The sequence below is a fragment of the Spinacia oleracea genome, chromosome 5 (genome assembly GCF_020520425.1).
Source record: "Spinacia oleracea cultivar Varoflay chromosome 5, BTI_SOV_V1, whole genome shotgun sequence".
Lineage (NCBI taxonomy): Eukaryota > Viridiplantae > Streptophyta > Magnoliopsida > Caryophyllales > Amaranthaceae > Spinacia > Spinacia oleracea.
In genome coordinates this window covers 1,788,251-1,858,239 of record NC_079491.1, presented here as the reverse complement: position 1 = coordinate 1,858,239, position 69,989 = coordinate 1,788,251, and the positions used below count along the sequence as shown (strand labels likewise).

General features: G+C 34.3%; 8 protein-coding genes and 1 non-coding gene across 11 annotated transcripts in view; 3 read left to right on the top strand and 6 right to left on the bottom strand.

Moving 5' to 3' along the window:
- LOC110794345 (11S globulin seed storage protein 2) overlaps nucleotides 1–4,228 on the bottom strand; it is a 4,575-nt gene extending 347 nt beyond the window's left edge. Inside the window, exons 1-4 of the mRNA XM_021999308.2 lie at nucleotides 3,826–4,228; nucleotides 2,397–2,755; nucleotides 1,101–1,550; nucleotides 1–314 (exon numbers count right to left, since the gene is read on the bottom strand). The exon at nucleotides 1–314 is cut by the window's left edge and continues 347 nt beyond it. Of these exons, the coding sequence (XP_021855000.2) occupies nucleotides 1–314; nucleotides 1,101–1,550; nucleotides 2,397–2,755; nucleotides 3,826–4,123 (1,421 nt within the window). The 5' untranslated portion in view covers nucleotides 4,124–4,228. The remainder of the gene's footprint in view (nucleotides 315–1,100; nucleotides 1,551–2,396; nucleotides 2,756–3,825) is intronic.
- A 3,930-nt stretch (nucleotides 4,229–8,158) lies between these two features.
- TRNAT-AGU (transfer RNA threonine (anticodon AGU)) lies at nucleotides 8,159–8,232 on the top strand. Its single transcript has one exon. It is a non-coding gene; the product is annotated as a tRNA-Thr (tRNA).
- A 503-nt stretch (nucleotides 8,233–8,735) lies between these two features.
- LOC110794326 (pre-mRNA-splicing factor SLU7-A) lies at nucleotides 8,736–14,272 on the bottom strand. Its single transcript, XM_021999288.2, has 9 exons — nucleotides 14,096–14,272; nucleotides 13,423–13,586; nucleotides 13,205–13,317; nucleotides 12,127–12,546; nucleotides 11,167–11,302; nucleotides 10,756–11,055; nucleotides 10,432–10,648; nucleotides 9,836–9,939; nucleotides 8,736–9,221 (listed from the first exon to the last, which is right to left on the bottom strand). Exons 1-9 carry the CDS (start codon nucleotides 14,109–14,111, stop codon nucleotides 9,078–9,080), a joined length of 1,614 nt encoding a protein of 537 aa, XP_021854980.1. The 5' UTR covers nucleotides 14,112–14,272; the 3' UTR covers nucleotides 8,736–9,077.
- Nucleotides 14,273–20,606: 6,334 nt separating this feature from the next.
- On the bottom strand, nucleotides 20,607–25,113 carry LOC110794325 (transcription factor MYB13). Its single transcript, XM_021999287.2, has 3 exons — nucleotides 24,843–25,113; nucleotides 24,477–24,606; nucleotides 20,607–21,482 (listed from the first exon to the last, which is right to left on the bottom strand). The coding sequence occupies exons 1-3, from the start codon at nucleotides 24,973–24,975 to the stop codon at nucleotides 20,786–20,788; spliced, it is 960 nt and encodes a 319-aa protein (XP_021854979.1). The 5' UTR covers nucleotides 24,976–25,113; the 3' UTR covers nucleotides 20,607–20,785.
- A 7,644-nt stretch (nucleotides 25,114–32,757) lies between these two features.
- On the top strand, nucleotides 32,758–39,556 carry LOC110794324 (DNA (cytosine-5)-methyltransferase CMT3-like). 2 transcript variants are annotated; one of them, XM_021999284.2, is made up of 21 exons: nucleotides 32,758–32,921; nucleotides 33,025–33,250; nucleotides 33,353–33,384; nucleotides 33,473–33,572; nucleotides 34,207–34,314; nucleotides 34,416–34,535; nucleotides 34,623–34,707; nucleotides 34,793–34,986; nucleotides 35,097–35,162; nucleotides 35,345–35,575; nucleotides 35,720–35,778; nucleotides 35,874–35,940; nucleotides 36,028–36,357; nucleotides 36,444–36,512; nucleotides 36,592–36,678; nucleotides 36,778–36,865; nucleotides 37,144–37,271; nucleotides 37,361–37,509; nucleotides 38,122–38,191; nucleotides 38,274–38,377; nucleotides 39,263–39,556. In XM_021999284.2, the coding sequence occupies exons 2-21, from the start codon at nucleotides 33,068–33,070 to the stop codon at nucleotides 39,411–39,413; spliced, it is 2,421 nt and encodes an 806-aa protein (XP_021854976.2). In that variant the 5' UTR covers nucleotides 32,758–32,921; nucleotides 33,025–33,067; the 3' UTR covers nucleotides 39,414–39,556. The 2 variants fall into 2 exon arrangements, with proteins under 2 accessions (XP_021854976.2, XP_021854978.2); XM_021999286.2 differs by having other exon boundaries at nucleotides 33,022–33,250.
- Nucleotides 39,557–40,323: 767 nt separating this feature from the next.
- On the bottom strand, nucleotides 40,324–47,024 carry LOC110794323 (protein root UVB sensitive 2, chloroplastic). 2 transcript variants are annotated; one of them, XM_021999283.2, is made up of 10 exons: nucleotides 46,870–47,024; nucleotides 46,633–46,767; nucleotides 46,175–46,263; nucleotides 46,000–46,084; nucleotides 44,576–44,635; nucleotides 44,400–44,493; nucleotides 44,156–44,253; nucleotides 43,325–43,504; nucleotides 41,294–41,416; nucleotides 40,324–40,878 (listed from the first exon to the last, which is right to left on the bottom strand). In XM_021999283.2, exons 1-10 carry the CDS (start codon nucleotides 46,879–46,881, stop codon nucleotides 40,447–40,449), a joined length of 1,308 nt encoding a protein of 435 aa, XP_021854975.1. In that variant the 5' UTR covers nucleotides 46,882–47,024; the 3' UTR covers nucleotides 40,324–40,446. The 2 variants fall into 2 exon arrangements, with proteins under 2 accessions (XP_021854975.1, XP_056684988.1); XM_056829010.1 differs by having other exon boundaries at nucleotides 46,633–46,746; nucleotides 46,870–46,949.
- Nucleotides 47,025–47,961: 937 nt separating this feature from the next.
- On the bottom strand, nucleotides 47,962–52,712 carry LOC110794344 (uncharacterized). The gene is made up of 7 exons (XM_021999306.2): nucleotides 52,553–52,712; nucleotides 52,369–52,463; nucleotides 51,317–51,417; nucleotides 50,850–50,919; nucleotides 49,506–49,533; nucleotides 49,358–49,418; nucleotides 47,962–48,444 (listed from the first exon to the last, which is right to left on the bottom strand). Exons 1-7 carry the CDS (start codon nucleotides 52,563–52,565, stop codon nucleotides 48,351–48,353), a joined length of 462 nt encoding a protein of 153 aa, XP_021854998.1. The 5' UTR covers nucleotides 52,566–52,712; the 3' UTR covers nucleotides 47,962–48,350.
- An 8,404-nt stretch (nucleotides 52,713–61,116) lies between these two features.
- On the top strand, nucleotides 61,117–64,114 carry LOC110794322 (actin-depolymerizing factor). The gene is made up of 3 exons (XM_021999282.2): nucleotides 61,117–61,333; nucleotides 62,736–63,001; nucleotides 63,715–64,114. Exons 1-3 carry the CDS (start codon nucleotides 61,319–61,321, stop codon nucleotides 63,863–63,865), a joined length of 432 nt encoding a protein of 143 aa, XP_021854974.1. The 5' UTR covers nucleotides 61,117–61,318; the 3' UTR covers nucleotides 63,866–64,114.
- A 1,332-nt stretch (nucleotides 64,115–65,446) lies between these two features.
- Nucleotides 65,447–69,563, bottom strand: LOC110794343 (inorganic phosphate transporter 1-4). Its single transcript, XM_056828897.1, has 3 exons — nucleotides 69,378–69,563; nucleotides 67,322–67,968; nucleotides 65,447–66,684 (listed from the first exon to the last, which is right to left on the bottom strand). Exons 2-3 carry the CDS (start codon nucleotides 67,897–67,899, stop codon nucleotides 65,673–65,675), a joined length of 1,590 nt encoding a protein of 529 aa, XP_056684875.1. The 5' UTR covers nucleotides 67,900–67,968; nucleotides 69,378–69,563; the 3' UTR covers nucleotides 65,447–65,672.
- Nucleotides 69,564–69,989: the final 426 nt, after the last annotated feature.

The window sequence follows — 69,989 nt, the reverse complement described above, 5'->3', positions numbered from 1 at the left end:
GCTTCCGAAGGTGAGATTTGGTAAGCATTGGTTAAAACTTGGAGTGGCATTGCCCTAAAAACAGAGGTATACCCTACCATCGGGCTTTTCATCGGGCTAGAGGTTGTTTTGAAGGATACATACTCGAACCCATTGTTTCCTGCCTTTGCGGTTACTGCAAAGTATTGTGGGATCACGAACATCTCGCCTTCGTTAACTCGGTCGTCCATCACGCTCTGCCCGTCGTGGCCGACGACCTGGATGTGGGCCTCGCCGCGGGTCACGTAGATGATGCTGTGGCTGTTCACTGCCCAGTGTGGGGAGTAGATTGTGTTCTGCATCCATATGATAAAAACCATGTAAGTTTTATGTATAACTCGAATTTGAATATTCTACTCATCAAAATTCGGGCCAGGCTAGGCTATAGCACAAAAAATTATGCCTAGACCCGAAATGTTCTCCTAGGGCCGGATCGGGCTTTAGTCTAAAAATGTGTATGTTTGTTGTGCAAACCAACATTTTTCCGGGTCGGGCGGGACTTTAACACACAAAAAATCATGCACAAACCAATAAATTTAAAGCGGGTCGAAATGGGCTTTTCGTGGCGAGATCGGGCTTTAGTCTAAAAACGTGTATTTTAGGTTGTCCAAACCCGCACTTTTTCGAACAGGACTGGACTGTTGATCAGGTCTATATTCTGCGTATATTTTGTACTCCCTCTGGGTTATTTTTTTTACTTGCACCCATCAACTTTGTCACTACTCATATACTAATTTTGACTTGAATTTTTTTTTACCAACATAAGTAATCAAATGTTATTAGGTAAATTATTGTTGGATTAGTCACAATACACATTTTCTTAATATCATGGAAAAATTGATCAATTACTTCGTACTACCTAACTCTTGGGTAAGTTTGTGATTTACTATCTACATCTTAAAAAGTTATCAGTTACTACCTACGTCTTTGACGTTTGTTGCCAATTACTTCCTAATTGTCATTTTATCTATTTCCTAACCAATTAGTCAACTAATAACACAATAATGCACCTAATTATATACTTATTTATTTTAGTTACTAATTAAAAATTAAAAAAACAGAGGGAGTATCGATCAATTTACCGGGAACATGTTTCCTTTCTCGGCACTCATATCCAAGTACTGAAGAATAGGCAACTTATGCTCATTAACAATGTTAAGCCTTCCACCATGTCGAGAGTGAACATCAGCCTCCCTACGGTTATCAAGACTGTGACGAAGCCTCATGGTGCAAATACTTTCTTCGATACCATTAACATCAAGTCCCATATACTGCCTCCTCCTATCTTCGTCGTAATCCTGCTCGCTTTCGGGGCTAAGGACTCTCATCTCGCCTCTCTCGACCTTAATAATGAGGCCGCGGTTCTCGTTTTCTTGCACCCTTCTGATCAAGTCTTCTGGCACGTCGAACGCCTCGGCTAGGAGTTGGGAGTCGAAGGCGTTGAAGACGCTTTGGGTTTGTTGTTGCTGCCCTGATTGGCCTCTAATTCCTCTTTGGGATGAGCCTTGTGATCCACCTGCTAAGTGGAATGCCTAAAAAAATAAACAGTTTTTGCTGTCAGTTTTTAAAATCAGTGCATGCACGGGATCTAATCTAGTTAAATATAACTATTTTTAAGTTCACTAGATTAGATCTTGTGCGGGCTGGTGCGGCCATGCGTGCTAAAATTAGTATTTGATCATTTTTTGTATGGAATGTTTTAACTGATATATTTCTCCTCATAAAGAAGATAGAAAAATGAATAAATCAGTTACGTACTCATTTAATGATTTAATATGTAATTTCCGTGCTAAAATTATTATTTGATCATTTTTGTATGAAATGTTTAACTAATATATTTCTCCTCTCCTCAAAAAGGAGATGCATAATGAATAAATCAATTATGCACTCATTTAATATGTAACTTCAGTCCAAAAATACGTATTACTAGTATTTTATTTAGATAATTTGACCAAAATATTAAGTCAATAAAATTTTCATTTGATATACCGATTTGACTAAAATATTAACAAAATCATTTTAAGAAAATTATTATTACACGGTACTATCTATTACTCCGTAGTATATTCTATATTCAAGTTTTTTCCATACATAAAAAGTTAATAAAAAAAAATTAAATATATTTTAAGAAAAAACATTTTGGGGGGAAATTTTATTCTATGAAGTGACTTGTATCACTTTTGGCGTTGTTTTGGCGTTTGTTTTAGTATGATGTAATAGATTATTCAATTAAAATAATATGAATTTCAGAAAAACCAGAAGAAGAAAAAAAACAGTAATACAGAACGGGCCCTTAATTGTTAAACTTGAATTTTCCTTTAAATTAATAATTGAATGCACTTCTAGTAGTGATCAATGAGAGTTATAGTATTGTTTACCCTGAAGTTTTGGTCAAGTTGGTTAGATGGGTTGTTTAGGTCATCAACAATGACGGTAACGACTTCCTCGTTACCGTCATTGTAACACCAGTGTACGGCACCGGGTGGGATCGCCACGATGTCGCCACGTCGGAAACGGTGAACTTTCTGGTGGAGATCTTTCTGACCCGATTGTCTCTGTTCATCTCCTCGGATCCCTTCTTGCCCACGGATCCCTTCCTGCCCACGGATCTCTTCTTGCCCACGGATCCCTTCTTGCCCACGGAGCCCGAATTGGGCACGGGTCTCGGGTTGCCTCCTACCTGATGAGTCATAAGTCTCTGGGCATCCTGGGAAGGTTATTCCCATAATTCCTTCACCTGTATTAATCATAGCATGCATGCATGTCTTAGTTTAACCATATATATTTCATCGTTATAAAATATTACTAGTGAGTAGTGTTGACATAAATAAATTAGTAGAAGATATACTCAGTTGTATATCTGTATGTAGATCTATATGTAACTGGGTTTTTAACTGTTTTTGTACTTTTAACCCCTTAAAAATCACATTTTTTTTTAGGGATTAAAACCACATATGTTTATAATTAACATATTGTTAATGAAAAAATATGTTATCAAAAGAAATGTAATTAATTAACCATTAAGAGAATTTAATTAAATATATGCTTGAATAAATTGGGGTTCTCAAAAGATTTGAGATGATATGTATTTGTTGTTGGTTGATCAACTCTTAGGTCTTAGGTTTTAGGGTTTTTTCTTAATTGGAAGATACTCCATAGTATAGTATTGAGAAAATATATGTGCATATTGTAAAATGAGCTTCTTAACGGTAAAAATAAGCTTCTAAACTAAAAAAAAAATGTGCTTTTAAACTAAAAAAAATGTGCTTTTAAACTAAGAAAAATGTGTTGTTTAAGAGGTTAAAAATACAAAACGTCCTAATTATATGTAGCTCTACATACAATCGGGTGTTTGGATACTCTGTAGACTGTAGTATAGTATTGAGAAAATATATGTGCTTTAATATTGTAAAATGAGCTTCTAAACGGACAAAAAAAAGTGTGCTTTTAAACTATAAAAATGTACTTTTAAATTATACAATGTGTTTTTTAAGGGATTAAAAATGCAAAACGACCTGATTAACTAAGAAAAATGTGTTGTTTAAGAGGTTAAAAATACAAAACGTCCTAATTATATGTAGCTCTACATATAATCGGATGTTTAGATACTCTGTAGACTGTAATATAGTATTGAGAAAATATATGTGCTTTAATATTGTAAAATGAGCTTCTAAACGGACAAAAAAAAGTGTGCTTTTAAACTATAAAAATGTGCTTTTAAATTATACAATTTGTTTTTTTAAGGGATTATAAATGCAAAACGACCTGATTACATGTAGCTCTACATGTAATCGGGTGTATACATACCTCGTTCGATGTAGACGAGGCGAGGGAAAGGGTGGAAGTTAGGGAGAGAAAGGGAATTTTGTTGAATAGTAAGCCTCATTGCATGAATACCACTACATTGGAATTGTTCCTCATTATCATCCCACATCTCAATCAACCCTCCTTCACACTCAACCCTACGGCTCGGCTCGCTCGACGTGAGCCGGTTAAGGCGGCATTGCTGAGCTTGGTAGCTCAGCCTCTTCTGTGAGATTTGCCCCATGGTGGAAAACACCATGAGGCAAAGTGAAAGTGCTACAAGTATTTTGGTACAAACCATGGTTGTTAGTAAAAAGAAAGAACACTTAGAAAATATTTGAAGATGAAGAAAAGTTTAGAAGATATGTTATGATTAAATGAGGGGTGTTTGGGTTGAATTTATATGCATGAAAAAACGGTTTATTTTTGCCACATTTCATGTAAAAAATTGGGGTTGTAGTTGTGTTAGTAAGGTGGTATATCAACGTGGGGGTTGCATGAGAATTGAGGTTAAAGATGTGTCGAATTTGTTCTGTTTTTTATCGTACATTTGGCTTGAGGTTTGGTGGTTGTGTAGGGATAACATTCCAAATGAACCATGCAATTATGCAAGGTGTGGCTTATGTTTTGTGTTGGGTTGTTGTCTGATTTCTGAATTTTTTTTTGCTAAGGTTTTGTATTTTTGTCTTCAAATAAGCAATAAGGACAATATAAATTATAAATGGCAGATGCAGATTTGAATCTGAGTATACAAGCCCTTACTCTTAACTAGAGCTGGCAGTTTCTGACACGACACGATAACATAACCGAAACCGGCACGACATAAACACAAAGTTACTGAGAAAAACACGAAGCTGACACGACAACAAACAAACCAACCCAAACACGACCCATTTTGATTAATTTGTCATATTATACAATTATTTTACTTTTTAGATGGTAGATAAATTTTATGAACAACATGAAATCGACACGAGACCAAACACGAGTATGACCCGACACGACACATTTGTCAGCTCTATTCTTAACTATTAGGCTAAGACCTCAATGATGTTCTGGAAATGGCCACAACTAAATATTTTTTGAGTTAAATAGCCACAAGAGCAATATATATAATACAAATTACAAACAGGAAGTGGAAATCAAACGTATGATCTACAGTATACATGTAACCATACGTCTCACATATATTAGCTAGGAAAATGGAGTTTTATTATATGTTTGTTGGATCAAAATCATCTGTAAAGTGTAAACCAGTTATTATTTATTTGTAAAAAACTACCTTATAAAAAAAATGTTGCAATTAACTACCTTATAAAAAATTTATGTAGTAAGATACTACATTTTTCCGAATTACGAACGTTTGATCGATATTCCAGGATTGACTTTACCATATATATGTCACGTGCCATTTAATTACATCTTTCCCGTTAGATGTCGCGTAAGATGCACCTAGTAAAGTCAACGTCGTAATTTTGAATTAATGCTCATAATCCGGCCAAAGATAGTATCCTACAACATAACATTTTTATAAGGTAGTTTATTACAACATTTTTTTTATAAGGTAGTTTTTCGCAAAAATCATATTTTATAAGGTAGTTTTTGATAAATTTGCCTTAATTTTATCAACTGATATGACTATATGAGAAAGTAGAACATAAATGATAAGTATATATAAATTGTAGGATAGAATATGTGAAATCACTTTTGTTGGATGTATGAAGGGGATTTTTCGTTCAGTCACTTTATTAAATGTATGCACAAACCACTATGTAAGATATTTGGTGTTATATTTTGTGTACCTGTACGGCTGTACCATCGTCAAAACTTAATTGCCAACTATAAATAGTGGAGTAGTAGTAAATGTATGTACCACATATTGTAATAAACACTTGTAAATTTTTATATTTGTTCTTGTTACTAATTCACGAGTTTGTAAATTTATTCGTATCAATAATTCATTCATTGGCATAAAAAAGACGTACTTCGTATATTCATAGTTTAACTCATTATTAATTGAGGATAATTCAGACATAGAGATCGGGTGTATTCACTTGCACAATTCTTATTTTACAACTAGCTCTTGAGCCCGTTCTTTCATATAAGGATTATTTAACCGTTTTTTAAAGTTCTAATTTTATGGAGGGCTTGTTATTTTAGTCATGTGGGAATACATTATTTAAATAGATGTAGAATTTGAAGGTTGAAATATTATATAAATAAATTTAATGGTAAATTCATATCGAGTGATAAAGAGGGAGATGAGGTGAAAATGTTGAATGAAATAAATGTACTTCGTATTAAATAGTGAACATAATTGATGTTGAATGACAACAGTGAAGTGGAAGAGCGTTAGAGTTGTAAAAACAGCAACAACAAAAGAGAAAATTGAAAAAACTAAATTAATTGATGAAAGAAAGAGATGTCACGTGATATCTAATAAGCTATAATTATGCTTTTTAAATAATACTACTAATTATAAACTAGTTATAGATTATCTTTAACTATAAAGTACGGAGTATATATATCAGTATACCGACTTGGTGACAACATTGATTTTTCGACCATAAAAAAGATAATGGAATTGAGAAATAATGCAACTTGCACTTGTTGCTTCATTTTCAAGCTATGGAAGAATATTTTGATACACAACTTTTTCCACTAGGAAGATTCTAGGACCTCTCAATTTATTCAATATAAAAAATTAAAAATAAAAATTAAAAATTAAAAATAAAAATTGCTTTGTGAAAACTACTTCCTCTGTTTCTTTTTAGTTGTAATCCTTTACATTTCATGCTTGTTAATGTATAACTTGAACAATATCTTTAATTATCGATTAGTAAAATTATAAAAAAATAAAATAAAAATCACAAAGTATTTAATAAGACAAATCTAATAAAATCTCACATGACTATGCTTTTTCTAAAACAAAAATTATGTGAATAATGAAAAAAAAGAAAAAAAGCAAAATGTTACGACTATTTTGAAACATATGAATATATTCCTAATTACTTACTCACATCTAACCTAAAATGTAGCGTTAGAATTACGCAACAGTCTCCCCCCACTAGCCTTCTTATCAATTTATACTCCCACGAATCTCACATAATATCTCTATATCTACAAATTACCAAATCCAAAAAAAAAAACCAAACCTTAATATAACATCTCCAATTCTCCCTTCATTTCTCGTTGTCACGAACCAGATTGCACACATCTGAACCTCTTCAAATCTCTCCCTTGGATAAAACATTCCATACTTAATTGTTATTGGTTGAGTTGATCTCTCTCAATATTACAGGTCAGATTGCATACATCTGAACCTCCCCAAATCCTAACCTTACATAATAAAACTATCCCTAATACCAAAAAAAAAAAAAAAAAAAAACTATCCATCCATTCTAAATTGTTGTTTTCTTGTTGAGTTGATCTCTCACAATATTACAGGTCAGATTGCATACATCTGAACCTCTCCAAATCTCGACCTTATATAATAAAACTATCCATCCATTCTAAATTGTTGTTTTCTTGTTGAGTTGATCTCTCTCAATATTACAGGTCAGATTCCATATATTTGAACCTCCAAATCCCAAACCTTACATAATAAAACTATCCCATCCATACTAAATTTTTGTTTTCTTGTTGAGTTGATCTCGATATCTCGATATTACAGGTCAGATTGCATATATCTGAACCTCTCCAAATCCCGACCTTTCCTAATAAAACTATCCATCCATAGAACCATACTAAGTTGTTGTTGTTTTCTTATTGTGTTAATCTCTCTCAACTATGTCTAGCTCAACCCTAAAAAGAAAGGGGATTCAACTCCAAGCAATGAGCAAAGTAGTATGGAAAAAACTCACAAAGAGCACCAAACTATTACACAAATTCATCACCCACAAATCAAAGAAACTTATTGTGATAAATATTAAGCCAAAGACTAAGATTAGGATGATGAACAACAATATCACTACTCCTCTATACTTATCTCCAAGGCGAACCGCCTTGAAAAGGAAGAAGTTGTACAAAAAATACAAGTTTCCTCCTCCAAAATCACCTATTTATATAGATAATCTCTTCAAAAACACTTCTTATTCTTCAAGTTCATCATCATCATCAAAGTTAACTATGCGAATTCGAGACAAGATTGAGCATGATCATGAGAATGTTAATAATGGAAATGGTTTGAGGGAATCAACGTTGGGGATTGATGAGAGAGCTGATGTTTTCATTGCTAGTTTTCGAGCTCAGTTAGATAATAGTTTTAGGAAGTGGTAGTTAGTATAAATTATTCAATTAGTATTTATGGAATAATTAAAATGAATCTTATCAACAAGCTCTCGTAGCTCAGTTGGTTAGAGCACCCGTTTAGTAAGCGGGAGGTCTTGAGTTCGACTCTCAACGAGAGCAATAGATATAGTTTTGTGCAATTAAAAGACTCCTTTATTATTTATATTTTTTAGACGACGGAATTTGACTTCTGTCACTATTCGTATTATCTACGTGTTATAATTGATTCATTGTATATATATAAATATCAACCATTTCTAATTTTAAAGAATAAAAATGGATCAATAAAATAACAGGAAGATCTTAATTTCGGAAGAATATGGTTGTTGCTGCGGTAGTGTTGTTGTTTATATGGTTTGGTTTGTGATAAACAAAGCGTTATGAAATCAAAAGGAGGAGGTACCTTTTACCCGCAAGGCCAATTTAGGTATTTTGGAAATACCCATAAATTTTAAGTTCAACTTTTTTTGAGATTTTTACAGCAGTTTCGGAATTACCTTCTTCTAAGATGAGGCAGCAGTTTTGGGAATTACCAATCCAATAACTGCATTTCACCATCCTCACATTGTACCAACAGTACACAGAAGGGAATATGGCACCCAACACGACAATCAAATGCAAAATTGAGAAACTAAGTAATATTGTACAAACAAAGAAGAGACCAATGTTGCACATAATTTTGCAATTTATTTGCAGCTAATACAAACCTCCGAATACATTCAAGATAAGTGAAATCAAACACTTCGTAAGTATATACAAACACGCGAGAGTACTACGTACTGGGAAGGAAAACTATAACTCATAAGCAAACACCCCCTCGAAAGATAATTGATACTGATACATGTACGCGCAATGTTGCTTTCATCAACAAAATGCATCTCCAATAGTACAACATAGACAAGATATGAGCAAGGAGGTAGCTTCCTTCTGTAACACAAAAGTTCTCATTAGGAGTACGTACAGCTTCAAAGGAAATCTTTCATGGGGTCATCAGGGTGGATCCTCTTCATTCTGAAAGCTTCCATCTCTTCTGGTGTCACGTCGTTGTCGTAATTAACGTTATATTTCCGCTTCCTTTCATCCTTTTCTTCTTTCCTCTTTGCATTCTCCTGTGCAAGCAGGTAGAAGGTCAGGAGATAAGTCTAAGAACAAGTAGAAACTGAAATCTAGACTTTTGAGTTTTAAGGGTGTCCATATGGAGCTAGGGGGAGGGGGTATAAAGATGGATGTGGTCGTGTCGGGATTCAGGCCGAGTCCATGGGCCAGCCCACTGTGCATCGTATCGGGACGGACAGAAACTTTCAAAGCATGGCCCAGGCCCGGTCCAGGCGTGCCTAAGCGGCTAAGCATAATTTTACTAAATTAATCGTCGTGCCGTGCTTTTTCCGAAAAATGAGGCCCGGGCACGGCCCAGGACTTCGTACTCGTGTAGGGCCGTGTTTTTTTGTCCCCGTACCGGGGCGGGCCGGGCACAACAACCATCTTTACGGGGGTGGGTTGATAGACAATCTGCTGGAGTGGATTTTTAGTTCCCCTTTGTATATGTAAGGGCGATTTTGATCTTTTCCAAATGGGCAGAAAAGAGATAGAGACTGGTCTCCAAAATCCAGTCTCAATGTAAACAAAGGGCACAGAATATTTGTGAAGACACTTCTGCATGTAATTTAGGTGTCTTTCTAGAAATGTAACTACACTGGAAAGTTTCAGCAATTTCAGAAAGTACCTTTTTAATTGCATCAGCAAGTTTCTTCTCATCCAGAACCAAGTCCTCCGGCACCTCTGTACCCCAAGCAGCCGGCCTTCTCTCTTCAACAGGCGCTAGGTTTTCTGTTTTCATGGCCAAATACACAAATCAGCATAATAATACAGATGGTAAGTCAATAGTGCAACAAGAGTTAGAGGAGGATACATTTTCCACCTAACCCTACCACCTTTAAGGACGCACAGATAACAAATTTGAAGGACAGCAAGTCAGCAAACAGCCAATTAGATCTAATAATAACAATCTTCCCTGGGGAAAGATGTGACTACTATAGTCATGAGCTAACTTATTTCCACTTATTTCAGGAAAAATAAGTTCAGATAAGTTCAAATAAGATAATTTCAGGAAAAATAAGGGTTGACCAAGTACAATTTATAACTAAAATAAGTTTTGATAAGTTCAGTTCAGTTATATTTAGACAAGTTCAGATAAAATAAGTAAAAATCAGGTGAATAGAACGTAGATAAGGAACCAATTAACCAAGAGAAAGAGACGGAAGCACAGAATTCAAGATACTTCACGAGAACTAATAAAAAAAAATGAAATATGGCCACAACCTTCAGAAGTTTCTTTCCGGGCAATGTTAGCTTTCATCAGCTCTCCTGATGCTTCTGCAGCTTCAATCCCTGCAGCACCCGTACAATAGCTGTTTCGGATTGTCTGCTTGCAACATTTGTATCCCCATTGGAAATCACACCACCATGAACCCCAAACACTTGTGTGATTATTAGCAAACACATCTTCTTCGTATTTACTCTTGGGAACAGCCATCTCCTATATCAATGGCACAACAAACATTAAACATGTAAACAGACTAACAAATAAAGAACGGAGTTCTATGTAAACTAGCTTCAGCACATCAGGAATGTAGGATATAATACCTGCCCCTTGATTATCCGTCCAGCACGATCGTATTCAACTTGCCTATCACTTTGGCCAAGTAGAAGTTCCCGTGGAATATCCATCTCTGATGCAGCATTGCCATACTTCTCCATTATGGTGTCCTTCACCTGGGATTTTAACTTCTCTTTATTGACTTTGAAGTTCTTGTAAAGCAACTCAGCTTGGGAAGGAGCTGCTTGCATGTGTACATCTTGTCCCTTGTCAAATGCCTCAAAAGCATGTAAATTGAGCTGCTTGAATTCCAAAGCTTGACCACTGAGCCGATTTTGATTGTCACCCTAAACACAGATTACAGTAATAATAACATCAAACAGCGCAAAGGCTAATTGAATGGACTGAACACACGAGATCTCTTGACAAGTTGAAAAATAATTCTTCAGAGAACTTACAACATAAAACTTCTCATTTGGATCGGCATCTGGAAGAGGATCCTCTCTCATGGACCGCGTTTTAGGATCATAGTAGGCCGAATCAACATCAAGATTCAATAGATATTTGGCTGTATCTTCTCGAATACGCAAGTTTCTACATCACAGAAAACCATCACGAGTTAGCAACAAGTTCTAAGCAACGATTTTGGAGAAAGTAACAAGTAATTACAGACTTCAAAGGGGCTTCCTATTTGTCTTCTGACTAGTGGGCTATGCACTTGGGAGACTGACACCAGCAAGGTTTCAAAACTAGTGGATCATGCAATGAACTGATCTTACAGGGAGGATTATTTTAGGGAATTGCATTATCATTCAGTTATTAGTGGCTTGCATAATAAGTTAGCTAGCTGGATAGGGGAAAAGCTCTATATAGAGCGTATAAGCGTATTAGAGAGATGGAGAATCATGTTGAATATTGATGAATGTTTTGTTAAGCTTTTAAGACTTTATTGGGAAAGAAGCAAGCCTCTCGAAAGCTTAAACACCTTTACAGTTTATTGTAATTTCAGTTTAGTAATCAAATCCTCTTCGAAAGCTTGAAAACCTTTACATTTTATTGTAATTTCAGTTTAGTAATCAAATCCTCTTCTTCCTTATTTTCTGCCATTTATGATGTTTAAGCTATGCTAATTAGTATCAAATGGTAATATTCAACATGATTCTCCATCTCCCCAATATGCTCTATAAAGAGAGCTTTTCCCCTAACAAACTAGCCTATGCATGCAATTGATAACTGAATCATAATACAAATCCCCAAAAGACCCCTCTCCATAATATCAGTTCATTACAGAGAACAAGTAACGAAGCCCTTAACATATTTATACGAGAACAAGTCGAAGGCTTAATAGAAAGCAGATACTACACACTTACACGCCTAGCTGTTTGGATATATTAAACATAAAAAAGTAAAAAACTTACCTTACAGTTCCAGTACTTCCTCCACCAGTCGTACGAACACGTTTTTCAACCTTTGCGAAATCCATTTGTTTACTCTCATCGACCAAGGCCTCATCTACTTTCAAAGCATCTACATCATCTTCATCATCATCATCATCACTAGCCCCACCATCCTCACCAGTTTTATTTTTCTCCTCGAGCTTTTTCAACTGTTGTTCCTTAAGGTGTTTTCTTCTTGCCTCTTCCTGTGCCTCGTATCTATGAACAACTAAGGCATAACTTTCAGCTTGAAAACCATTCCATCTGTCGCGTTTCCCATCGAAATCCAGCTCAAACTCCTCTATTATTTCATCTGGTGCAATGTGTTTTCCATTCCATTTTGCTCCAACTCTTCGAGGTCTGTCCATGCAAGACTTTGCATCATGGGTCATGGCACCACAACTGCACAAAGCACCGGAAACTTTAATCACATGGAAAAAGGATTTATATGGTTGGACAAAGATTAAGACTCCAATTGAGGTAACTATACGAGAAAAGTGATCCTGAGAAATACTGGAAAAAGACTTAAAACTCATTATGAGCGGAACTTGAGAGGAAAATCCCCCTTCTAAGTAATAGTACATATACTCAACAGTCACGCCAGTCAGCATGATAGGAAGGAACCCATCCAGAAATGCTGGACAGCATGTAGGATAAAGCTTAAGATGATTGAATATAAAAAGATTCCGCATAGAGTGTGAAAAATACACTCTTGATTGCGTGAGATGGTAATGAGGTTATCAAAGACTAAGAGAAGACCTAACCCCAAAAACATAGTTCAAAAAGATTCCGCATAGAACACTGAAAGATCTATTAATATGTATAGATTCACTTCAATATTCTCATTCATGTCAAGTTATGAACACTCGTTTCAAAAGATCGCTTCTACAATTTAAGATGAATTTTTCCATTAATGTCAAGTCAAACACACTAGAAAAGGTTTAACTTCCCACTCCTGGAAGTTCAGGAACTAGCTCAATGACATACAAGCCTTCAAATGCAAATTACTAGCAAAAAAATAGGTGAAAGCACACACAAATAGGTTCAAAATTCAACTTACTTAGCACAAGAACCCTTCCGAAACTTATCTGCCTGAAAACCTTTTTCACCTCTGTTATACCACGATTTGGTGTAATTCGGATCCGATTTCCACTTCCTTTGATGCTTCAAACTCTGAAGATCCACCAAAAAGTTGAATTGTTAGTTCTTAAAGTTCTTTCAACACCACCAAATCAAAGAAAATAAAGAACCCTAATTATAAAAGTACAGAAAACTCACCGGCTTATTCGAATTGAGATACCAAGGAGCAGAAGACATATACTGCGGAATGTGAGGATTAATCTCTTTTCCATCTTCATCAACCTCAGCTGGCGCAAGCCCAGCTTTACGAGCTTCCTCTAATTCAAGCTGCTTCCTATGGTCTTCCCTAGACTTAAACGCCACTGCAAATTTCCCAATAATCAATTTAGAAACATCTCCAATTGTGCAAATAATTGAAAATAATCGTTCAGAATTTCGAAAACCTCCAATTACACGAACAATTCATAAACAGCTCCAGTTTAACAAAATATTTTTTACCAGCGAAACAAAAAAAAAATCAAATTTCCAGCAAATTAACAAAATATCTGAACTCGACAATCATGAATTAGGGTTACACGCAGTTGAATATACGAAAAATTCAAATTAAATCAAGAAATTCATCCCATTTACACAAACAATTCGAAAACAACTCCAATTTAATAAAAAATAAAATAATTACCGGCGAAACAAAAAAATCAAATTTCGAGTGACTAACAAAATATCTGAACTCGACAATCATGAATTAGGGATTACACGCAATCGAATATACGAAAAATTTAAATCAAATCAAGTGATTCATCGAATCAAATCTAAAAGTGATATACCAAAACCCTAAAAAGTGTCGAATTGCAAATTGTAGTTGAAATCATACCTGATGCAGTCGCCATTATTGATTAATTTGTTGAAGTATGAATCGTAAAATTTCCGGAAATAGTTTAAGGATCCGATTGAAGGGTGATTGGAGGACTGAGAAAGAGAGGGAGGTGGGGTGGCGGAGGTTGTGGTTGTGGATTTCCGATTGCTGACGCCACTGCGTTCTTCTATCTGTAATTAATAACCCGTGTTAATTTCTAACCGACTTTCTATTTCCCTTAACGGGTTGTCTTTAACTGAAACGGGTCGAAGCCCACATTACAGGCCTTTTAATCTGGCCCATGTTTTGGGCTGCTGCATGTTTTGTTTTCACTGGGCTTGTTGCGAGGGCCGAAAGTTTGGACTCACATTTTTATCTTGTTGTTATACAGGGCTGTTAAAAACTGACTCGGTCTAACCGATTTCTGACAAAAAGTGAAGTGACCAGGAAACAAAATCCACACATTCAAGATAAAAAAAAATGTGAGTAGCATAATAACAACGAACAACTACATTATCTGATTCTGCCCGATCCGCAACCGACCAATGACCTGATTTAACAACATATTGATATTGGACTTATAGTTATCTCGATTCAACCGCTATAACAATAGTTGGAGAGTCACATAGTGAAATGGCGTAAACAGGATTCAATCACAAATTTTAGATATCATATCTTAAGACTTTACCAACTAAGCTAATTGACATCCAAATTGAATCCTTGTGCAAGTCCTTACAGCGCATAACTATCACGTACTTGTATTATATGACCCGAATCGATCAAACCAAATCCCTGATAAAAAGCACAACAGATTTAACAACTCTTTATTATCTTCCATGTGAAATACTATGTACTTCGTACATTCGATTGTGGTTTTATACCTCTTAGACTCTCATACTTCTCCGTCCCCAAAAGATTGACTCGTCCTTTTTTTCACATACCTTTAACTTTTCTCACTTGCTTTCATTCTGTCTTTCCCTCTTTATTGGTCCACCTTACCAACTTTATGCACAGCTTACACTAAATAATAAAGTGAAGTTTACTCTATTTGTTAATCTTTTAAGAACTAAAAAAGTAATCATATTTAGAAAATTATATTTGACACAAGACGAATGGAAGTGAGACATTACAATTTCGAACAAATTGATCTAAACCGACACGAACATAGAATTTTGTGTGGATAACGTAAAATTCCAAATTCAAATCGCATTATTTGGTACTGTAGGTATATATTATGGGGGGCAATTAAGGAAATCATATCTATAATCTATAATTTATTAATTTTATATCAAATATCCTGTTTTATGTGACAATGATGAGCCTACGTGACTTTGGAAAAACGCATGAATCTTGCCTATTTCCATATCTGCATTTTGTTTCAAAGTGAATAACATGCATTTTCCCCGTTTTTTCCAAACCTTTTACTCGTGTTTTATGTTCCTTCACAAATAGTTTACATATAATGCGAAAGCGCGTGAAAATATACGACATATATGATATATATGATCGAGAATTTAATATTTTGGATCGTTGTTTAGTATATCCTTCGAATGATCTAGTATCTACCGGTCACTTTTTTAAATTATGTGTTCCTTTTTTGTATGAATATGTAATCGAGGTCATGCGCATAATTGATTAATTAATTGTTCTCTCAAGTCATTTTGCGTTTTCAATTTTATTGCATGTTGTTGTTTATTTGGAAATTCAAGAGGAAAAAGCCAAAATGTTCACACTTGTCTTTTTGAGTGGAGTAAAACTTATATTGCATATGTTTTCTCTCTCAAATCCCGCCCTTTCTCTATTTTTTATCCTCTATATATATTCGATACATTTTCTTTCATTTAATACAGGCTACCAATATTGTAATGTGTTTAAATTAAAACCTCCAAACAAGAAAGGATAAGAAAAAAAAACATAAATGTTCGAAAAAAACATGTTAATTTTAAAAGGAATCAATAAATTAAGTCTACTAAGTACATATATTAGATCGTTAGATAAACATGTTAATTAGTCCATATTATAAAATGAGTTTTTAAACTAATAGAATAACAATATAACATCATAAGTTGAAGTCGGCCTCTTGTCAAAATATGCATGCCTTCTTTTGTGCATGTCAAGCTTTATAGACCAATTTAGTCATGTTTGGTTGCTTGATTGCTTCTATGTGACTATGACTTCGCCATATTCTAAGCTTGACTTCCATTTCTTATTCCTTTAACATCACTCTATTTCGTTCTAAAATTTAGGCAAAATTGTCAAAAAGTACCTTGTTTTTGCCTCAATTTGTGAGCTAGTACCTTATATTTTTTATTTTGTCAAATAGTACCTTGAATTAAAAAATTATTTTAAAAATGGGACCTTACTCCAACATTCCGGGCATAAATTAACTTTTTCCGGCCAATTTTTCAAATTTCCCTCCAAACTATTGTGCGTGTGCAACAAACAAGCCACAAACTCACGCGCCTTTGCTTTCCTCTTATAAGAACAGCAACAACAACACCTAGACAACACTTTAAGATCTACACCATTTTATTTTGGAGGGAAGCAGCAGGTTTATTGGGGGGAAACCAACTAAATTGAGCCAACAAACGGAATGGATGTCTGTTTTTGGACCACATTAAAGGACGAAGATGACAGCAGCAATTGGAATCAATGACAGCAACCAGAAAGATAAAAGTGATAAATGGTGTGGTTGAGTTTTTAATGTTGACTGAAAATGGTGGTTGAGGATTCAGTGTTGGAGCAGAGAATGGAGTAAATGAGAAGATGAAAGGGCGTTGGATGTTTAAATTGGGTTTGATGTTAAAAGCGTGTGTGCACGCGTTAATTTCCCTCCCAAAATGAGCCAACAAAAGGAATGGATGGCCGGAAAAGGTTAATTTTGCTCGGAATGTTGGAGTAAGGTCCCATATTTAAAACAATTTTTTAATTCAAGGTACTATTTGACAAAATTAAAAATATAAGGTACTAGCTCACAAACTGAGACAAAAACAAGGTACTTTTTGACAATTTTGCCTAAAATTTAATAAAACTAGTAGCTAGTTGCGCGCAGTGTGACTGGAAATTTCGAATTTGGCACCGATGGTGTTCTAGCTAGCACCTTATGAGTATATGATATAGTAGTATTTATTAATTTATTGTGTTTTCATGCCATAAAAGTTAACTTATTAATTAGCGTACAATTTATATTGTACACATAGAGGTATGTCTTCGCAAAAACATTATAATTTACTATAGATTACATTAACAATTTTTAAGCATAAGTTCTTGTCAAAAAGATAATACTTGTTCAAAAGATCAATGGTGGATTTCAACTCCACCTCTTTCCTAAGGCTATTTATCAGCTCCTATGTTCTTCTTTTATCATCTTCTTCAAATTTAATGATTTCCAAAAACCTTTTATTTTTATTTATTTTTTGACATTTTAAGGTTTTGGAGTACGAATTTTGCTTCAGTCAATTATCATGTTGATTAATGTTGGTTTTTTTGACAAATGATTGAATTAATTGTAGTTGCTTATTGAAATTGAATATATGCTAATTGTTATTATTGCTATATGTTGATAGTGAAATTAGTTGCTATTCTAAGTTGGTCCATTGAAATAGAAAAAGTTACTGTTCATAAGGAAGATCTTCCACTTTTTAAAGTGTAGAGATTTATTTGTATTTTTAAAATGCGCATTTAACCTAAATAAAATTTATTTGTATTTTTTTAAAAAAGCGACATTTACTACGTAGTACGAATTATGTAATAAAACTAGTGTGTAGCCCGGGCGATGCCCCGGTTTCTACTTTGAATAATTAAAATTCGATTTTTTTTTTTTTCAACTCAATATTTGACTAAGATACATGTAGACCATAAAAGTGAAAAGATTCATTAAGTTCATCAACTACACATGTACATTACCTTCATCATGCAAAGTAATTTTTCTAATATTTTAATTGTTTAATTCACGGCTTTCCTAATATTGTAACTGTTCTTTTTATTCTAATATAGTCCATACGAAATAAGAAGTAACATAAAAATTTAGTTGTTTTAGACTTCATGTTAACATGTATTATAAATTAACGTGCATGGATAAACAACAATTAGTGGTTGGTTAAGATGGTAATGAAACTTAACTCTTACACATGAGGTCTTGTGTTCAAATCTCATTGCATTAGTTTTGGTTGTCTATGACATGGCATAACACTTGGTGAGTGGATGATGTGGCGTAAAGGGGAGAGTACTATGTGACACATATACATTTTTCACAACGCCTTTTAATATATTATATAGATTATTTGTATTTTTTAAAATGCGACATTTACCCTAAATACGAGCTTTTATATTAAATGTAAACGCACGTGTATATATTTTTCTATTGAATGGAAGAAACAAAGTAGATGGTTAGATGGAGTACGCTGTACATAATTGTGTCACTTATGTCTTGTCCATGTAGTAACACAATTACATGATAAATTTGCCACGCAATTTGTAATTTTGGGTTACATAGCCAACTCGTAAGGTGACTTGTGAGTACATAACTCAATTTATCTTGAACTTAAATGATGTGTACGCGTTAGAAAGACATAAATTCGGGAAAAGTATACTAATTCCGAAATAGTCAACTAATTTCATCATATGGGAACTTACTACACCAGACAATGTAGTTTTATTGAATCTAAAGACAAAAAACATGAAATATTAAACTTAAAAAACTGGAAAAGCCAAATTTATTCGACTGTTTCCGGCCTAAAAATCCTTTGAGATTTATAAACCCTTGAGAGAGAAAATGATGGAGAACGGCTACCTTTATCACTTTGTAAACATATAAACATGTTATAATTCCCCTTTTTTTCTACTACCTCCGTTCTTGAAAGTTTTTTACGCTTTCCGTTTTAGTTTGTTCTTAAAAGTTCTTTACACTCTACTTTATTCATTTTTAACATAATTTTTTTATATTTATAACCTCATTTGGTCCACTTTAGCATGCAAGTTGCAATAATTCAATATTAATTTACATCCACTCGCATTGTTGGACAGTTTATAGTAACATATTTTCCCATTTGTTACCCCATCATCACATGCTCACCAAAGTTCTATAATTATCGTGCAAATAGTTTTTTTTTTTTTTTGGTGTGAATGAGCCACAACGGCGGGGATGAGAATCGATCTCAGAATCACCTGGAACCGAGATGGAAACTCTAACCAACTTAGATATCCATCACTCTCATTATCATGCAAATAGTAAACGTAAAGATCATTTAGAAACGAAGGTAGTACTAATTAGTAATTACAAATAATAATAAAAATATTTTGAAACAAAAAAAAGGAAACAATTAAAAGGGGCTTTTACAATAATGGCAAGCTACTTAAAGAGCATTAGATGAGGGTGGATGTCTTGCATGGTGGGCCTCAGCCGCCTCGCGGCCCTCGCCAAATGATATAATTAAGTAATCAAGATTAAATTGGCTTCTAATACAACTTAATTAATCTTAATTAACACAATCTACTTTAAACAGGAATCTCACAAGTCATAAATCAAATCCACCAATCGTATAAATAAGTGTTTGGCTTTTAGCATAATACAATAATAATGCCAATTTTTTGAAGGCTTTCGATTTCTCGTGATATTTTTCTTAATATAGGAAAATGATTATGCATATATATCCTTGTGATTAAGAACATCTAACAAGATTGTTGAGCTTTCTTTATAGCCTATACGTAACAAATAAACTCATATGTCACAATTGAAAATAGTATATTGATTTTGCGTAGGATATAAGATTCAGACTCTAAGAAATTCTTCAGGATAGAATTCACGGGCATATATAATAGTTATATGCTTACATCACTATAAATCTATAATGGATGTAAGATTGCATCACTAATTCACTATAATGGATGTGAGGATGTCACTATATATATGGTGGTTAAGTTTTTGGGTTGTGAATTAAGACTGGTCGAATTTCATTTACATCATCACTCTTCGTGCATGTTGTATGACTATATCAAATCTTGTTTGCCGATTCAAGAATCAACCAAGCTTACATGTGGTCATACTCTTCGATCCGCCAATCTATCATATATGGCGTAGGTTCCTTGATTGTGACGTCGAAACTCAACCTTAATCTTGATACCATGAAAAATAACGTTTATGATCTCAAATTCTCAAGTATTATTATTGCTCAATCTCACTCAAAATACGAAATTTTAACATAACTTGACTCTAGTACGTGTTTACAATACGATAGAATTCACATTCCTAATTTTGCCGTATCTATTGCAGTCAGTGGCGGATGTTAGTTATGCTTAGGGTGGGCCCGTCCGGGGGCAAGTGTTGGATGGTAGTTATGCTTAAGGTGGGCCACACGGAAAATTTTAGTGTACTTTTGAGTTACGCCCCTAAAATTTGTGTATATTTGTGTATAGTTGTATAAGTTACTTGCTTCATTTTTCTACTGACCCCTCGAGAAACTGTTCAAGATATGCCACTTATCTGCTAAGATAAGCAATGGGTGCATAATCTTCTTTGGACTCCATCCGATGTCAAAGGAGGTATCTCAATTAATAAGTTACAAAAACATGCAAAACTGTGATGTCAAATGGACAATTTCCAACCATATTACATGAGAATTATGAAGGCAAAACCCCTCAAAATCTACCAAAACAAAAGAGAAAAAAAAAAATCTAATTAGTACCTAATTTTGAACACCTAATTAAGTATTACAACATCTCTGAAAACTCTGGTAATTGATCATCAGGTCTTGTTAAAAGATTATACCAAAAACAATCCATATCATCTCCATGAATCGAAACCTTCGAATCCTGTAAAAAAACCGGTTCCGTCACCGCCGAATTGCTCATGTAGTGAAGATCTTCATTAGACATGGCAGTGTCTTCTTCAACAGACAAAACTTCCATCCAGAAATCGTCGTTAAATTCAGGAAATTCGCCGACATATCCCTCCTTTTTCACCACGTTTTCCTTGCTACAATTGTCACTTTCACTCACACTAGTACTACTAGTGATTGTAGATTCTTCACTAGTACTAGTACATGGTTGTGGTGAAACCGGGTTACAATTTATTGAACTAGTTGTTGTTGTAGGTATACTGTCGTCCTCGGTTTTAATATCATTATTATTGCTATTGATGTTGCTGCCGTTGTTGTGGTTGTTCACGTGTTGCTTCTTTGGCGGTGGTCCCTCGGAGACTGCTCCGTCCTTTTTAATGGACTTGAATTTCCGAGCCCTCTTCTTGGTGGGCACAACCGTGATACCGGTGCTAGCGGTAGTAGCGGTGGTGGTGGTGGTGGTGGAGTCGGTTTCTTGCTTAGGAAGTCTCTTCTTTAAGTGAGTGTGCCATACGTTCTTGATCTCATTGTCTGTTCTTCCCGGCAATTTTGCTGCTATTGCGGACCACCTAAGATTTTCAAAGATTTTGGTGATTATAAAAATCATTACAAACTAATAAGTATAATTAAGCATCACAAAACCAAACTAGTACAGTACAAATTTTTCGAAAATGATAAAGGTCGCAACATGCGACCTTTAAGCCGTGTCACAATGATGACATGGCATGCTTATGTGTCATGATTTAAATTGGAAACTAAAATATTTAACTTATATAACCTATTATACATGTTTCAAAAAAAGTAGGGAAATCTTAATATTCTAATTTTTTTTCCTTTTTTATCTCGAATATCTTATTTAGTTATTTACATATTTTCATAGTAAAAATATTGTATTGATAGTAAAAATAATCTGATGATGGATACCCTACGTGGCACCTATGTGTACCAATTAAATCCCGACACGTAAGATTGCGACAACTAAATGTTGTCGCAAATTGCGACCTTTATCATCACCCCAAATTTTTATATAAGATGGACTAACACAAAAGAGTTAAGAAATGGAACAAATTTTTTAAAGCATTTGGACTAATTAGTTAATCACGGATCCAATAAGTTAAGAAATGCGACCAATTAGTTAAACAATTGAACTAATTAGTTAAGCACTGAAAGTAATTAGTTAAACAATAAAATCAATTAGTTATGCAATTAAACCGGTATTTTCGGTAAGACGGTCTTACACAAAAGTTGACGTTATTTCAGTAATTTGTAATTATAATCTAAGCCATATATTACAATTTACAAAGTATTCAATTATTCATCAAGTTGCAACCATACAAATTGCAATAATAAAATTAGTACTCGTATTATTTTGGGTCAGAGAGCATAATCGTGCTATGTACGTAGCACAATGATATTCGTACTGTTAGTACGAATATCATTGATCCCTACTCAATTTTTAATTAATCAATCAAATCTTGCACATTAAAAATTCATTCTATTATCCTTTTCTAATTACTTGTACCTTTTAGTTGTTTATCAAAAATCAATGCAACATTTCTCTGTCTTTCAAAGAATAAGCACAATGTTATTCTATAACTTGTAAAGTTGTAATACTCTTGTACGTAGTATCAAATTTCTAACAATCAGAAAACATATCAAACAACGGTTTTGGATGGAGTATTACTATTACATGTCCAACCTAGGAATTACATTTCACATTTCTAAAAGAATTCGACTCACTTTATTTCCACTTATTTATTTCCACTTATTGCAGGAAAAATAAATTCATATAATATAAGTTCAGAAAAAATAAGGGTCACCCATGGTCTGACAAATTATTACTCCGTATAAGTTTAGATGAAATAAGTTCATGAAAAATAAGTTCAAATCATATGAATCAACTTTAAAGTCATGTTCTTCTGAGTTTTTTGGCTGAGCTGAACTGAATGGAACTGCAATTAACTCCAAAAGAACAGGGCCTAACTAACCAGAAAAGTATCATAAATACCCGCACTTAACAACCCAAATTGCATGCCAATTGTCGAATGGTTAGTCCCATAGGTAGTTAGTCCCTGGTCAAATCGGATCATCGGGCGGTTACGGGTCGGATGTAATTGGTTCGGGTATAACCGGATGACGTAGTTGTACGGGGTTATTGTGCTTATGCGGATGAATGTGTGGATTTTTTTTTTGGGTTACTTTGGTTTTTGTCATAAATCGGTTGAATAGTTTTTGACATCCCTGACCATCTGGCCCTGTTGTTTTGGAGTTAATTGTAGTTCCATTCAGTTCAGCTCAGCCAAAAAACTCAGAAGAACATGCCCCATAAGTAGTTAGTCCCTGGTGACGGTTACGGGTCGAATATAATTGATTCGGGTATAACCAGATGACGTAGTTGTACATGGTAATTGTGCTTATGCGGATGAATGTGTGGATTTTTTTTTTGGGTCACTTCGATTTTTGTCAGAAATCGGTTGAATAGTTTTTGATAGTCGTGAGTCTCGTGACCATCTCCCTTCATGTTATAACTAGCCGAGGTCGATTCGAGATCATTTTGAAATGGAGATAGTAATCCCTAGTTGGTTTACAAGTTGATACTCTAATGAATTTACAATAGTAGGGGTCAGATGCTAATCAGGAATCTTGTAAGCAGCCCACATGATTTTACTAATTTAGGTATAAATTGATATGCGACAAATTCTAAGTTAGGCCCACTGCTTCGTGAATCATGAAACATGAAACATGATTCATGAGTTATAAAAAACCACGTAACATAAAAAGCTTACACTATTTTATAACCAATTTTCACTCGTGAATAATGATGCAAGCGTGACATAAGTATATAATTACTCCTAGTCCTAATTGATCAAAATTAAAATTAAAATTAAAATTAAAATTAAAATTGATCAAAATTAAAATTAATTGATCAAAATTTAAAATAATTCAGGTTCAATTTAAGAGTAAGTTCATAGTCCTAATTGATCAAAATTAAAATTAATTGATCAAAATTAAAATTAATTCAGGTTCAATTTAAGTTCAAAATCTCTGTTTCGTTTTATTAAATTCCCACAATTTTCGATGTGAGAAGTAAATGGTCTTAATAAAATCTCGAAAATTGTGCCTTGTAAAAATACAAGTGAAACCGAAGGTTGAATGCCATAGTAAAAGTAAATTAGGAAAATTAATTGTTTTTGACGATAGAAAAATTAATTTAAGTTTGGAGCAATTAATTAACATTGTTTCAAACTTTTTTTTTTTAGTGCAAGTCAATTAATTTCAAGTTTCAATAATGAAAAGTTATAAGACTTTTATTACATTGACTAATTTATATTTAGCGCATACCTATATTGACAAGGGAAAATAACCAAAACTTTAGACTAAATATAATTTAATCATACTTTGCATTTGAGCTTATTTTGACTATTTGAGTGATTTATTCTTGCATATATTTTGAGGTAATTATATTTATTAAATAAAAGAACCCAATTAATTATATTTATTAAATAAAAGAACCCAAAAAAAAGGCCAAAAAAATGCATGAAATTTGTTAAACAAAAACATACCTATTTCCAAGCATTTGATGCAAATTGATAATAGTATCTTCCTCCTCTTGACTAAAATTACCCCTCTTAATATCTGGTCTCAAATAATTTGTCCATCTTAACCTGCAACTCTTCCCACACCTTAACAAACCTATAATCAAAAAAATAAAATTATAAAAAAAACCAAAAAATGTCATTTTCTACAAAATTAATAAATTTCTAAAAAATAAATAAATAAAACTTTTTTGTTGAATAAAATTAGTCACAAATGCAATATAAATTACAAATAAAAAACGGGGATTCGAACATGAAACCTATAGTACACAGGCTCAGTAAATAAATACAAATAAAATAAAAGATGATTAGTGAAGATTAATTAACAATTACCAGCTAATTTAGGGAGAGCACGCCAATTAGTATGACCATGAAGATTAATGTAATTAATCAAGAGTTCATCTTCATCAGGAGTCCATGGACCTTTCTTCAACCCCATCTTCTCACAACATGGTGCTCTTCCCATTTTCTCTCTCCTCCCCTTTTTTTTTATTAAAAAAAATATATTTTTCCTATTTTTTATTTTGATAGAGAGAACTTTCTCTCTCTTTTTTTTCTCTCTCTAAAAAGTGAATTTTCCCAAATGGTGTGGAGATTAGTTTTGGGGGTGTATTTATAGAGTGGTGAGTGTTTTGCGAGTATTATTGTTTTTTGTTGAGTGAATGTAGAACTTGTAATTGACCCACATAGTATATTTTTTTTTTTTTGGTGCAAATGAGCCACAAGGGCGGGGATGAGAATCGATCCCAGGATCATCTGGAACCGGGATGGAAGCTCTAACCAACTGAGCTATCCATCACTCTCTGACCCACATAGTATATGTTTGTATATATAGTCCAAGCTGGAATTTAACAAAAAAAATAAAAAAATTGTATTTTAATTTGTTAGTGTGAAAATGTTTTTTTATTAAGACAAAATGTATCATAGAGGATTTGTATGATTAATATATACAAGGATTTGGAAATATATTTCTTAATTTTTATTTATGTATTCTTATTTGTATTAAAGGGATTTATTACCTAATATGTAAGATTGTGGACTATATAGGGGAAATATATTTCTTTTTACGTGTTATTTTTACATTAGTATTACAAAAATTAAAATATGTTACGTAATGGACTAATGTAATAATGAGGCCATATCTAATTGTTATTGGGAGAGGGGGGGTATAGGAGATGACCTCCTTACATTAGTCCATTACACATTTCCGTGGGCTCGTTATTTAATTAACGGTCTACTGGACATGGCCTTTATATTAGTACATTATGCGGCCTCGTTATCAGTTGCTAAAAAAACTTTAACCAACCTATAATTCATATATTGTATGTTTGTTTTAAGAAAGAAATGAAAATGAGAGGAAGAAAAAAAAATTAAATTATTACACTGAGATGATACAGGAAATTATACCCATGTAAAATCTACAACTAACGAAGTATAAGTTATAATGTGTAATTATTTCAGTTAGTAATTCATACATAGTATGAGTTTAGCTAAGCAAAATCCAGGTAAATAAAACACACCCTAACTACGAGGTATAGACATCCAAAGTTACTTATGTCTAAGAAGGAAAGGAAGTACAAATATTTTCGTGAAAAGTTTAATTAGGGTTCGATTATACAAAGCATTTCTAAGATAATTTTATAATTGCGTCTGTTAAACGTAGTCACTACCTTGTCATGCACATTTTATCGTGATATCGGCTAACATTTTATTAATCATGTGCGAACTATACGACTTATTTTTATTCGACTTATTTTATTTGAACTTTTGTCTGAAATAAACTACACAGAGTATTAACTTATTGTTTAAGTAAATCAAAATAAGTCGAACATAACAAAATCAAAAGTTATAAAAATGGAGGCATACAAAAAATACCCTAAAATAAAAAGTGAAAAGACCAAAAAGTAAAACATGTAAATTTGATAATTTGATAATGAAAAGGCATATTCCGGTGGCTATGCGGCATTTTCTATGAAAGATCTCAAATGAATTTTGTCGTATAATTTTACATTAAAGTTTAATTACTTAAAGGTGGGGTTGCATTATTAGTGAGAGATGAGAGTGACGCACGATAAAGCCAATAATACACCACTTCATTTTTTTATTTTTTATTTTTTATTTTATTAAAAAGAGATGTTAATTACTCCGTATAAATATAGTCAAATAAAACGTGCCACATGCTCAATTATGTAATTTTGATTTTTCTAATTTTTTTTAAAAAATTAAATGAGAATATTTAAAAGGGAGATTTTTACTATTCATAGATGGCGAAAGGGAAATCACGACAACAAGAAAGGAGATTGTGTTGACACTCTTGACAGTTGACAGTACTCTCCACGGAGATCACGAGTTCTAACTTTGTACGGAGTTGTTTGTGCGAGTACTACTCACAGTTCTACTTGTAATCCAATTATCTGCTGGTTCAGTGTGATTGAGGCTGAACTTGATAGGGAGAACTCGTATTCAATATCTCGTAATAATAATTGGGAGGAGACTGGAACCTATTCACCCAAAACTCACATCGAATCCGGATTAGCCTCAAGGTGAACCGGGTGCTAACACAAAAAAAAAAAAAAAACAATTCTACTTGTAAAACGTTATTCCCTCTCTCCTGGAATACTCGAAGTGGTTTGACCGACACAGAAGTTAATGCAATGTAATAAATTTATTATTTAATTATATGGTACTCCGTAGTTTTTTTTTTTTACCACCCGTTTCACCCTTAGGGTTGATCTGGATTCGGGGCGAATTTTGAGTAGAAAGGTTACAGTCCCTTCCCAATTGTTGTTGAGGGATCGAACATGCGGTTCTCCCAATCAAATTTAACTTTAATCACTACTGAAACAATATGCAATTGATAATTAGATGGTAGTAGTTGATAGTGAGGTACTCCGTATTTTTTTCTAATAAATGTGTCAACTTTTTAAGAGGATAGTGGGAAATAACTAACTTTGTAATGTTTAATTTTCTTTAGGGAGTAGAGATATATCATATATGTGGTCATTTGTAGAAAATGTGCGAGTGATTCGGGACGGCTTTATCAGGAAAGCGGTGCGAGTATTCTGGGACGGAGGGAGTAATTTGTGAGTGGGTATAAAAACTTAACAAAAGTAGAAATGTAATCCCTAAATAAATATGGCTGTAAATGATATGTGTAACCCTTAAAAAAATACGAAGGGAGCATGGACTCAATTTTACTGGAAATAAATTATTCGTGTTAAATAGTTTTAATTAACTATGTACAAATGTAAAATTACAAGATGTCCAACGTTTGTGGTCAAATTTACGGTTCTATTTCCTTATGTGTAGATATGTTGAATACCACAATGATAAACATGTTAAATAACAAGTTGAATATCTTGGATGGTACGTTGCATTTTTAGTTCCGTGAAAAGTTTCAATTTAAATTTTTACTTTTTTTTAAGGAATTTTTAGATAAAACCACATTTTAAAGTTCAACTTTTTGAAATAACCACCTTATATGTTTTTTGTTTTAAAAAAAACCACCTTAAACTTCCAAAGTTTAAGAAATCACCACCTTCTGTTAATTTCCGTCAAATGTTTCGTCAGTGGGGCCCACATCCAACGGCCAAACATTTGGAAGTTAACGGAACATTTGACGGAAATTAACATATTGATAGTTGGACTTTAAAAGGTGGTTTTATCCAAAAAAATCCTTTTTTTTATGATTTTGATGACCAACATATTGATAGTAATATTTTTGTATTCAAAGAACTTTATAGGTATTGGTATTTGTTTTTGAACCACTACCTTTATGTCTTCGAATTTAGAACATTTCAGGAGCTTGAATTGTATATAATTTGGTAAATTTTTGATAATCAAGATAATTGAAATGACAATATAATAAAGGAATCAATTAAGTAAACTAAACGAATATCACATATGAAAATATTTTTGTCATATTAAATATGATCCGTATAAAAGCCAACTGTCTTTAGATACGGATGTATAGTTCATAGTTGTGCAATCAATTGTTGTATTAATAAATTTAAGAGCCCAAATTCTTATATGAGATTGTCCTCACCATCAACTGATAGTGAGATCAGTTCACACTTGCGAATTTAGGTATGTTACTTCTATAGTTTTAGACATGTTACTTTTTTTTATATAATTTTAGAGGAGATACTTTTTTTAGTTTAGGTATGTTACCTCTATAGTTTATACATGTTACTTTTTTTATACGCAATAGTTTTAAGGGAGATACCTTCTTAGTTTAGATATGTTACTTCTATAGTTTAGACATGTTACTTTTTTTAATAATTTTAGAGGAAATACTTTTTTTAGTTTAGGTATATTACTTATATAGTTATACATGTTACTTTTTTTATACGGAGTAGTTTTAGGAGAGATACCTTCTTAGTTTAGGTATGTTACTTCTATAGTTTAAACATGTTACTTTTTTTTTAATAATTTTAGAGGAGGTATTTTTTTTAGTTTAGGTAGGTTACTTCTATAGTTTAGACATGTTACTTTTTTTTATATAATTTTAGAGGAGGTACTTTTTTAGTTTAGGTATGTTACTTCTATAGTTTAGACATGTTATTTTTTTTTATACGGAATAGTTTTAGGGGAGGTACATTTTTAGTTTAGGTAGGTTACTTCTATAGTTTAGACCTGTTACTTTTTTTTTATAATTTTAGAGGAGGTACTTTTTTAGTTTAGGTATGTTACTTCTATAGTTTAGATCTGTTACTTTTTTTTTATATAGTTTTAGAGGAGGTACGCTATTGATTTCGTGCTCGTCACACCATCAAGTTAATGGTGTGACTGGTCTCAAAGGAAACGCGCTGATTTAAGAGTGCACGTCGATTGGTTGCATGTACAGATAAGATCGTGTATATAATATTTATTGCACGATTTCTTTTAAGATAAAATTAATTAATTAATAAAATAGTCATGGGACATATAAAAGAAAGAAAAAACTGGAGTAGCAAATACTAAATAATTTTGATCAAACAAAATAGTAGTTCTGCAAAACCACGATCGTAATTGTAGTTTTGTAGATGCTCGAGACCGATATGATAGTTATGAATGCCCTGTTTCACATTGTTTTTTATATAACCTTTGACGCGGGGAGTCTTTTAATTTGTTATAATTTTGAGAATAAATATTATATTTATTGTTTTGAGTTTATCTGTTCAACAAAATTACCATGTATACTTCGAGAAAGGAAATGACAGAGGTGGGCTAATATATCGCTAATCCAATGATAGTAATACTTTTATGTCATTCTGAAATAAAGATAAGTACGAAGTATATTTTAATAGCTATGCAGGTCAACGCTTTGAAAGCAAAGAGGTTGTAAGGTATTCCGACTATAAAGCATAAGCAGGCGACGAAATAACCGGTGAAACTCGAATTTATGAACTTAATTTAAGTTACAAGGTCAATCTATCTATACTATATATTAAAAAGTGTTTTTACAAACGTTTACATGCCACGTGGCGCTCTCCCTCAATCCACAAATCCATTCTATATATCCACTTTCATTTATAAAAAAGGTATATGGTTTGCATAAGATTTGAACCCGCAACCTCCACTTTCAATAGTAAACCATTAACCAATTGAGCTACAATCTTTTACATGTTATCTGTGCAAAATAAATATTAATATAATATAGAAAAATTATCTTATGAAAAACAAAATCAAACAAAATTTCATTTAAAAAATATGATAATTATTGTTATTCACGAAATAATCCGGGGCATCGCCCGGGCCCAAATACTAGTTTTACTTCATATGTAGAATGTGTTAGCTCGATATTTTACTTTACAATAGACATGGTATCTTCATTCATTTTTCCCTTGGACTTCAATCTCCAATGTATGTGGTTGAGCAAAAGGTTCAAAAATATATGTATCTACATATGTGCAATATGTACACCTTAGTACGTAGTTTTGTGTGGACAACCCAATTAGTTTTTCTAATAAGTTACTATTAATTGTCAAAGAATCAAGTGACGTGCCTTCAAAGTCATCCATCTTTTTGGACTATATTTTTTAATTTAACATTGTTTTATTTGGAAAGGGGATAATTAAGTGCTTAAAAGACTATAAAGCTAAGTACATCACTCAAAAGTCCAATAAATATATTGTGGTCAATTATTCTAATGAAAGCTACTAATTCTTCTGTTATATGAGCATCATCTTGATTAATGTATTTTGTATTATTGAATTACCATTTTTATTAAATTATCATGAAAATTCATAAAGTAAACGTTTAATAGTATTCAATTATTCATCTTGACCTTATAAGTATGTTGAACAATCATATTTGATCATCAATTAGAGGTAAATTGACCTGAGCATGAAGAATTCCCTCAAAATTTCATCGTCTTTGAGTTTTCAGACTACCAATAAAGGAGCGATTTCCCTAGAAATAGCTAAATCGAAAAATAATTCCCAATTTGCATTGGTTTAAAAACTAATTTTCATGGTATCGTCCACGTAGGATCGGGTAAGAGCTTTGTATATTTTTTTGAAAAAAAGTTCAACATAAAACCGCTAACGGTATTAGCGGTTCATATATTAGAACCACTAACCGTGGTAGTGGTTTATTCTAAAGAACCACTAACAGTGGTAGCGGTTCTTTATGTTAAATCATGCGCTGGAAAGACATAATAATATGAACCGCTAACAGTGGTAGTGGTTCTTTAGTATAAACCGCTACTAGTGTTAGCGGTTCTAATATATGAACCGCTAATACCTTAAGCGGTTTTATGTTGAATTTTTTTTAAAAAATTATACGAAACTCTTACCCGATCCTACGTGGACGGTACCATGGGAAATAGGTTTTAAACCAATGCAAGTTGGGAATTAGTTTTCAATTTAGCTATTTCCAGGAAAATCGTTCATCAATAAAGAGTTCTAATCGAGTGTTTGATAATTGACGAATTAATATATCTTGGAATATTCTTAAAATCAATTGTTACCATATTTGAGTTGTCTCAAACCTTTTTGAAACCTATAACTCTTATCTTTGTCGGTTGCTTAGGCGCCTAGACCCATTTTCAATTTTATCTTTGTCGGTTGCTTAGGCGTCTAGACCCGTTTTCTATTTTACGGAATATAATAAATATTTAATGAACAATTAAATTCAATTTTCATCCCCGCCTCTGTGACTCATTTGCAGCGATTTTTTTTTTGTTTTGTTACAAAGCATACACATAAAATTTCATCCAACTTTAGCTCCAATAAGTACAACACGTACATAAAATCATACCATTGTCTGTAATCACAATTTGTCTCCATCTAAGTTTCTCATAACTAACCCAACCATGTCTTTGGATATCCGATCAAAGCTGTCGGTGCTTGTTGTGTTGTTGATATGATATCCAACTAGCTTGTACTTATTAAAGATATAACACATGAAACATACGGAGTAACATTGAATGGTAATATTAATTGTTGATGCTTCTAGATTAACTTGAGACCATTAATAAATCAATATTGTATGAACTTAATTGAATCGAATAAAACTTATTTGAAAATACATGAAAAAAATCTAGTTTGTCAATGAGTAATGAGTATTGGCTGGTAGCTAGTGGCTAGTGGACACATACAAACTGTTCGTGCGTGAACAATTCAGAATCGGTTCGATAAAAGTTCGGCTCGAGCTCAATTCATTTGTTAATTAACCAAGCTTGAGCTTGAATTAATAGTTCGGTAATTAAATGAACCAAGCTCAAACACAATGGTGTTCGGCTAGAAAAACTCGTGAGCTCGTTAATTTAAAGAAAAGTTATCCATGTTTTGAGACTGTTATGTAACCTTTAATGATAATGCCTAACTTGTTAATTGAATGATGAAGAGAGGAGAACTTTTTACATGACTTGTCAAAGGAAAATATGATCTTGTTGCACGTCGATTAAGATAATATATTATCATAACTATTCTTGGGATATGTTTTATCAGTTTATCAAGAAAAGGTTCGAAAAAACGTGAAGGCTTATCAACCGTAGTTCCATAACGATTATTAAACTCGAGGTGAGCTCTAACTCGAATTCTAACTAAATTTAACCAAATCAAGCCGAGCCAGGTTAGATTTCGGCTCATTTCCACCCCTATTACCTAGTGCTCTATTCTTGGTTAAAAAAAAAAAACCTAGTGGTCTATTCTTGGTAAAAAAATCACGAAATAGGCAATCAGTAAAAATGTAAAATTCACATAATTCTGCATTTCCCGCTCATAATTCAAAATCTAAAATTTCCCCAAAAAAAAAAAACATTTCCATATCCATTTTCACCTCCACTCCTTCTCCCTCTACCCTCAATTTAACCCACTTTCTCTCTCTTCCTCTCTCTTCATTCAGTTCGTTTCGTCTTCTCCAACCATTAATTGCGCCTCTTCCTTTCTCCGAACTCACTCACTCGTCACAATTCCATACTTACTGGTAAATTCATTCAAGCGCTTCAATTTTTTAATTATTTTTACTGAATTTTCGAAGTGTTTTTGTTCAAATCTGCAATTTGTACTGTATTGTGTGTTACTAGCAGGAACTGGAATTGCAATTCTCAACGAATCGAGCTCTGAATTTCAATGGCGGACACAATGGCGGAGGAGAATGTGAGTATGAAGAGAAGCTTCGCCGAATGTCCTGTACCATGCCCGAAGAAGAAACGGGTGGTTTCTAAAGACGACATTGACGAATGTCGTTTCACCGGAAATCCCGTACCTGTTCAACAAGCGAAAGAACAATGGCCTCATCGTTACCTTTGTAAGGTAACAATTTTTTGTTTTTTTTTCTATCTAATTGGGCATAAAAATGCATTTAATTGATTTGTTTTTCTCATACTTTTTTTTTTCCTGGGGTTGATATTTCAGGCTAAAGAGGCAAATGCAGCAAGCTTTAAAATGTAAGCAATACTTTGTATTAAAAAGTATTTAAATTTTGTCATTTTGGTTGAATTTTTGAGTTGAATTATTGTTGTTTTTGCTTCCCAGAGAATGGAATTGTGAGGAAATTTTGCAAGCTTCTAATCACTACACTCAAGCTCTTGTTGATGGGATTATAATTAAACTTCATGATGATGTTTACATTCAGGTATTATACATACTTGGATACCAAAATGTTATTGTGTGTTAAAAATTTACCTCACTTTGGTAGTGTAACATTGCTACTAGTTTTGCTTGATTGATCTTTATATACCTCAATTCTGCAAGCTAGTACAAGAATTAAGCTTATTTTGCCTAATAGGGGTGATAAGTTGAAAATTAAGACACCCTTTAACTAACTTAAGCTCAATGAAAGGTTTTGATTAGTAGAGTCAACCTCCTCAACTCGCCTAAATGGACTTCAGAATGCTTAATTCATGGTTTTTGATTAGTAGAGTCAACTTCGTTAACATCCTTAGTTTGAATCAAACTCTTTTACATGTCGAGTCCTTATAGAGTATAAAACTAATCTTGGGGTTTCAACCATCAACTCAAGCTTTTGGTTGATTTGGTCCTTTGACACGGTATTGGAGCCACTACACTACAAGTGAAGGGGCGTGATAGAGTAAAAAACTAATCTTAGGGGCTTCAACCATCAAGTTAAGCTTTTGGTTGAGTTGGTCATTTGACAAGTCCAGCTAGGATATGCAATTGAACTGCTGTAGTTGAATTCAGTAGTCAATAATGAACTTGTTGTTGCATACTTCGAATATTGTTGGTTTCACACAATGTTTGCTTTCCAGGGAGATGAAGGAAAACCAAACTATATTGCAAAAATAGTCGAATTCTTCGAGGGTATAGACAAGAAGCAATACCTTACAGCTCAATGGTTTTATAGAGCTGATGATTCTGTGAGTCTACTTTGTTTCATTTGAATCACACAATTTGTCTTCTTTTTGTTCATACCAAGAACTGTTTTATGCTAATTTGGTATAATTCTTTTCTGAAACAGGTCATTAAAGATCATGCGAACTTCATAGACAAGAAACAAGTGTTTTTCTCTGATGTCAAAGATGACAATGAACTTGGTTGCATTGTTGAAAAAGTGAAAATTGACATCAACCCTTCAGATGTATGATGCATATAGTTACATTTCTCTGCATTTTGCTGGTAATGTATATTTGTTCTTTAAGAAATCTGATTGTTCGAATTTCAACAGGTTGGTGCAGATAAGCCTAATGAGTATCTATATTGTAAAATGCGATATAGATTGCCATATTTGACATTTGAAAATATGGTTCAAGGTATGTGTGTTTTAACCCCATCATAGTTGAGTTTAAAGTTCGTGTTTCATCATTGTTTTTAACTTCAGAATTCTTAACGTTTTAGATGAGCAAAATGAAGGAACTGGTAGTGATACTTCATCAACTATTTCAAGTGATCACAGTTCAAATGAAGCTGTTGATGATGATTCTAGTACTGCGAAAAAAGAATTCAGTTTATTGGATTTATATTCCGGTTGTGGAGCTATGTCTACAGGGCTATGCTTAGGTGCAACCTTATCCGGCATAAAACTAGTAAATGTAAGCTTAACTATTACTTCATGTTTTAGAAGATCTACAAAATACAGTGTATGTTAATATGTTAGTGCCGAATTTGATTGATTTATTATCTCCTTAAAAATGTTTCCTAGAGATGGGCGGTTGATTTGAACGAATATGCTTGCGAATCCATACGGAACAACCATCCTGAAACAAAGGTAACATTCAAACTCTTGCTTTCCTCTACTAATATTGGAGTAGTAACAAATACACTTTTTTTAAAATCATTTTTTCACATAGAATTGGTCATAGTAGTGGTTAAATATTGCATTGCAGTCTGTGCAAATAATAAGTGTAAAGAACTTTAAGAAACAAGGAAATAACATAAATGCTTTAACAGGTGAGAAATGAGATGGCTGGGGATTTCCTAGCCTTGTTAATGGAATGGGAAAAGCTTTGCAATGAATATGTGTTGTCACCTGCACCCCCCTCAGAGGTGACAAATTCCGAGGAAGAGGAAGAAGAAGATGATGATTCTCCATTAGAACCCGGAGAATTTGAGGTTGAGAATATCCTTGACATTTGCTTTGGAGATCCTAATTATATGAAAAAACGCGGACTTTACTTCAAGGTATTTTCTCCCTAACTTGCATAGACTTCATCACTGATACATTTGTCTGATTTTTTTTTCTGCAGAATCATATGTTCTTTGTAGTAATTCTTTTTAACAACTGCAATTGTCTTCACAACTTAATTATGTTCCTTTTCCTTACAGGTAAGCTGGAAGGGGTATACATCAGAGTATGATACATGGGAGCCTATTGATGGCTTAAGGTATACCAAAATATCTTTCATCATTAGTAATTGGTTAGTATGATTTTGTGCTGTATTCATATTTGGGTCTAACTGTTTTACTTCATCTAATTCAGTGGCTCTGAGGAACGGATCAAAGAGTTTGTTTCAAGAGGATACAACGAAAAACTGTTGCCTCTTCCAGTAAGAAATATGTGTTTTCCTGAATGGTGTTACCTGATATCTTTTCATTGTAGTATTTCACTGCTTTATTTCAATGTAAATGTATAGGGGGATGCTGATTTCATCTGCGGGGGACCTCCATGTCAAGGGATTAGTGGATTCAACCGCTTTAGAAATACAGTAAACCCTTTGAATGACGAGAAGAACCAACAACTTGTGGTGTATATGGACATCATTAACTTTTTAAAGCCCAAGTATGTATTAATGGAGAACGTTGTGGATTTACTGAGGTTCGCTGGAGGTTTCTTGGGGCGGTATGCTGTTGGTAGACTCATTGGTATGAACTACCAAACACGGATGGGGATCATGGCAGCTGGATCATATGGCCTTCCCCAATATAGAATGCGAGTGTTTTTGTGGGGCGCCCACACTTCACAGGTTAATTGCTAACTTGTTTTACAAACTGGCTTTACCCCTTCTTCCTGCAAGTTAAAACTCACAGGTACTTCTTTGTTTTATGACAGAAACTTCCACAGTTTCCTCTACCTACTCATGAAGTGATTGCAAGAGGCGGGGTTCCTGTAGAGTTCTCGGTATGGCCTTCCACAATAAAGATTCAACTGATGAAATGTTTTAAATTACTGACAGTATAATACTTGTTAAATTATGCAGGACATTCATGTTTCGCATGGAAAAAACAGTTCTGTTAAGCTAGAGAGGGCTCTCTTATTGAAGGATGCTATCTCAGATTTACCTTCTGTAAGTTTTTGTTGTATGTTTCACATGGAAAAAACAGTTCTGTTCAGATTTCTTTTATACTTATTTAGTAAAGTACTGTTTTGTGATGTTTACATGTAGGTAACGAATGGTGAAGATAGAGAAGAAATGGACTACGAGGGAGATTCTCAATCAGAATTTCAACAGTACATCAGACTGCCAAGAGCGCGTAAGTTATTTGCTTGTACTAGTGCCATAGTATATGGATATAGTATATGTATATTCACCTGATTTTCACTTATTTTATCTGAATTTATCTTATTTGAACTTATTTTTCCCTGAAATAAGTGAAAACAAGGTGAAAAGAATAGAGATTTTATTATTCAAAAGTATATGGATATACTACTCTAGTTCTTAGGATATTGCATTGAATCACTTTTACAAAACTAGATCACTTTTTTATAACTTGAATGTTCTTAGAACAACCTTTGTAATTCTGTTTTACAGAGATGGTATCCTTCAACGATACACATGTAGTTTCAAGTTTTCCTACAAACAACATCCTTTACGACCACAACCCACTGCGATTGAACGATGATGACTTTGAGAGAGTGTGCCGCATCCCAAAAGAGAAGGTTGCATAACTTTTTTTCCTTGGAAAAAAACCTTAAAATGAGTTTTTCCTTCCCCTTCTTTTGTTCTTATACCTTGGCATTTTCAACAGGGAGCAAATTTTAGAAACTTGCCTGGAGTTCTAGTTGATGCAAAGAACAAGGTGTACTTGGATCCTTCTATGGAAAGAGTGCTCATTAGTTCAGGGAAGCCTTTGGTGCCTGACTATGCAATCACATTTGTTCGCGGCACTTCTTCAAAGTATGTGAAAACAATGTCCATTTCTTTTCTCTTGCTCTTTTCTGAACTGGGTTCATTCTAGGGTAACGTTTGGTTGACCATAGGAAGCAAAAATTCCTCGGAAAAATATTTTCCTACGTAACATTTCCTATGAAGTAGGAAATGCTGTTTGGTTGAACATGAGAAGTAACTTCCTATGAGAAGTTCCACTTGCCTTTGAGGACATAGTTAAACAACTTCCTCCATTTTGTGGGAAGTAGAAGTTCCTATTTCCCAGGAAGTAGGAAATGCTGTTTGGTTGAACATGAGAAGTAACTTCCTATGAGATGTTCCACTTGCTTATGAGGACATAGTTAAGCAACTTCCTCCATTTTGTGGGAAGTAAAAGTTCATAGGAAGTGTGACTTCCCATGTTTTTGCAAAACAAACAACACTACATTTTGGGGACCTAGTTGCTTAACTTCCTCCATTTTGTGGGAAGTAGAAGTTCTTAGGAAGTGTGACTTCCCATGTTTTTGCAAAACAAACAACACTACAACCTTCCAATTCCTAAGAAGTTACACATTCCCATGGTTTTTCATATCAACCAAACAACACCTATGTATGATCTAATGTACGACTTCTTTCTTTCAGACCATTTGGTAGGTTGTGGTGGGATGAGACTGTTGCCACTGTTGTTACCCGAGCAGAACCTCATAACCAGGTAATCAATCATTCCTGTCAAAACTTGTTGGAACACATAAAACTGCTGTTATGTTGAAGTTCTGATCTCTTTTTGTACACAGATTGTCCTGCATCCTCAGCAGGATAGAGTGCTTACTATCAGAGAAAATGCTAGGCTACAAGGTTTTCTTGATTGCTACAAACTCTATGGTCCTGTCAAAGAGAGGTGAGATTTGATTGAGTCTATTTCCAAACTTTCTTTGCATGACTATTCACCTGATTTTTACTTATTTTTTTCTGAACTCATCTCATCTAAACTTAATTGAACTTATTAGAACTTAGAGCAAGAATAGTGCTAGTGTGAGCAATAGTTTGATTAATAGTTTTATGGACCATTAACATAAGACTTCTCATTTAAGTGGGAGAGTATGATAAAAGTCTGAGCAAGAGTCTTGATATTTCAAGACTCTGTTTAAACAGGAAATTATGTCTTAATTATTTTTATTTCACAAGTTTTGAATGAGTATAAGGGGTGAAGTGAAAAATAAAGTAAGTCTGAAAGTGTGTCAACAAGAATAAGAAATTGAAAATAAATAAAAATTAATAAAAAGCTGATGTGTAAGTCTTAGCTCAAACCAGTGCTAATCATGCTCTTATCAAAACTTATACTATTAGTTATACATTGTACTTGATCAACCCTTGTTTTTCCCGAACTTATAGCTAGTTGTAGAAATTGAAGATAAAGATTCAATTGATTCTAATCACAAAGAAATAAATCTCTGAACACAAGAATAAAGATTAAGAGAGGGCCAAAGAGCACATAACAACTTAGCATAACAACTTCTAAAAAGACCACTTATTTATAAGAGCTCTCTAAATCTTCCCTGTATTATCAAAGAAAATATAAAATGTACTACTCATTGTAGAATTTGTTTTATTCGACTTATTTTGTTTGAACATATATCATCTGAATTTAACTGAAAAAAGTCTAATTGTCAAAATTGAAGACGAAGATTCAATTGAATCTAAGAAAATATGAAATGTACTACTCATTGTAGAACTTGTTTATATGATGTTATTTCCTTCCTTTCCCTTTGAAAACCATTGATAGGTACATACAAGTGGGCAATGCTGTAGCGGTACCGGTTGCTACTGCTCTTGGTTACGCGTTCGGCATGGCAAGCCAACGACTTGGGGATGAACAGCCATTGATGACACTTCCTTTTAAGTTTCCACATTGTTTAGCTCTTAATCAACATTGAGATGATTATCATTAGAATTATCAGATTATCATTAGAATTATCAAGCAGGAAACATGAGTGTAATTTTATGAAAACATTAGTGGTGATTCAAATTGATCATTAGGGAAACATTGATTAAGAAATGTGATTTCCTCTTTAATTTATTCGGTTGTTAATTTCTTCTACTAAATTTATCTTTTGTGCAAAGTTTGTTCAATATATTTCTTACTAGGTTTAGGGTCTGGAAACAATCTGCAAGTACAATTTTGCTAAGTAATTAGGCCAAATTGTTGCTCATTCGGTAGTAAAAATAATCAGTAGAGCTGACAAAATCTGACACGAAAGGATAACATGAAATGAGTCGGACATGAGAAAAGCAGGTTAGTGTCAAGGTTTACGACCTTTAATTAAACGGGACAACACGACACATGTTTAACTAAATGGGTCGGGTTAGTGTTGAGATTCTCAACACGAAACTGACATGACTTAAGTCGCTTAAAAAAACAACAAATACTTTAATGCATTTGGTAATAAGCCCTTATAATAGAGTCAACTTTATCAACTAAACACGACACAATCCATACACGAAAAAAACAGGTTAGTGTCGAGAGTTTTCGACACGATCGATTAGTTAAATGGGTCAACATAACACGACACAACACATTTATGAAACGGATCAGGTTAGTGTTGAGGTTTTAACTGGTTTATATTCGACACGAACACGACCTGACACGTTTATATCTGAGTTATTGCCCATTTTCTACTTCCATAGTTCCATACTTCCATACATGTACCTGCGCCTTTTATACCGCCCAAATTCCAAGTTGGGTGAAGTTACTACACAAAGTTTTGGCAAATTTTCACCTATTCATCTGAACAGAATGAACAAGCTAACACCCTAACAGTCATTCAGTCAAGATAATAAGGATCAGAAACACATAAGAAAGTACTTCATACATTTTTTTCATAGATAAAAAGCTGAATGTATTTATTCATCTAATTATAAGGCAAAATATCAGAAAAATATGACTGTCAAAATAAAATTAAATTAAGATCACTGAGAAGAAAAACGGCACCCTGTTCCATCAAGAAAACGATCTGTATGCCATCCGTTACTCTGAAGTTCAGATAGAAACCGCGGAAAAACACTCTCCATTCTCTCGTAAGACTCGAGCAATACATTAGGGCTAAGACCGTCGAAAGATTGCTCGATATTTGAAGCATAATACGCGGCAACTAACCACCCTCTTAAAGCATCTTCTCCACTGGCATTTTGCTCTAACACCATGTTGGTCCATTTGCTACCTTGGCTTAATACGAACTTTTCTTCCGGAAACATTTCTTTCCATTTTTGGAAACTTGATGGTTTGGTAACCTTGTGGAGAGCTCTTCCAACTATAACGTTTCCTGCGTCTTCTATGAGGCGCCCGGGAAATAGAAGGTCTTCCTTATATCTGAGGTTAGCAGGGGTCGATATCTTGCCCATCTGAAAGTATAATAAATGAAATGAATCAAATGGCGTGCACTTAAAAGTTATAAGTATAGAAGTTTAAAGATGGATGTGGGCCGACCCGATCTGCATGAAAAGCCCGGCCCGACACGAGCACGAAGTTGTGGTCCGGGCTTGAGCCACAATTTTTTTGGAAAAAGCACGACAAGACACAGTACGGCAAAACACGCTAAATTAAGTAAAATTAGGCTTAGGCATGACGGTCTGCCCGTCCTGTGGGTTTGTGCCGGGCATGGTCCCTGTTTCGAAACTTTCGGCCTGGTCCGATGCAAAGTGGGTTTGACATGGACCAGGACCGTTTAGGGCACAACCCGTGGGCTCGACCCAAAGCCCGACCCGGTCCACAAAATCTTTATACAAAACAATGAAAAATCGCGAGTAGAAAACCAACCTTTATGAAATCAGCCACCAGCAAAGCGGTTCTCTGAGGATTTAATGTGTTGACAGGAACAGCTTTCATTTCTTCTACAACACTAAATACATGCAGAACTGAAAGAAGGGGTGCAGCAATAACCTGTATAACAATGTAAAATGATTAGAACCACTGAGCACACCACAATGAAGGCTTCGGCCTTAAAAACCTAACAAAAAGTTTCAGGAAAAATAAGTTCGATAAGGGCTAATATAAATAGATAAGGAAACAAAGTTCAAATAAGACATAATATGTTCTGATAAGGCCTACAGTCTACTCATGTTCAATATCCGGCTTGATTGAAAAATTATGTTCAATTTTCAACTATGTTATAAAGGGCAATGAATTCAGATAAGGGGAATTCAAGTTGGGGAAATGAACAAAGCCGAAGTGTGTAAAGATCTCATCAGAATTTGTGCTCTATTGTCAAGGTTGATGAATGCGCATCCATTTGCAAAGTTAGGTTTAGTAGCACTAAATGGTTTCGGATAAAAAAATACAGAATTTAGACCAGAAAAGTAAAATGGTAGTAAAGGGAATCAAATTAGTTGGTTTTTAATGCATAATCAAATCCTCCCACTCAAGGAATGCGACAAGGTTACACACTAGAAGAGTGGCTAGAGAATTTACAGAAAACCAATCTATTGACTTCTCCCTTGTACAGAATTATGCTTATCTTTGACATTAAGTAAATCAAAACCTCATCTAGATTTTATCCTTTAGGTTCACACATTAAAAAACAATAGTCTACTTGGAGATTCAAATGATCATGATGAAGAATCACAGAGTTGCAGCAAAACAGTAACAGTTGGTGTTATGATCAGTAAAGAATTTATCTGATGGCTCATTTGGTTTGAGGAAATTAAAAGAGACGGGATGTAAAAGATCAGTTGATTCCTGTGAAAACCATGTTTGGTACAAGAGGTCTCTTATTTCCACATTATTATTCCCTGGAAAGGGCTGGGTTTAAGCGATTAAGACTTGGGCTTAAAGAAATAATGCCTACATAAAACAATTGGTTAATGTGATTTTGACATATTTTAGATACTTTCACCTTTTCCCCATGTTCTGATACTTGTATACTGAATTAGGAATGGAAAATTTCATTCTCACTCCCCACCTTTTCACTCGTACCCTCGGAAAACGATTCCCACATATCAAAAGAGTGCGTTTGGTTCGAGAAGGGGAAAGGGAAAGAGTTTGAGAAAGGGAAACAAGAAGAACGGAAAGCTAAACCCTCAAATGTCTTATGTTGTTTGTTTTGACACAACAAAGGGAATCTCGAACTCTTAATTCTCAACCTCCACCATCACGTGTTTTCTACATTCCTCCCAAAAAAACCACACCTTCCTTTTTCCCTTTCTAACCACATCCACCATTACCATAGTGGTGTGTCCTTCTCCATGGTTGCCGGCCGCCGCCCTTTCCTCTTGGACGTCGTCTTACTTTCAAGTTAGAGTTAATTTCTCTCTCTAAATTAGAGGTAAGTGAAATATTTATCAGATCTGATTTTTGGGTGTGAATTTTGGGTTGTGGAGGTTATTTTTGGGGGTGAGGGTTGATTTCGATTGGTGGAGGTTGTTTCCAGGTGGATGACGGTGGTTTTCAGGTGGTTTAGGGTTTGATTTCCAATGAGTGATTGAGTTTCCGGGTGGTGGAGGGTTTTTCGGGTCGGTCGGTTTGATTATCAGTGAGTGGCAGTGGTTTTCGAGGCTGGGTGGTAGGCTTTTCCGGTGATTTTGAGGTGGGTAAGGTCGTGGTGGGGTTTATTTTCCGGTGAGTGGCGGCGGCTTTCGTGGTGGGTAGTGGGTTTAAAATAACAAAACAAACAACAGAGGGAATAAAGGTAGTTGATTCTCTTTCCCTTTATTGAAACCCCCGTACCAAATGCCAAAAGAGTCATGAACGTATCATAGTTTGACAATGAACCATTAGCACATAAAGGAACGGATTTAGAGGTACAAAACATTTCAGCATCCAACAAGCAATAACAGTAAGGTAAAACTTCACCTTTCCTTGCATGGATGAACAGACAGTGGATGCAAGTGCGATTCCTGCCCCCATTCCAAAAACATTGAAGAGAGTTGATAAGGCCTCCCCTTTAGCGACCAGATCACTGAGGTTTCCTTCTTTCGCAAATGAAGAATAAAGTGGCAATCTCGTGGCTCTAGCAGCAACAGTTGCCATTCCCTATCATGCAAAATGAGCTTATTAGAAAAACTACATGTGAATGTATAGTGAGAAGATGACCAAATTGGCTCAAAAAGGCGTTACATAAAAGGCCAGACAGCAATAATTCTTATCCCCAGCAACAACCAAACAATAACAAGAAAACATCAACAACTCAACTGGCTTGGATGCTTTTGAATGTAAGATACGTAGCATAACTGCATAAGCATGTCTACAACTATAGAAAAAGATAATACACAGAAGGCCAAAAATGCTAACAGGTTTTTAAGAGAGTTTTTTGTTAGCATTCCAAATCAGAATTACAATTGTCCATTTCTGATGGAGCCATAGATTCATTTGTTCTTTTAGCTTTAGGATGTAATGGACTAAATCAAAATGGCTCTTTAAACCTCTTCGCTTCCTTTCCATGAAGTAGAAGATGGGCGTCCCGTTGTCCCGTTATCGCTTTTGGGTCAATTGGAAACAACCTTTGTCCTCTGTGCAATTGCGGGGGTAAGGTTGCATACGTCCGACCCCCCTTTACCCTGCTTGTTCCGGGAGCTTCTTTGAGGCAATGAGGTAATGATAATGATAATGATGCATGATTCCAAATTAGCTTTAAAATTCCTGATAGTTGATAGATATACATTCATAGGTGGAATAAAAAAATACCTTTGCAAAATTTCCAAGGCCAGCCATTTGTAAAAACAGATGTGGGCATAATGGAGACAAAACTTCCAAGCCAGTGCCCATGTCATATAGAACATCAGCTGAAAGATGTGGAACCACAAAGATATGCATCAAACAGAGTTTAAAACAGGCTTAAAAATAGGACTGAGTACAAGATATGCTTCAAACAAAGACGTCAAGTTATATCTATTTATCATTAAAAAAAAAGGTTTTGTACTAAACTAACCAAAAATCCTCCACCGTTTTGGTTCTGAATCCATCCTAGCACCAAGATTGCTGCAAATTAGCTTTCCAACATGCTCCATACCATCTTTCAATACCTATAAGAATTACACATATTAAAACAACTAAAAACTAAATTGCTTCTACAATAAAACACGATTCTAAGAAATAGTAGCTCACCCAGCTAACTACAGTTGCTTGTGCAGGTGTTGGACGTAATCCTGCAGCAAATAACAGGGACTGCAGAAGAGTAAGAATATGATGATAAAAAACATACATCAGGATATTCATCTAACATTAAGCATATTATACTACGTAGTATTATAGTACTACAGAAATGCAATTGCATTTTACTACTAACCAATAATAAGGTTCTAAATCTAGTAAACTAAAACATAGAAATGGCAGAGGTCAACCCCACACAGAGCTCCAGTAATGGCTAACATGATTTAAAAAAATGTGGGGTAGGAGGTGGAATGAATCATGATAGAAGTTATATCATGGACTTTCTTTCCACTAGAATTACTCATTTCAAATACTTAAACCTCAGACCGGGTTATGAAAGTTAACTCAGAGGATTCAATGCAAAAACGTGTAGGGCAAGTTTTGTTCAATTTATAAAAGGAAATGGAATGATATTTAATAAATTTAGAGAAATGGTATGGATATTAAGCCATTCTGTTTTATTTTTCATTGTTTGGTTCACTATTCATCCGTATGATATGTTCTCTCAATACCCCTACCCTCACTGCTTATCTGCATTCAATATTTTTGTCTAACTTTGACTATTAATTCGTTAGCAATATGTGTTGATCGACAATGCCCAAATGATCTTCTTTGATTAATCTCTACATAAACCTATTTACATCATCTCTATACGAATCATTTATACCCAATATTGCATCATACAATAAAATGTTGCACCTCAAATTTTCATCCTTTTCTTCAAATCAATGAGTAAAAAAATCCATTATTTACTCTATACACATCAAGAATTCCAAAATCAACTAAATCGCCTAAATTTCAAAAACTTGTTACCTCTATGACCTTCCCTGTATTTATCATCACCAAATCTTCTCCTCCCTCCCCTATTTCTCCTCTGTCCCTCACTGTCACCTCAAACACTCCTTTTTTCCTCTCACCGTGTCTCTCTCATACACACATAATTCTTCTTTCCCTCCTAATATCCTTTCCTTTTATCACCTATCACACGTTAAATTTTTCTATCTCATCTCTAATATTTGACAGTCGCTTCAATTTCTACCAGATATCTATTATCCCTAGGTAAGGGGATCCGAAAGCTATGGGGGTGGGTGGCGTTTCATTCTTAAGGAAGTCAGGCCTACAGAATGAAAATAAAAAGAACCAAACATCAAGTGATATGTGCTTTGATTCTGTACGAGCCTCACACTTGGAGACATACATGTCCCACTTACTCGGCTCAGTTAGCGTAACATGGCCTACAAGTTACAAGAGACAATCGTACTAGAATTACTAGATGGATTTTTCTCATACATTGCAATTTGACATTAAGAGTGATGTGAAACTGAAAAAGGAAACTCTATTATGCTGTATGAAGTTTGTCAAGGACTAAAAGAGATGACCTGAGTCGAGAGAACGTATAGCGCGGCACTGGTAAAATGCTGTAGAGCTCGAAATTGCGTATACCTACCATAACCCTCATTCACACTGCACACCATCAAAAACATCATCACATTTGCAAGTCAATAATGTTTCCCTTTTTAGTTGCAGAAAAATATCAAATAAATTTCATCCTACCTATATGGATAACCAGATGGATAGAAAGTATTGAGGAAGGATTCAGTCACCCTTTTAAACACAGGTCTTGAATCCCCAAGCAGTTTTACCTGATAAAACCCCAACACAAATGCAACTTAGCATTAACAACACAAAATCAAACAAAGCAAATGAAGAACCCTAATTTTGGAAATCAAGAGGCAATTTGAATTACAACATATGAAGAACAAAATCAAATTACACATTTCACAGAAATTGAATTGAAATTTCCACAGTTTTCAGCTCAAATTAACACAACCCACAATTCTCAACTCCCCAGAACTGAAATCATCTCCAATAATCCACCAATCTCAATGAACATACAAAATAATAGAAGCAATTTTCATCTGAAATACCCCTAATTTTTGTTTCCCTGCAAATTGGCAAACCACAATTACAAACGCGAAACCAGGATAAAGAGAAAAGAGAGAGAGACTAACAGAGAATTGACCATCTGGGTCGAATTGAAAATGGCGGGAGATGTTCTCGGAGGTTTCAACCCACCAAACAGGACCAAATTCTTCAACCTTCTGCAACTTTTCGGGTTCCTTCCTCTGCATTGTGGGTATTTTATCCTCAAACCCAGAAAATTAAACGTTCAGAATTTGACAAAAGAAATAAAGCTTAACACGAAGAAGGGTTGAGTTGAATTGAAACTTCCATTGATGAGTACTCACCAACAGGTTCATGTTGTTAACACTTGACAGTTGATACTACCAGAGAGAAAGATGTGAGACGGGGAATTGATCAGGGACTACTGTGGAGGATTGTTGGGGAACTTCTTTATTTGGATAGCCCGGCCCACACCTGATCAACTACAGCCCGATCCACTGGCCCGACCCGACCTGATCCGAAAAGTGTGAGTTTGGCTAGCCTAAAACATGCATTTTATTAGAGTAGAACCCGACTCCATCCCTAAAAGCCTATTTCGGCCCGCGCCAAACTTTTGGCATAATTTTTGTGTTAAGGTTCGGCCTTATCCGAATTTTGATCACCTCTTGCTCGGCCTGATTAACTCCATTCGAAATGAATAAAACAGAAATCTGAGTCAATCTAAACCCGAACGACTTACTTGTGGTTGTGCGAACCTATTTTGGACATAGCATGAAATTGATATGAATCAAAGTATCAAACCTAAATACATTGTAGTACAATTTTTAGGTCAAAATTGATAATTCTTGACCGCGGAGCACTGCATAGTACGAATATGCAATTGACATTTCGAAATTGGAATATTTAATTCAAATTCAATTGTTTTTGTACTAATTTGTATCTTTCTAGATTTCTAGTTAGAAAAGACATGCGGTATCTGTAGGCACTAAGAACATAAAAAAAAAAATCATCCAGAATAAAAAAGAAATTGTTCTTTAAGATTAAACAAATACATAGTATTAAAAATCTTAGAGATGAATTATTTATACACACGTACCAACCAAAACTCTAGTTGCGGACAGATAAAAGTGTGATCAATTGTCCAATGTACTCCATAATCTTTACTCTATACAAAATGAACTTTTGAGGACCTTGGTGTCCACATAAAATATCTACATTGCCCTTATTCACTTGATATTTAAATTGTTTAAGAAAATAATTTGAAATATCAAGCACCCGTGCATTAACGCTAGTAGACTGGAAAGCGAACCAGAAAATCTCAGTTGGATTGTTTCAACAGATTGTTTGCTACATTAATTAGGAACTCATTAGGGTTGGTGTTCTGTGAATGAAGAAGTATTTCTTCTTTGGTAGAACAAGAAAGAGAGAAAACAGGCTAAAAACTAACAACTCAAACTTTCTTTACCAGTAAAACTAAGAACTCAGACTTTCTTTACCAGTAAAACTAAGAACTCAAACTTTCTTTACCAGTAAAATTAAGAACTCAAACTTTCTTTACCAGTAAAATTAAGAACTCAAACTTTCTTTACCAGTAAAAAAAACATCGATTTCCCTGATTAACATGTACATCAGAAACTGTACTCACCCATCCCTACCAAACCCCAGAAAAAAAAAATGTAACTTATATTTGGCTGCTGTATTCTGAAGCATCAATGTTAGATAAATAGATCCTTGTTTGATTCTCTTTCAGAACATCTGCTACAGAAGTATGCTAAATAGTGCCTGAAAACACCAGCTAGCAGAACTTCCTTATAGTAATGGACAGCTACATTTCAGCTTCGTCATCATAATCGAAATCCTGATCGTTATGTTTGATTCTCTTCCCTTCTCTAGCGCCTCTTCCCTTCTTCGGTTTGCCCCTGTGATACGAACATATGAGCCTGTGGTGAGCAAAATGTAGCACATATAGCCAATATTAGAGATGGCCAATGGGTCGGGTCTGACTCAGCCCATAGTGGGTCACGTGGGGTCGGACCCACTTATGACCCATACGCAACCTCCCCAACCCGGATATTTTTTTGATGTGTCGTGGGTCGACTTATTCCAACACAACCCATTTCGATCTACCCCATCGAACCTGACACAACCCACCATGGTACACCAAACCCACTCGACACACGAACCCAACTCACCTAACCCTATGATTTATCAAACCCTCCATCATATTTTAAACTTTTCTGTATATTTTAATTTTAAAATGCTACTCCATCAAATTTTAATTTTATTGTTTAAATATATATTAAGTACACTTATGTCAAACCCACCTGACCCACCCACATCAGCTCCTAAGATTCGTCTAAATCCACCTGGCTCATCAAAGTCACATTAGAACCCAAAACGTGTGGTAACCCACCAAACCCATCGGACCCACTCGACCCGCACGACCCACGCAATCCACGACCCATCACGTATTGTGTCCATTTTTTCCGACACAACCCACGACCCGACCCACCCTAACGTTCACTGAAGCGGGCCGTGTGTCAACTATCCCCGACCCATGACCCACCAAACCCACCTATGACCCACCCAACCCGCCACGTTGGCCATCTCTAGGCAGTATGCCAGGATAGATGCACATAGTACAGTAGGCTTGTTAAGTTGCAATAATTGTGCATCATTTAGCTCCGTTAATGACATAGATATGGTAACCGGACAAAGATGATCCATAGTCATGATTTATGAACAGCATTGCAATCCGAGGAAATACTTTCCTACATGAATCTTTTATACCATCTATTCCTTTTTATGAACAAAGTACAAAGTAGTACTTACTGTCCATTTCCGAAAACACCAATTCCCCTGTATCGACCTGGACCAGATTCCAATCTCGCATCTACCAATATATGCAGGAAGCATCAGAATATGATTTAAGAAATTCTGGTGGGAAGAAAATTGCTCATGTAACAGATGAAAAGTACACCTTCTCTTCCAAGTGCCTGATCTTCTGCCTATAGAAACACCAGCAAACAAACACAACAAAAGGATTAGAGTGATCACCAAAATAGGAAATAAATTAAACTCGGATCATATGGCATTGAGAGGCAAAGTTAATTCCTGAACAAAAACTGCACGAAAGAGAAAAGGATACTCCATCTGACATTATGGTAAATAGCCATGCGTGCCTTCACAATATACTACCTCCGTTTCACAATACATGCAACATTTCTTTTTTTCACGTACTTCAGCACGCTTCTTTGGAGATTAATATCTCTAATTGTGTATAAGTAAAAATTATAAAAAGTTGATAGTTGGAATCCTCGCATTGATACAAGTTTAAACAAGATCTCATGTGACTATGTTTTTTCTTACATAAGGGTGAAAAGAAAGATTGTCAAAGTTGGTTGATAAATAGTGTACAAATGAGAAATGATGCAAGTATTGTGAAACAAGGGTAATATAAGTTCTTAAATCAACTCTTTTGCTTGATGATAATCCTAATTTATTCAAACTGGACAACACAACTGATGACATATTGTAGCTAATTTTCATCACATTTCTCAAAGAATTGACTAAATCATTGTTAAAATGTTGATCTAGAAAAATCTAAATCTAGAATGTACTATATAAAAATCTAGTAGTAAAGTGGCGAAAAAAATATAGCCAAAACAATGTCTAGAATTTACTTGAGAAATATCTAGTTAAGTGTGTAGAAAAATCTAGTAGTGAAGGAGGTAAAAAATTCTAGAAACTAGGATACAACCCCTATAAATATGTTGTATGTGCATGGGTTGAGAGGTGAGCCAATCAAGAGAGTTCCCACAAACTATTAGGCTACCAAAAAGATAAGTGAGAGACATGTGCTCTCGCAAATATTGTTGTACAATTCTTATTAATATAATCAATGATAAAAGTGAAATTTTGTTATATTATTCAGGCCATCAAAACTTCCGCGTGCGTCCTCAAATTTCTATCAATCATCAGTGTCACCTATCATTTTCAGCTCATGGTAGCATATACAGTTTTTACACTACAGAAAATCTGAATTCCTCAAACATTAAGTGGATTCATTGAAAGGTTAAGAGAAAAGGGTGCCACAATCTTGTGTTCTTGATAATAAATACTGGCATTAGATCCATTAATTCCACTCAGTTTTTCATCAGATTATTCCAGAGGTAAACAATTTCACACACAAGAAATCCTTAAACAGATGGGACAAAACAAGTTCTCCTGTCATTGATGGTGTTCCACTCGAGTTAAAATTACTAATTTTTGCACAAGAGACCATTCATAACAAACAAAAAAACATGCTAAGCAAATTACATACCGCTGGTGAGGTGATTGAAGATAAGGAAAATAGTCTGTCTTCCGGTTGAAACTTCCTAGATCTCTTCAATCTAAAAATAGGATCAAGATATAAACACAATATATACAACCACAATTAGCAAAAAGATCTCCACCAACGAACAAATTAAAATTGTTCCCTAGATATTTAGGTATAACAATTAGAACACGAAAGAAACTGCCACAAGAAACTGCCATATAAACCTATGCTATAAAGTACTTCGTATCAGAAAGTTTGGAGGCTTTACTCTAAATTAAGAGTCAAGAATTTTCAGATATAAAAGTAACTATTGTAGAATAATGATGACAAATTAAGATTTATACCTCTTTTTGTTAGATGTAATAGAAATAAAGTGTAATTCGTAGAAGCAAATTTAACATTAGTCTTTCTGAATCTATTAAAGAATGAATTTGAGATAAAAGATAATGGAGAAGAGTGTGTGGATGTACAATGTAGTGCTCTTTGATGTAGATAAGAACCCATCATAACCTTTCAATACATTTCCACATTGGCTTGGGTCCTGTAAATAAGTCGTCTCCATGTCAAAGACCTGCACTTGCAACGATGCCCTTGTCACATTTTAAGTCTTAATCAGTGATGATAAGAACAAGAAAAAGATATTCCTCCCTAAGAGCCAAGCAAGAACTGCATAATAATCATGTTGATAATGTTAACTTGCTTTCTTTTTTACAGCATTATTTGCATATAAAATTTGCATATAAAATCATATGATCATATAATTATATATCAATCAAAGCAGTTCTTAAGCATTACAATCCGTTTGAAAATGGATCTAATCTTAGAGGTCTATATGTTTAGGAACGTTGATAAGGCATCACTTTAGGTGAAGAATTTAATCAATATTCCATTCCCAACTACAACAAAACTCAAAGAAAGGTAAATGCATAGAATAACATGCATATGCAGTTCCCTCAAAGTATGAGCTCTTACTGTCTTACACAAGCACTTCCAACACCGCGATACAACTACATAGCCAAATTCAAGTACCAAGAAGAAAAGAATATATCTTGACACAACAATGCCACGAATTCGAACATTCTCTATAGCACAAAACACCTTCAATGGCAATGAAGGACCTCATTGAACAAAATAAAAACGAACCCGAAAAACCATTCAATCACAGGAGATTTCAGTAACAACATTTGTGCAATACAGGATATTCAAACATCAAGGTTGTATAGCATAAACCAACAACAAGAACACAAATACTTAAAAAACTCCATCATCATTCATCATCAATTTACAGGAAATCAGGAATCCATTCATTTTCTGATCAATTGAATGTTGAACCGATTGGCTTAAATTCATATAAAAATATAGATTCTATCAATTTGATTAATACCATATCAAAATAAATCCCAAAACCCCCAAAAAAATCACTACTTTAATCAACTTGAGCAAATATTGAATCAAACAACAAAACCCCAGAAACTCAAACAAAGAACATGTAATGTAGATTTAGGGAAATCAGTCAAATCACCTGTTTTTCGATGTTTCTGAGTTCTTCATGAATCTTAGCTCTTTTACTCAAAAGGGAAGCCAAAACTACAGATGGGTTCGAAGAATTCCGGTGCCCTAGAAAATCAATTTCAATCTGGAATAACTGAAAAAATTAAGAAAATGAAAGTAAAAGGGAAATAGGGTTCATCACGATTGAATCTTACCTTCAGACTCCATTTAATTTTTAGCGGGGGAAATTTGAAAATCCGGTAGAAGATCAGAGCTTTCTCAAAGGTTGTTTATTTTTGTTTCCTAGTACAATGTGAATTTATGATCGATATCAACTTGCTTGGGTACTCTTAACCAGTTTCGAAACGTCTTTCTTCAGAATTGAATTTTTAACCTGGTTCCTATAGAGGGTTTCTAAATCTCAAGTGACATGGACACAAGTGATCCAAATACAATCATCTTGAGTACCAACGCATAATATGTCAGTACCAAAATGCAAAATTGCTTAGAAATACCACCAATATAAGTCATATGTGTTATTATTGGTATTCACATAATTTGTATTGGTGCTAACATATTCTGTATTGGTAATCCAAATTCTGTATTGGTATTCACTTGTGTCCAATATGGACACAAGTCACAAAGACTTCCTCGTTCCTATAACACTTGTTATTATTATTATTATTAGTTTTTATTTATTTTTATTATAATACCGGAGTCGATATATATTAAATTAAACCAGATAGAAACACTATAAAAAAACAAAAAACAAAAAAAAACAGTGGGAAGCCGAGATACTATATGGGCCCACTCATTTTGCAATAGCGAAACTAATCCTACCGAAGATGTGTGTAGCACCTCGTGCCCCAAATCTTGGTGTTATTATTATTTTATTTTTTATTTTTGGCAATTGATACTTCTTATTATCATGCAGTGTCGTAAATCTGTAATGGCTGATGGGTTAACCCAAGTTAGAAGTGAACTGAACCGACAACTAGTCTAAATGAGAAGTGAATTAAACTGGGAATTTTACGAAATCACTCATAGTGCCTAATTATGGTAAGTATGTGCTTGTACAATAATCCTTGTATTTGATCTGTTCTTTAAAGTATATGTGATGATATTTTCATAGTAATTGTGTGGAATGTATTAAGCTTTGTACATAAGCAAACCAAGTGGTTATGTTTCATACTACACTTGGGTGATGTTAGAAAGTTCTCAACATATTTCAGACTATACTTGGTATGTTAGAAAGTTCTCAACCATTTACTTGTACATATAACACCAATACCCACATAAAGTTGGTAAAGCATCCCAAGCAATCTAAGTGTTCATTTCCTACCATTTTTTTTACATGTAGTTGTGGCATTTATACTACCACCAGCGGAACTATGAGACAGGCGCCTGTGTAAAAACCCTTGGATACAATATAGTGCTTTCTAATAACACAAAGCACATGAGAGAATGCAATAGCCTATATTATTCATGAAGAATCTTTGCCCATTTTCTTTTTCTTTTTCCAATACATATAAAAGCCTTTTGTAATAATTAGTTTATTCCATATCATTTCCATTACCCCAAATTCATTACGTCAGCTCTTATTCGGAGAACTTCAGAGAGATCATTTATCTCGTTTTTCAAATCTAGATATTTTTGTATATGCGAGCCACGCGCGCATAATAGTAAGATTTTATGTAATTGTAATATTACACTAAAGACCGGTTTACACCCGCTTTACTATCTATTAAATTCCGACATTAAAGGTTTTTGATTCATTGTCTTTCAAAATCAAACGTAACATATGAAACTTAAAAGTAAACTACTTTATCCATCTTTTACTAATCTATACACAAGAATTTAAAACAAAAATAGTTTGTATCCACCATATTTTATTAAGATAATAATTGGTGATTTATCTTTAAAAATCAAATTTTATAATCTTATCCAAATCCAAATCCAAAATAAAAAAAACATTAAGATAAAGTTTGACCTACAATCGTGCAATATTCTAACTCTAGATAGTCGTGCAATATTCTAACTCTAGATAGTTAGGTAGTTTTTCTGTAGTGGTTAAAGGATTAGCTTAACTCGAAGTGAACTGAACCGATAATTTAGTCGAAGTTGAGGTGAACTAAACCGACAACTTTAGCAAAATCAACCCATTGACCCAAAGTACCAAAAGTATATGCTTGTATCGTAGTCCTTGTATTTGAATTAGACCTGGTTATTGGACAGGCTAGTCCAATGGATATAGGGTTAGGGTCAAGTTAATAGAACTTTTATTGGTCAGGGTTCTTATTGGACAGGGCCTTTATTGGACAGGGTCATTATAGGGTCAAACTTATACTACAATTATTTTAAAAATTAAAATAGTAATGATACAAAAAATTACGTGTATAGCTTCGTATTCACTTGTACTTGCACATGGCTCTTTTGTTTTTCATTTTTCATTGCTCGTTTATTGACCCGCCCACTAATGACCCGCTATTGACCCGCAACCCGCTATTGACCCGTCCATTATCGACCCGTTAAAAATGATCCTTTTAATACCCGACCCTCTTTTGACCCGCCCCGATCCTGACCCGACCCGCCCGATAACCAGGTCTAATTTGAATGAATGCACGCATTTTAAGTTGCAGAGATTGTTCTAATTTTTTTAATAGACCGGTGACTATGACTCAACTCATTAGAGTCTATGCAAAGACGTAAAATGACAGTTTTCTATAAAGTATATTTACATGCATGTTTTCTGTAGTAGAGCAAAATTATCACATAAATTAAATATGTTTTCTTTTTCTATTGTCACGTATAAGATCTTTTTGTAATAATTTACTTTTCATTACACTGAATTCAATACATCAGTTATGAGAGATGGATTGTTTATCACTGTTTACCCTGTAGATTTTTTTTAACAGTATCATGGTAGTATAGCAAAATTATTGATGATTCTGACTCAAATTTCATTTGACCCATCTAATTAACCAATTTAAATTCTCGAGAAAAAAATCTATTACTTCTCTCTTTTCTGATTCTTTTGTTGTTCTTTTTCTATATTCTTTGTTCTTCTTTGCTCGAAATTCGATATTTAATTATGTTCTACAATCTCTAAAGTTTCCTAGCTTCGACCGCTTGTGCAAATGAACAATATTATTGAAGACACAAAAGAACATATTTGTTTTACCCTTCAATTGCATGTAATTAGGTCAATTTTTTGTCGCATGCTTTTAATAATAATGTAGTTTTGTTGGACTTTTACACCATTTTAATAGATTAGGGTTCGTTTTGGGAACTTTTAATTTTCTTGAATTGTATGTGTAATATTAATTATATTAAATTACAATGATTAGGATTCATTTTTTAAACGGATTTTTCATGAAATACTCCTCAATTTTCACGAAATTCACCAAATGCCCCTCAACTTTCAGAAATTCACCAAATGCCCCTCACCTTTACTATAATACTCAAACTACCCTTACTAATGACGCGCTGTTAGTCTGCCGTTAGCCTTACTTTCTAATTCACCAAATACCCCTATAATGTAACTTATTTCACCAAATACTCCTATATTAAAATATAATTCACCAAATGCCCCAATGTAAAAATTACCTTCTTAAAGCCCAACGGCTGGATTTTGGGATCGACCTGGTACGGTGTATGTGCTTATTACAACTACAACACAAGGACTCAACAAGAAGCAGAAACTACAATTAACATCCTGCAAATCTGCAACCATCACTACAACAGCAAGCATGAAAGAAGCAAACTTAACCAGCAAGCTTGCATCCTACAAGAGCATCACATAAGTAGAAAAACACAACAAATGAGCAAGCTTGCATCCTGCAAGAGCACCACAGAAGCAGAAAAACACAAAAATTGCACAAAGCAACCAGACTACACACAACAGAAGTCTGCAAATCAGACTGCAACAACAGAACCTGCAGCCATCATACACCACAACAGAAGCCAGAGAACTATAGGAGCAAGCAGAAGCAGCACCAACAAATAAATCACCAACAAATATTATGATTATAAAACAAAGTAACCGGGCTTACTCTCAACAAATAATTACGAAAATAATGAACAAAACCAAGTATGCACAGCAACAAAGGTCTTCATTAATTTAGTTCGAAGTCTTCCAAATAAAGCCATGCTCAAATTAAAAATACAAACTATCATTTAGCACAATAATTCTGTCATCTTGTTAACACTGTCACACTATAGGAGCTTCCAATAACGGAACATTTAAGTCAGACTTTCCATTGACACGTACTGAACCTAAATTTTCGATCTCCAACCCTTGTAAGAATCAAGAACAAGTTGATAAGCTTTCTTCCAGAACTTGAGTAATGGATGTCATAACAATCAATAAAGTCAACATTTTAAAATATTATTATTAAGGTTTTGATCCAGTTTCAAACCCAAAATTTGTTAACCAAGTCAACTTGCTATCCACATCACAAGAAGGAATATTGAACTAAAAAGCAATGCTCTTCTTGATAGATCAAATTTAGCTCAAAAAAATTAATCAGCTCATACATTAAGTGAATCGAGTTATCGTTTTAATGGATCATAAATGAATCAAATTCATGCACCAATTTGATTTCTAAAAGCCTTAATTACTCCTGAAATTGCAAAATTAGAGCTTCGGAACCAAAATTTACCCCTCAAATTGCATAAACCAATTCAATTCAACAACACCTAAAATTCAACGCGCAAAACATAAAAAGTGCCTAAAAATCAAGTCAAATTAGCGGACTAACTAGATACCACACCATCAAACTCCATGAACTTAGATAATTATTTAAATTCCAGAAAATTTACAACAAAAGTGAAATAACTATGATGCAAAAACTGAACGAAAATGATTGAGCATTTATAAATGAAATTTACCTCAATTTTCCCGAATAAATTGAACACTGAAATGTTTCGAGTTCTAGAAGAACAATTACAGAAGTGAACAAATAAAATTAGGGTTCCGAGATTCGAATTGGCGGTGAATTTGGGGATGAGAATGAGAAATTTGGCAAAGTTTCGTAGCCACGCCGCTTTTGCACTCAGAGAATCAGGGTGCACCAAAATTTTGAAGGTTTTTGAGTGATTGATGAAGCAGTAATGGCGGTTGAATGTTGAAGAACAGGGGAGAGAGAGAGAAGAATTTTGATAGTCGCGTTTTTTTTTAACCGTAAAGAAGGAAGTGGTTGGGTGAGGCGCAAAAGAAAAATAAGGGCAAAAGAGTAAAAAGCAGCTAACGGCGACTTAACGTCCGTTAAGTGTAAGGGTAGTTTGGGTATTATAGTAAAGGTGAGGGGCATTTGGTGAATTTCTGAAAGTTGAGGGGCATTTGGTGAATTTCGTGAAAATTGAGGGGTATTTCATGAAAAATCCGTTTTTTAAAATTGTTATTAATTACAATATTTATTTAATTAATTTAACATCATAATAATAATGATCATATTAGTACTATAATAATAATGATCATATTAGTACTATAATAATAATGATCATGAAATCATTATTAATATGATTTCAGACGATTATTGTTAATTTCAAGTAATTGATTTATTTGCACGAATTATTCGATCTGAATTATTCTAATTAAGTTTCTAACTCTTCCATTTAGTTAAATTTGAAGTAGTAAATTTATTAATCAAACAAACTTTATCAAATATTTCTCAATTTTTGTTTCTTCCCCTCTTTGAAGTTTCTGATGAGTGTGAATTGTGGCCATGTTCGGCAAAACTAATGGTAGCAGATAGCGGTTGAGTAGCAGATAACGTACTGTTAGAGTAACGAGTGGCGATGAATGGTAGCGAGTAACGGTTAACTGTCAAAGTAGCGAGTAACTAGTATGAATGTTATGTAAAAGTAGCGGTTGATTGTAAAATACAATAATAGTTATGTATATTGTACATAAAACTTTACTACGGAGTATAATTTATCAAACGCTACCAACTACTAATTTTAACGCTTGACAAAACCTACCCACACTCACCTCTACCTCTTACCGCTAACTTACCAAATACTTACAACCTTACAAGTTTTACAAGTAGTGTCCTGATTAGGTCAAAATGCTATTCGGTACTTCAAACGTTATCAGCAAACACGCATTATGAGTTTGTGAGTATGTAACCACACATTCATTTGAAAATAAAGGTTTTAAAAGCATAATTTTTAATGCATACTCTTACCGCATGTTTGGTATAAATTTAGAAAAGAAAATAAACAAGAATGGGAAAGGATAATGTTAACTATTTCCATTAGGGTGATGATAAAGGTCGCAAGTTGCGACAACATTTAATTGTCGCAATCTTACGTGTCGGAGTTTAATTGGTACATTTAAGCGCCACGTAGGATATTAGTCATCATACTATTTTTACTATCAATGCAAAAAATTTACTATGAAAATATGTAAATAAGGTAATCGATATAAAGAAATAAACAAATTAGAATATTAAGATTTTCCTACCTTTAATTTAAACATGTATAATAGGATATATAAGTTAAATATTTTAAATTGAAATTTAAATCATGACACATAAGCATGCCATGTCATCATTGTGACACAGCTTAAAGGTCGCATTTTGCGGCCTTTATCATTTTCGTTTCCATTATAAGGTGTTTGCTATACCATGGGAAAGGAAAACTTGTAACAAATATGGATTGATGAAGGTAACAAATTTTTTTACCGTAAGGTTTGAAGAGTTAACAAATAATGATAATGGTTACCCTTAGAAAAAAAATTGTATTACACCTCTTATGCTAAACATTAGACACTGAAAATAGTTAAATAATTCTATTTCTATCACTTAAAAAACTATACCAAACATGCTCATAACGTAGTTTTTGTCATTTCTTTTATCCCAATCCTTTAATGGCTAGGATTATTTATCTCATTACAAACTATTAAATGACCAACTCAACCAAAAACTTAAACTGATGATTGAATCCCAAGATTAACTTTATACTCTATTAATTACAGCCAAAAATGAAAAACAACTAATTTTCAAATTGGGCAGTAACATGCAAATTGCACGAAAAAGACTAATTTTATGGTCTAGTTGGCATGTTATCAAGAGCCACATAGAATAGCGTTATTCCAACGCACCGCCCTTCTTTTTCCTTTCAACTCAATACTCAATTTCATAATAATATATTTAATATTAATATTAATATTAAAGTAAAAAATTGTCAATCATAGTTTGGCTGCATCTTAAGAGTTACATCAGCCATTATTATGCCTGATTATTCGGTTAATCATAGTTTAGCATCATAATTGTTATGTTATGGGATTTTTGTTTCCTCCTTGATTTTCCATCAGTTATAACAAATTGATATCAGAGCCGAACTTTTGATTAGTTGGACTATTACACTATATGTTAAACCCCTGTATATCTAAACGTGTTCCAGTTATGAGTTCATCTGTTGGTGTCTCCTAACCGGCTAGGGTCTGAAAGCTTTAGCCCCTTTCGTTAGAGTGGGAAGTGACTTATACTTAAGGGGATATTTGTTAAGAAGTAAGTGTGAGATGAAGCAAGGAATTTTTGTTTATAACCTAAATGACTTACTTCTACTATCATCAATTGGTTTTAAAATGAACGATCTAAGATAAAATCCTCAAACATTTTGTTAACTTCTGTAAAAAAGAATGAATAAACAATAAAATTTCAATATAAATGGTATTTATATAAACAAGAAAATTTCAATATTTATACACACCGTAATTACTAATTACAAAACACAAATGGTTAACTATAGTAATTCATACCCACCTATTCCAAGAAAAACTAGTTCAATAATGATGAATTTGGTCAAGTCATGTTATCTCTAGATGAATTTGGTCAAGTCATGTTATCTCTAGATGAATTCAATCAAGACAAGTTATATCAATGTTCTTTTCCTCCCAACTTTGCCAACTCTTATCGGCAAGAAAAAAAAAAGGCTATTGATAAATTAGACCGGTAAGTCGATAACCCCAAGATAAGTGAGTCTTGATTGAGCTTACGTACACATACCAATTAAAAATAGTATAAATATACCAGTTAAGCTCATACAGAGTATAAGACCAACCTAAACTGACCTTACATAATGCATAGTACTTTGTATTCCTTCTGTTTCAGAATAGTTGCAATAATTTGACCTTTTAACTCTGACCACATTTTCTTATTAAAAAACAAATTATTGTGTATATGCTGTTAGATTTAGTCTTAATTTATTTTTTAATAGTTCTTTTCATTAAAATATAATTGCATATTACGGTTAAATTAGTGCTTTGACAAGTGTGTCAATCAAAATGTTACAAGTATTCTGAAACAGACTGAGTATCAATTAATCACTCCACACAAAATCATCAAATCAGGATTTAAAGTTGGGTATGAATTAGAAATAATCCGTTCAAATCAATCATATATGAAGTACTCCGTAATATTTTACGTAGAGTTAATGTGTTAATGTTTTTTTACGGCCAGGTCGGGTTAATTTTTCACATCCGTCGTTCCGCTTAACAAACTTATGCTTCGTTCTATTCGACTTATTTTGACTGTTATCTGAACTTATTTGAACTCAACTGCACTTATCTGAACTCAACTGCATTTATCTGAACTTATTTAATCTAGAAAAACTTATTTTATATAAAATTAACTTATTTGTGTATGAAATTATCTTAATTTTTTTTTATTATCTGAACTTATCTAGTTCATAAATTTATTTTGTTTGAAATAAGTCAAAATAAGTCGTCAGAGAATAAAACCTTAGTATAAGTAAAATTAAAAGAAGTAACCTATTTCGAGTAGGTTTTTGGGCAGTTGACAACACTATCAAATTCTCAAATAATTGGTTCTTTCAACAACCAATTTCCCTCCAGTTTATCCCAATCCTTAAAACCCCATCACCCTTCTGCTCTCCCTTCTCAAATTTTCTCTCTAAAAATACGAACTTTGGTGCGTTTTCTGGGTTTCCTTTAAACCTAAGCAACTCCATTAACCATGTCTTTCAAAAGGGTAACCTTTTCTTCTGTCCTTCAATTTTTCTCCGCCTTTTTGTTCTTCTGATTTCTGTAATTCTTTTCTTTTTGTTACATGGGTTGATTTTGTTTTTGTTTTTGTTTCTGTCTTCAATTAATATAAATTTGCATGATTTTTGGGTTTCTTGATCTCAATTTTATCTGATTTGCAATCGAATAGATCACGATTTCTACGATCACCATGTTAATCTCGTTTTGTTAATCGAAAAGATTCAGCCTTCGATTTCTTAATTGCTAAAGTTTAGTAAAAATACTTCAATTTAGACTTTTGCAAGTATCCCAGTTTTGTTTATATTTTTATTTATTTCGGCGTTGTTCATTATTGCAGAAAGATGGCATTTTTTTTTGGAATTCATCACTCGTATTTGTTCTGTGATTATTGCTGCTTAAAGGGTATACGAAGAAATAAAAGAACAAGTAATTTGGGTAAATAAAAAAATAAAAATAAAGAGGAGAATTTTGATTGACATGAACTTTTGACATTTTTGGGGATTGAAATTTGAGATATCTGTGAGTGACTGTGATTTCTTGAGAATTGTTAAGTAATTTTAATTGATAAGTCTTAATTTCATTATCTTTGGAGAATTATAAAATAATTCTTTTATCTTTGGAGAATTATGCTGCTTAATTTGTGGATTAGAATATCAAAGTGCCTTGCTTTTTATACAGAACAAATAACATCGATTTTGAAAGTCAGAATTGGGACAATTCAATGAGAAACACTTAAATTTTTTGTTATTATGTTTGTACTTTTGATGGGGGTATGTTCTTTGTTCATGAACATTATGATTGTGGCGTCAAATCTGTTGCCTTATAGAAAAAGCTTACTTGACTAGTTATGGCATTATGGGGTGATGATTAACATTGCTATCTCGTGATTTTCGGGGTAAACTTTGCTGAATGATTCAATGTTTAGCCAGTTTTTACACTGTCTTATTGTCATCCGAGGCTGAATTTCTTTTGCTTGTTCTTGAGGAACGAAGTCTAGCTCTCTATTAAGTTTCAATTTTAGGCCCGGGCATTGGTAACATTTATACTTCGTATTATTCTTATTTGAAAATGTTATTAATCAATTCATTTTTATAACATTTATTAGTATATTTTTCTTTTTACAATGATAGCAAGCAACGTGTTATAGCTCAATGGTAAACACTTTATTGTTTAAACAGGAGGTACCGGGTTCAAGTCTTATACATGCTGACATGCTCCATTCCTAGATTTTTAAATATATGAAGTTTACGTGAAATGATATACTCACAAACAGAGCGTCACGTGGCACATAAACTTCTATAGAAACGCCTTTTAATATAAAGTATAGATGTTGTGTGGAAAAAAGTCCAATACTGAGAAAGTCTGATCATATTTTGGTTTTGTTACAGTCAAACTCTCTTTCTGGATTGACTATCGCGGATGATAGCAAAAGTACATTCCTGGAATTAAAGAGGAAGAAGGATCATCGCTACGTGGTATTCAAGATCGATGAGAAGAAGAAAGAGGTCGTAGTTGATAAAACCGGCACTCCATCCGAGAGCTATGACGACTTTTTGGCTGCCTTACCGGAAAATGACTGTCGATACGCAGTCTATGATTATGATTTTGTGACATCTGACAATTGCCAAAAGAGCAAGATTTTCTTCTTTGCATGGTTAGCTCTTTTGCCTGTTTTATATTCTCAGTTGCAATTTCCTCCCAAATTTCTGCTCTTTTCCTGGTTTGTTAGGTAAATTATGATGATATCAGGATTATTGCTCTGTTGATGCTGATTCTGTTCTGTATTTTGGATATCAAGCTTATAGGTTGCTGCTGTTGTGTATACATACATGAACTGTGGACCTGGATTGATTTATTATTTTCTGATTTATTATTGTTTGAGTTCATGGAATATATGATTGTTTTGGCCTGGAAAAATCTATTCCTTTGAAATTTCTGCTCAAGCTTTGTTATGACATTGCCATTTCTTCTAGGCTCTGTTTGTTTTGACGGAAAACACCTTTTCGGAATATGATTTTCCCATTTTCCTTTGTTTGTTTTTGTTAAGGGTGGAAAATTGTTTTTTCTTGATATTTTCCCTTGAAAATGTTTTTTCTTGTTTTCATGTTTTTTCTTGCAAGGAAACAAACAAAGAAAAACTATTTTCCCTTGATATTTTCCCTTGAAAATGTTTGCCGTTGAAACAAACAGTGCCCTAGAGAAAAATCTGTTTGCCGAACTAGTTAGGCAACTAATAGGGGTGGAAATGTTATAAATACCCTTAATGAGCAAACTTTGGTGAAATTTGGGTTATGGATTTCATCTTTTTGTCTTTCTAGAAGAAATTTCTGTAAATTGATCCTTTATTTGTTTATATTGATTATGTAGGGCACCTTCAACCTCACGTATACGTGCCAAGATGCTGTACGCCACATCAAAGGAGAACTTCAAGCACGAGCTTGATGGTGTACATTATGAAATTCAGGCTACCGATCCCTCAGAAATGGATCTCGAGGTGATCAAGGATCGTGCACATTAATCATTTTAGAATTTTTATACAGAGATGATTCTTTCTAACGAAGGGAAAAAAAACTCGAAAAATAGAAGGTCTGACATTTGATGCTCATAGGCTGTTGCTGTTTGTGACATATTATATACTGTTATTTGCCTTTGTTGCTTGTCAGACTAGGAAAAAGCTTAACTGACTTGTAAGCTTGTTTACCAACTTATGATGAATTGATGATATTATTCTTGGAAGTTATAAAAAAACATGTTATATTCATGCATAGATTGTGGCATAAATTCTATATTCATACTGGTAAAATGCAAAACCTGTATTACTAAGGGTACACAGCTGATCGTTGTTAGGTCGATCTTACCTGAGTCTGGTCGGGACTAATTCTTGAGGATGTCGTCTCTCGTCTGGGTCAAGATTTGCTCCGGTCCAGGAACATTTTCCTGGGCTTGGACTGACAGTTTTCAATCCGATCTCTCGGAATGAAACGGGCCAACTATGGTCTGTGGCTCTTTGCGGCCCATCCTGACTCACGGATCAGCTGTAATTCATGAGTCCATTGCAACGTAAGATGGCCATGGGTTGGGCTTCAGGGCGAGCCACGGACTGTGAGCCTAAACGGACCGGGTCCATGTCAAGCCCACCATGCATCGTTGGTCGGACGTGCTCGGGCTTCGGGTCGAGTCCATAGACTGTCACTGAGGCCTAATCATGCGGGCCGGGCTGGAAAGTCCAAACCAGCTCCCATGGGCTTCTGGGCCGGGCCGGTCGTGCCTAAACCTAATTCTACTAAATTTAGGGTGCTTTGTCAGGTCGGGTTGAGTCGTGCCGTGTCTTGCCGTGTTTTTTTACAAAATAATGTGGTCTAGGCTTGGCCCACAACTTTGGGCTCGGGCTGGACTTTTATACAGGTCCGGGTCGGTCTTTAGGCTTGCCCGGACCAGAATGAGTCCACTTTGAGAGCTCAGTGCGAGAAGTCATGCAGTTTTTCATTGTTCCAGCAGAAGCTTTCTGGTAGATTTATTTTCTAGGCAGTTTCCAGTTGAAATATTTCTCTGAAATCTGAATCATCTCTTAGGTTTTTTGAATGTTTTCTTGGTTTACATTATTTTTTTTACCCGAGGGAACTCATTGGAAACAACCTCTCTGCAATTGAGAACCCATCTGAATTATCGCTTTTTGGGTCAATTGGAAACAACCTCTATGCAATTGCAGGGGTAAGGTTGCGTACACCCGACCCCCCCTTACCCCGCTTCTTGCGGGAGCCTATTTGAGACAATGGGGTAATGATAATGATAATGACCCGAGGGAACCCATCAAAGGGAAACTATATTAATAAATCGGTTGAAGTTACATTAAAACACTTCTCGGAGATCTCATCGTCCCATAATCTTTGACCAAATTCCCAAGGTTGAAAAATGTGACAAATCATGAGCTATCTTACTCATTACTGTTTAATTTAAGACGCGTTAAATCAATATCTGTTTAATCCAGTCTAGGTAATTAAACTCAGAAGAGATTAATTTTCCCGGGCTTAATCATGAAAATTAACCTCCCTCTTCCAACAAACCACAAACCACAAACCAAACACAGTAAATTCTTCAATAATCTAAATAAACAACTCATCATAACTTAAGCAATTTTAAAAACCACACTCAACTTGCTAACACAAACTATGCTCATTCAGAAACACAGAAACTACTACATGAAATTAAAAAAAAAAAAAAACATTGCTGTAAGTCTTGAAACAGCAAACAATCTCTAACTAAAAACTCTTAATTAAAAAAAAAAAAAAAACTCTTAATTAAAATTAGAAGAAAAACTCTGAAAATTAAACAGATATTTCTTCATCATCTTCATTTTCCCTTGACATATCTTCCAAAGATTTCCCCTTTGCTTCAGGAACCAAGAAAGTACAGAACATCCCTAACAAATTAATCACACCCAAAACAATAAGTGAGTTTTTAACCCCAATACCAGCCGGGTAACCCTGATCCGTTTTCTTCGGGTCAGTATTCTGGGCCAAATACAAAAACCCGAACGCCCCAACAATCGCACCCGCTTTCCCAGCTGCAGCCGATATTCCATGACACGTGGACCTCAACCGTGCCGGAAAAATCTCAGCCGGAACAACAAACGTCGTCGCATTGGGCCCAAAGTTCGCGAAAAAGAAAGTCAACGCATACATAAAAACAAACCCGATTCTGTTATCCGGGTGGGTCCAATGCTTATACGGTATAGCAAGAGCAAACATGAATATCGTCATCATTGCAAAACCCAGAATTTGAATTGCGAATCTTCCGATTCGATCGATGAGGAAGACGGTGAACCAGTACCCAGGAACAGTACTACAAAGCGCGATTAATGTCTGTGCTCGAGCAATTTTGTAAACTTCTTGAATCGCGTTCATTGATTTTGCAGGTGGGATCCACCCAACAGCACTGAATATATCTTTCTGGAAAAGATTCTGACTGTAGAATGCGATGTCGAGTAAGAACCAGGTTGTTGTGGTCCCCAGTAGGTGGAGCCCGTGGCGGCTGGCGAACTCTTTGGAGAATAAACCCCAAGTGGTGGTTGTGGTTGTGGTTGTGGTTGTCGCCGCCGTTTGCGGTGGTTCTTCTTCTTGGATTTCGCATTGGAGGACTTTTCCCATGTCGGCGGCGGCTTGCTTGGTGTTTTTGGCTACCAGGGCGGTGTACCTGGCTGTTTCCGGCATCTTCATTCGCCAGTAGTATGTTAAAGCTGCTGGGATTGCTCCTACCATTAGGATGATCCTCCATATTATGTCTGCTTGTGGGATTGTGGATTTTATTGGGTCTTCTGCGTATGATGGGGATGGGAATCTGTGATATAATAACAGAAATTGTCATGTTAGATTGATTGAAGATTAGATGATTGATTAATTATCAGTGAAGTTGATCAACATTTTTTTTGTTAAAGTGGTTGTTAATCAGCAGTTAAGGCTTGACAGTTGACAGTTAGGGATGGCATGGGTCGATTGGGTCGGGTTATAAAAAAAATTACTTTTGGGTCTGGGTTAATTTGAGTCGGCCGCTTTCGGGTTCGGGTCGAATCAATACACAAGTTTATATTTAGTCAAATTTTAAACATAAAATGGGGTATAATTCAAATCTAAATCAAATTACACCCAACAACAGTAACAACAACGTGTTTATTTTGGTTCAAGTTCATGATAATCTCTTATATTACTATATAAACATCGATTTTCAATCAGTCGGGTCAAAACAGGTTTTGTCGGGTTTTGACCAATTAGTTTTCGTGTTAGGATAAAATCGGGTTACGGATCACAATATCTTGCTCAAGACTCAGTATTTTCAGGTCAGTCTATATCAGCTCGGCTCAAAAGAACCGGGCCTAACAGTGATAATGTCTTTGTTGCATCATGAGAAATAGATATAGTGTCATGCATGCTTAGCAGTTTAGGTAATGTGCAATGTTAATATCAAGATGTGTACGTACCTAGCATCAAATGCAGCAGATATAAAAATGGCGAATATACCACCAGCAAGGATCCCGAACCCTTGCATCGCAAACACGGCCGCAATAAACGCCCCGCGAGTCTTCTTATTAGCATACTCGGACATGATGGTGGCGGATAGCGGGTAATCCCCACCAATACCGAACCCGAGCCAAAATCGAAAGAAGCAAAGGGTGATCATAACAGACTTCGGGTTACTCCCGAAGGAGAGGCCCGAGGCCACGGAGCAAAGACACATGAGCATTAGTGTTATACCGTAGACCTTTTTCCGGCCTAATTTGTCGCCGAGCCAGCCAAAGAAGAGTTGCCCGGCTAGCGTCCCAACCAGGGCTACCCCGTTGATAGCCGAGGAGTAGCTAGGAGGTAACGTGCCAGGCTTTTCTGAGCCTGGCACGTGGAAATAAACCCGGCCCAGGAGCTTTGTCACCAGAGATATACAAAATAAATCATAGGCGTCCGTGAAGAAACCCATCCCTGCTATAACAATTGCCGTGAAATGGTACCATTGTGTTTTGGCCACATCTAAGGCGTTTAGGACTTGTAGTTGTTCCTTGGCCATGACACTTTATTTTATCAAAATGTCACGGTTTATGTACGTTTTCTCCTACGATCACCTTCTTTTACGTACCTGGATCAAATACAAACAATAAACTTTTAGTTGCACAATCCCTACCCATTGGATCAACATAATACTCCGTACATGCATGTGTGTGTAATACAAAGTACTCCGTATAATACATCCTTCATTCACACAATCACTATGGAAACTTATTTTGACACATTCCTTGTGATCGAGTAGAGCACGAAAAACTGCATCTCAAAATAATTTACTAAAATCAATATTTTGGTGTGTCAAAATTATTTTCCCAATCACTATAACTCGAGTGTGACGTGGAGACCGCTAATCTACAAATTTGAAGAGGTTAATTATATTTGATAAAAAGAATTATCATTTTTCTAGAAAAGGTTGGATACCCTACGTTATTTCATAAGCCAATTTTTTCATAAAGTTTGAAGTACTCGTGACAATATCAAAAGCTTGGCCTACTTGGCTACTTGTGTTCTTATTCGTGTGCCCGTGCCCCCCACAAGGAACAAAATAGCCACATATGCACACATTCTACAAGTATTAATTAATTAATTTATTTATTTTGACATAGGCTAAATTTGCATAAAAATAAAAGTTTACAAACTACAAACTAAACTACTAAAGTACTAAATTTGATACTTGTATTTTGTAGTACTTCCATTTTCCTAATTAAGTTCTACTCATTTGTCGTATTCATCGGTTTTACTCAAATTCATAATTCATAACATTTTTCTTTTTGGTGCAAATGCGACACGAAGGTAATAAAAATTATAAAACGGGGCGGGGGAATTCGAAATTAATTAAGACATATTATACACAGATCTCAGTGTTAACCAATAGGCCAAGACCTCATTGGTAAAATTTAAAACATGATTAATTTAGTGAGATTAAGGATTAACAATTACAAAGTTTGAGTAAAAGAAAGGTGCATGCATGTTTTTCTTTCTCAAATAGTAGAAATACAAATCACCCAAAAGCTAAAGTTAGTAACCTACATTTAATTATATGAATCATAGTTTTGAATAAACACACAATTCTATGAATTGAACCATATATACATTCACTAAAATGTAAATGTAAAGGTAAATGTATGAGCGTTATTATCTCTAGAAATGAACAAACAAAGATCATCTTCATTAAATCCATATAACTCTCAAAATTGGAAACATCAAATATTTATAATTTTCGCATTATTCATTTGTCCACATCACAATAATTCAGGTAACGAGACAACTCAAAGATCTCCTTGATTGAACATAATCAACGCATTGTCAAATTAAAAATTCAAGTTTATCTCATAAAATAACATATCAATAAGTCGTTTATGACCAGATTGGGTAGGCGTTTCAATTTCAAATTTTAAAAAATGGTTTTAATTATATCAATTTCGATAAGTAATGAATAATTATACAAAATATTTAGAGAAAAACGACAAGAAAGTTGCAAACCTGAGTTTTTTTTTTCGATGTAGAGATAGTCACGAAAGCAAGGCGACCGAAACCCGAGTTAACTTTGTTAATTTTATGGGTTGATGACGTAGAGTGCCGAAATAGTCTGACAAAAAAACCTAAGTGAAAACAAAGATGGGTCAAGATGTCAGATCTTAAAGTAATGTGTTGTTTTTTTTGGTTGATGGAGAAATGAAGAATACAAATAGGGGTATTTATATATGATATTAATATTGCATTATTTTAGGACTTTATAAAAACATACCCAAAAAAATGGTATCTTCGATTTAGAGTCTTAGCATATTCCCCTTCTTAATCGTTCTAATTAGTCAACCTAATTAACTTACCACCTTTGGCTAATGCCTATTGCTACGCTGTCTCTCTCTTGGTCAGTGAATTTTTTTTGAAAAAAATTTCACTTTTTCAATTTTTTTATTTTAATATGTAATCATTGATTTACGATGTATATCATTGCCGGTTTACAGTTTTTTGTCTAATGTTTTTCAAATACTAAGAGGGGTCAGATGTTTTTCTAAGTCATAGAAGTATTTCCTATGATATAGGTTAAATTATGAAATACAAGTTTGTTGTCGTATAACAATTATGTCTAAC

Bases quoted from the DNA above. Each gene is read 5' to 3' on its own strand.
- LOC110794323 (XM_021999283.2), bottom strand. The intron at 44,254-44,399 runs GTTAGTTTAGTA...CACATCTTTCAG, and splicing joins AAAACGGTGGAGGATTTTTG to CTGATGTTCTATATGACATG. The intron at 40,879-41,293 runs GTTGGTTTTCTA...TTATACTTTCAG, and splicing joins TGGTGGCTGATTTCATAAAG to ATGGGCAAGATATCGACCCC.
- LOC110794343 (XM_056828897.1), bottom strand. From the start codon at position 67,899: ATGGCCAAGGAACAACTACAAGTCCTAAACGCCTTAGATGTGGCCAAA. The intron at 66,685-67,321 runs GTACGTACACAT...ATTATATCACAG, and splicing joins TCTGCTGCATTTGATGCTAG to ATTCCCATCCCCATCATACG.
- LOC110794326 (XM_021999288.2), bottom strand. The intron at 11,056-11,166 runs GTAAGTTCTCTG...ATCTGTGTTTAG, and splicing joins CAAATGAGAAGTTTTATGTT to GGTGACAATCAAAATCGGCT. The intron at 9,222-9,835 runs GTACTTTCTGAA...CTGCTTGCACAG, and splicing joins TTGCTGATGCAATTAAAAAG to GAGAATGCAAAGAGGAAAGA.
- LOC110794344 (XM_021999306.2), bottom strand. The intron at 51,418-52,368 runs GTGATTTGACTG...TTGCAAGTGCAG, and splicing joins TCAGAAACATCGAAAAACAG to GTCTTTGACATGGAGACGAC. The intron at 49,534-50,849 runs GTATGTAATTTG...GTGTTTCTATAG, and splicing joins CTTCAATCACCTCACCAGCG to GCAGAAGATCAGGCACTTGG.
- LOC110794324 (XM_021999284.2), top strand. From the start codon at position 33,068: ATGGCGGACACAATGGCGGAGGAGAATGTGAGTATGAAGAGAAGCTTC. The intron at 34,708-34,792 runs GTATGTGTGTTT...TTAACGTTTTAG, and splicing joins ATTTGAAAATATGGTTCAAG to ATGAGCAAAATGAAGGAACT. The intron at 35,576-35,719 runs GTATTTTCTCCC...TTTTCCTTACAG, and splicing joins AACGCGGACTTTACTTCAAG to GTAAGCTGGAAGGGGTATAC.
- LOC110794325 (XM_021999287.2), bottom strand. From the start codon at position 24,975: ATGGGAAGAGCACCATGTTGTGAGAAGATGGGGTTGAAGAAAGGTCCA. The intron at 24,607-24,842 runs GTAATTGTTAAT...TTTTGATTATAG, and splicing joins TGCTCTCCCTAAATTAGCTG to GTTTGTTAAGGTGTGGGAAG. The intron at 21,483-24,476 runs GTATGTTTTTGT...TGAAAATCTTAG, and splicing joins CATCAAATGCTTGGAAATAG to GTGGTCCGCAATAGCAGCAA.
- LOC110794322 (XM_021999282.2), top strand. The intron at 63,002-63,714 runs GTTAGCTCTTTT...TTGATTATGTAG, and splicing joins AAGATTTTCTTCTTTGCATG to GGCACCTTCAACCTCACGTA.